Source organism: Denticeps clupeoides, chromosome 4 (assembly GCF_900700375.1).
Source record: "Denticeps clupeoides chromosome 4, fDenClu1.1, whole genome shotgun sequence".
Lineage (NCBI taxonomy): Eukaryota > Metazoa > Chordata > Actinopteri > Clupeiformes > Denticipitidae > Denticeps > Denticeps clupeoides.
The window spans coordinates 5,788,520-5,857,547 of NC_041710.1; the positions used below are offsets into that span (position 1 = coordinate 5,788,520).

At 42.5% G+C, this 69,028-nt stretch overlaps 8 protein-coding genes across 10 annotated transcripts in view; 4 read left to right on the plus strand and 4 right to left on the minus strand.

Annotated features, from left to right (window-relative positions):
- The first annotated feature begins 18,475 nt into the window (after window positions 1-18,475).
- Window positions 18,476-21,826, plus strand: LOC114789262 (uncharacterized). Its single transcript, XM_028978484.1, has 7 exons — window positions 18,476-18,581; window positions 19,203-19,306; window positions 19,576-19,607; window positions 20,154-20,217; window positions 20,545-20,679; window positions 20,847-20,950; window positions 21,101-21,826. The coding sequence occupies exons 2-7, from the start codon at window positions 19,210-19,212 to the stop codon at window positions 21,476-21,478; spliced, it is 810 nt and encodes a 269-aa protein (XP_028834317.1). The 5' UTR covers window positions 18,476-18,581; window positions 19,203-19,209; the 3' UTR covers window positions 21,479-21,826.
- Window positions 21,827-22,028: 202 nt separating this feature from the next.
- On the minus strand, window positions 22,029-25,061 carry LOC114789261 (splicing factor 3A subunit 2-like). 2 transcript variants are annotated; one of them, XM_028978483.1, is made up of 8 exons: window positions 24,558-25,061; window positions 23,905-24,220; window positions 23,398-23,444; window positions 23,197-23,306; window positions 23,066-23,115; window positions 22,779-22,919; window positions 22,637-22,705; window positions 22,029-22,537 (listed from the first exon to the last, which is right to left on the minus strand). In XM_028978483.1, exons 2-8 carry the CDS (start codon window positions 24,100-24,102, stop codon window positions 22,244-22,246), a joined length of 909 nt encoding a protein of 302 aa, XP_028834316.1. In that variant the 5' UTR covers window positions 24,103-24,220; window positions 24,558-25,061; the 3' UTR covers window positions 22,029-22,243. The 2 variants fall into 2 exon arrangements, with proteins under 2 accessions (XP_028834316.1, XP_028834314.1); XM_028978481.1 differs by having other exon boundaries at window positions 23,905-24,152; window positions 24,558-25,059.
- Window positions 24,656-27,365, plus strand: LOC114789263 (pleckstrin homology domain-containing family J member 1). Its single transcript, XM_028978485.1, has 6 exons — window positions 24,656-24,983; window positions 25,058-25,125; window positions 25,798-25,864; window positions 26,221-26,311; window positions 26,402-26,465; window positions 26,609-27,365. Exons 1-6 carry the CDS (start codon window positions 24,890-24,892, stop codon window positions 26,678-26,680), a joined length of 456 nt encoding a protein of 151 aa, XP_028834318.1. The 5' UTR covers window positions 24,656-24,889; the 3' UTR covers window positions 26,681-27,365.
- A 2,576-nt stretch (window positions 27,366-29,941) lies between these two features.
- On the minus strand, window positions 29,942-36,966 carry LOC114788232 (alanine aminotransferase 2-like). The gene is made up of 11 exons (XM_028976586.1): window positions 36,655-36,966; window positions 36,448-36,537; window positions 36,159-36,267; window positions 35,830-35,963; window positions 35,252-35,495; window positions 35,019-35,098; window positions 34,737-34,873; window positions 34,141-34,315; window positions 33,788-33,943; window positions 33,537-33,649; window positions 29,942-31,415 (listed from the first exon to the last, which is right to left on the minus strand). Exons 1-11 carry the CDS (start codon window positions 36,757-36,759, stop codon window positions 31,322-31,324), a joined length of 1,437 nt encoding a protein of 478 aa, XP_028832419.1. The 5' UTR covers window positions 36,760-36,966; the 3' UTR covers window positions 29,942-31,321.
- Window positions 36,967-39,809: 2,843 nt separating this feature from the next.
- LOC114788148 (serine/arginine-rich splicing factor 11-like) lies at window positions 39,810-45,811 on the plus strand. The gene is made up of 12 exons (XM_028976397.1): window positions 39,810-39,931; window positions 40,470-40,603; window positions 42,331-42,440; window positions 42,668-42,757; window positions 42,839-42,888; window positions 43,114-43,244; window positions 43,843-43,915; window positions 43,997-44,116; window positions 44,375-44,461; window positions 44,678-44,749; window positions 44,842-45,013; window positions 45,093-45,811. The coding sequence occupies exons 1-12, from the start codon at window positions 39,810-39,812 to the stop codon at window positions 45,285-45,287; spliced, it is 1,356 nt and encodes a 451-aa protein (XP_028832230.1). The 3' UTR covers window positions 45,288-45,811.
- A 1,045-nt stretch (window positions 45,812-46,856) lies between these two features.
- Window positions 46,857-60,505, minus strand: LOC114788195 (ankyrin repeat domain-containing protein 13C-like). Of its 2 annotated transcripts, XM_028976500.1 has the most exons (13): window positions 59,537-60,502; window positions 59,347-59,388; window positions 57,456-57,560; window positions 55,095-55,180; window positions 52,463-52,508; window positions 52,024-52,090; window positions 51,783-51,927; window positions 50,868-50,999; window positions 49,654-49,815; window positions 49,421-49,500; window positions 48,344-48,442; window positions 48,085-48,185; window positions 46,857-48,007 (listed from the first exon to the last, which is right to left on the minus strand). In XM_028976500.1, the coding sequence occupies exons 1-13, from the start codon at window positions 59,883-59,885 to the stop codon at window positions 47,877-47,879; spliced, it is 1,545 nt and encodes a 514-aa protein (XP_028832333.1). In that variant the 5' UTR covers window positions 59,886-60,502; the 3' UTR covers window positions 46,857-47,876. The 2 variants fall into 2 exon arrangements, with proteins under 2 accessions (XP_028832333.1, XP_028832334.1); XM_028976501.1 differs by lacking the exon at window positions 57,456-57,560 and having other exon boundaries at window positions 59,537-60,505.
- A 3,326-nt stretch (window positions 60,506-63,831) lies between these two features.
- LOC114788993 (zinc finger protein 830-like) lies at window positions 63,832-64,993 on the plus strand. The gene has a single exon (XM_028978019.1). It carries the CDS (start codon window positions 63,848-63,850, stop codon window positions 64,760-64,762), a length of 915 nt encoding a protein of 304 aa, XP_028833852.1. The 5' UTR covers window positions 63,832-63,847; the 3' UTR covers window positions 64,763-64,993.
- A 2,954-nt stretch (window positions 64,994-67,947) lies between these two features.
- Window positions 67,948-69,028, minus strand: part of LOC114788667 (EF-hand calcium-binding domain-containing protein 14-like) — a 5,374-nt gene continuing 4,293 nt past the window's right edge. The window contains exon 10 of the mRNA XM_028977467.1: window positions 67,948-68,420. Coding sequence (XP_028833300.1) covers window positions 68,251-68,420 — 170 coding nt within the window. The 3' untranslated portion in view covers window positions 67,948-68,250. The remainder of the gene's footprint in view (window positions 68,421-69,028) is intronic.

The window sequence follows — 69,028 nt, forward strand, 5'->3', positions numbered from 1 at the left end:
AATGCACCAAAACATAAAAAAATGTCAATACTGTCTGATAATTATTTAAACACTGCTGTTAAATTCTTATGCTTGGACTGACAGTGAAAAAACTGAATTCTGGAGTAAGACTGTGGATAACCACCAAGAAAACAAATTTTACTTTAATCTGTACACGTGTATTTCTTCTTTCTGTTGAAACATTTACAGATACCAGTACAGCCACCTTATCAATGCAATAGAGCAATCCGTAGTCTTATCAATACTCTGATAGAGGTCATTAAGGCTTGAGATGAGCTATTGATTATCAGATGCTGCGAAGTGAGGCAGGACATTCTGCACTCATGTGGAAGGCATAAGGTTACCAACAGAGGCAAATTTAAAATCAAATCACTTTAAATAGTGATTTAAACTATTGACAATCTCGATTTTTCAAAGCCAAACTGACATAAATGGACTAACATTTTTGACAACCTGAGTGCAGAGTTTACATGTTCTCACCAATTTTGCGCAATTAAAATGTTGTACCTGCATTGCATCAGTTAGATTGGGAGAGATTCCAACAACTCCATAAGCACGACCTGGATAAGAATCCATAGAAAAACTGATGCAACTGTAAATGGTATCTTGACTAGATTGTCTCTGCAAACTCTAGCAGTTGAGCTGTCAAGACGGGAAAGGCTTTTTGATGGACTTTCACCGATAACGTTATATATATATAGACACACACACATACATCATTTTTTCTTTTAAAAATATTATCCATTTGTTATAATGTTCATTTTATGGCATATTTTTTGTAAAAACACATCTCTCTTTCTAGCATCCCTCTGACATTTTGACCTCCGCATTTCACCCTTCACCACCTCTATTCAAAGCCTTTTCATGGCACTTGTTTTTCTTTTTCCAAGATCAGACCTGTGTGGGCCCTTTGGACAGATTGCTTTAAGAATAGTAACTGTTTTGGTGCCTCCAGTGATGGAACAAACTGTTTTAAGAGCAATTAGATCTTTTATCCAACCTTTATCTTCTGAGATCATCTCTGGTCACACACATGATTCATACTCATACATACTGTTTCATACTCTCTGGGAATCTCTCTCTGATACAATATCATGTCAGTCTGCTCTGTTGGAAACAGCAGCTGCGTCTTGCTGTCGGCCTCTCTCCCATCTGTCTCTTCGGGATCCCAAATTCTCTTTCTGAGAATTCCGTGTTTGGATATGAGTTTGAACACAACTTCTCAAATCATTGTCTCTCCACACTGGGCACATTTTTTTAAACTGGAAACTGCATCTACTTTATGCAAAAATTCATGCATTAAGGGAATGAATGTCTCTGTTTGACACAGTACATGTAATTCTCTCTAATGGTTTCAGCAAAACAGATGTTTATCAGAACAGTTCAAACACATTGCTAACAATTAATGGAGTCAGATTAACACGATCTCTGATGTCCACCCTTCACCCTTTCACGCACTCTTCAAGATACAGATGACTATCAAGTAGTTCTTTCTTGCTTTTTTCTGTACAAAAGTCCAAAATGACACTGAGCCTGTATGTCATGCTGCCAATGACATCTGTGAAATGTTGGATATTCGATGCAGAGAAATATGCCTACTCAATGTGGCTCTCACTGCCCTCGTCCTCTGTGTGCAGGACACAATCAGGGGCGGCTAACAAGCTCAGCTAAGCTTTCCTGTCATGGTCCTCTGATGAAGAAAAGACCAAAAGCGAGCCGAAAGGCTAGAAATGGAGAGGGGGAGAGAGAGAGGGAGAGGAAGAAAGACGGGCAATGCAAGTCTTATTGATGGAGCAATTTACTGAGAAATTGTTCTGAGGCCTCCCGGGAGATGTATGTATTAATTACCATCTATTCATCTCAGCTATTCGTTCGGCTCCTGGCTGAGAGGCTTTGGCTACGCATCACTGCTGTTGTCAGCCTGCTAATACTTGTAATTGTCTCAGATAAGGAGACCGGACAAAAAGCAGCCCCCTCCCCTCCTCTGAAGATGGGTTTAATATGCAAGCCAGAGAGCAGGGTCGAAAACCAGCCATCCGCAACTGTGCCCGCTCCCAAGTCAACTCCCGCCGTCTCCCGGTGCTGGAAAAAGGGGAACCTGCTACAGCTACAGAAATGTTGGACTGAAGCAGACACCTTAAAAAGTCACAACCTTTTTCAGTAATCACAATTCATGGCCCCAACTGATCGCTGGAAGGCAACAGTGATTAGAGTTTATGATGGCTTTAAGAACATGGATAATGGAATTGAGTTCCGGTGCTTGTGTCGTAAATTTGGCAGGAAAATTCCTTCACGGTGACTGGTTTGCTGACAATGATTCTGAATGACTAAATTAATTCTAATGATGTCCCCTATTTGTAATTTATTTTGGTGATTTACATAGGCTGAACCTAGATCATTTAAAACTTTATAATACTTTTTAATACTGTAAATTTAATGTGATATATATACGATGATTTACAACAGATGTATGCAGTTACAGTACATAAAAAGTAATATATTCAGAATACTTTTAGTTTACATGCAAAATATAAGAAATAGTAAAACTAATGTGCTGAATCGATGTGTGTTTATTTCTCAATTACTATTGCATACCAGCATCAACATAATTAAAATATTAGCCAATTTAGCCTTGTCAATGTTACCAGACTAATATTACCTGTACTGCAGCAAACCAATAGGCTGCAACTGCAATATTTTTTTTTTATTTCAGGGTTGCACCATTTGAGCTAAAAAGTCATATTGCATCATATCTTTCAATACTGCTATATGGCAATGCAATATAATAAATCACACTTGCTTACCTAACACTAAAAACTCACATAAAATGGAAACCTATGGAAAGGATAGGTGCTAAAGACCAGAAGTCACTTTAAATAGTGAGCTCGACCTGACTGAAATGATTAATTAATTTACAGCCAACTCCAGTCTGAAACACTGAAGTCAGACTGGCAGCCAGCATTTGAATTTGAAAATTAAAAGAACTCCCACTCTCAGAACACTTCCGTGTCTAGTTCCTTACATGTTTCAATTACAAGTCGCCGCCCCTTCCCTCTTGGCCCGTAGGCATCTGTTGATGTAGTTGAAGGTGAAAGCTGGGCCTCTCAGATCTAGTGTCATGTCACTGGCAGAACCTGATATCCATTTATTTATTTTGCAGCCATGTCAGTACACCGGAAATGCAGTGTGGCACCTGAACGCTATCAACCCTGCTTATATCATGCTCCCACATGTGATAAGACTAAAATTACACAACAAAGCCCAAAATAATACACAGCCAGCAACAACACAGCATCAACATCTACAAAATATGATCATGATGCTTAAATTTATTGACTGTCATCCACATTGACATTTTAGTGCACAAAACAGATTTTATTTTTCATACCACAAAATGAAAAATATTGTCATATAAGACAACAGTATACTATTTTTGATGCAGTATAATTAGAAATAAATGCTGAGTACACATGTACTACAGTAAAAGCCAGCCATGGTTTTACATGACACATGATAATCCAGGATCATCAAGTCTGGTCCCAGATCAGCGCTCTCACTCTAACATACTGCTTCAGTGGCAGCTCAAGTCTCCCTCTCACTCTTCCTCTTGTCTCAATGGCTAAATATCTGCATAAATAAGGGTTAAAGAGGAGAGGATAGAGCTCTGCAACGCAGAGATGCGGCACACTCAGCAGGAAATGAGAGTGCAGACACTTATAGTAGTATTTGCAACCTTTAAGCCCTTCATGCATTTCACCTCTTAGTTCTATAGTTTTACACACTGTGGATTCTTTTATACTGTTTATCCATTATTTGGATTCATAATAAATATAATGGCAATTATCAGTTGTTAAGATTTCCAATCTTTTCAGGCTTATTTCCTTTATAGTATGATTTAACAAACCAATATGTTTTTCTGTTCCATTTCTGTTCTATTAAGAATTTCAACACCTCCATCAGGGCAGTGTTCTAAATCCTGCCATTTGCACCATTTGATGAGAATGAAAACAACAAAAAGTGATATGTTTTTAATGTCAAATGATAATGAAAATGTCATTGTGCAAACTCCCCAAACCTCTGTTTCTTATATTACGACTAACATGTAATTTAACACAGATTCTGAATGTCAATGTTGTGTGCCAACAAATGTAACATTCAAAACCAAGCAATAAAGGGTGATATAGCTTAATAAAAAACCTGCCCATTTTCATCAGAGCACATCCATTGTTCAAATAATCTGCAAGGCTGATTTGAATTAAGAGCTGAAGATGGCAAACATGAGTCACAGACAGCCTGCAACACTTTCTAAGGCTTTCAAAATGGCGTGCATTAATGAAGAAATGACATCATCATTTCCACAGCATCTACTTTATGCAAATATTCATCCATTAAGTGCATTAAGAATGTCTCTGTTTGACACAGCACACGTAATTCTCTCTAATGTTTTCAGCATAACAAATGTTAATGCAATCAATCTAAAACTACAATTTTCTGCAGTGTTCAAATTTGTTCATATAGAAAGAATACACTGACTTGTTCCATATCTTTTTCAATGTCTGTGACAAAAGGACAATATAAAATGAAGATGTAGAAAACTCATGCCTGTCTGAAGCCTGGCTTCACTTCACATGAGTTGAACATGTTAAGCACTCACTGCTGCAAATGCAAGTTGAGGAAAACTGAGGAAATGTAAGTGATTTGCTTGAACATTTAGCAACAAGCATTGTTTTGGCAGATTATATTCTTGTAAAACTATCAGAACAACCAATTATAAAACAATTAAGAAACCGCACCGATCAGCAAAAATGAAAAACAAACCAAAAAATTACAAGAAAATTACAAAAATGCTAGAGTAAACATGTAAAATAGTGCTGTACAATTGGGGTTTTTTACAAATATTTATTTCACATGATTTTTTATAATTTAACCAGGACACATACAGCACATACTAAAAAGCGCACTTAGCGAAGCTCTACCTTCGGACGTGAAAATTATCTATGCATATGGGCATAGATTTGTGCCAATAGAAACTGAAATTAAATTGAATATAATTGAATCTGAATTGCACAAAGATTTAGTGTTTAAGTATTTAAGTATTTACAACTAAAGCACTTTATTTTATGTAAGCAGAAACAGTTATCCTTACCCCGAAGTCAAAAATTGAGGATTTATTTGTGTCCCATATGGATGGGAGAAGACAGTTATCATTACTCTATTACCTGTTATAAAACTGATATTCATAAGGCAGATTGGGAAATAGCTTGTTTTAGACTCAATCTATCAATACTAAATATAAGCTGCTACAGTATAAATTGTTGATGCGTCCGTATTTTCTGCCAAGAAAATTACATCATGTATCCCAATGTCCCTGATATATGTTTGAAGTGTGGGGAGGTACACTATTCCATTGTCTGTGGGAATGTTTCAACAGTTTGGGAAGAATGTGATGAAATGCATGAGCCATGTAGTTGGACGGGAAGTCCCTCTGCAAGCCAGGCTCTGTATACTCTAAAGCACATTGTAAGTTGATCGGGATATGCTATAAATTTAAATGTATTCTTGGAATATATCTTGCGGACCTTTTCATGTCTCAAAAACAATCCTTAGTCATTGACTATGCAAGCCAGAAGTACAATTGGAAGTGAAGTGATTCTCATTGTGAAACATGGTGACACAACAAAATGTGTCCTCTGCTTTTAACCCATCACCCTTGGTGATCAGTGTGCAGCCATGAAAGGCACCCAGGGAGCAGTGTGGGGACGGTACTTTGCTCAGTGACACCTTCGGGATTCGAACCAGCAACCTTCTGATTAGGGGTCTGATTATTTTGAGGAAGCAGCAAATGTTTGTCGATAAAATCATAGCAACTCATGAGATAATTAACAAGTGAAGTGTTTCTTCACAAGCACCACCGTGTGCCTGTCTCCTGCATAGGAGGACCTGTGTTTGTCAGACCCTGACACAAAACCCCTGCACTCAACCGCTTGCTCCTTTCATATACTGATGTTATCACAGCAATTTTAGTAAAGCTTATTTTTTATATTACTTGGCCTACCCTTATTAGTTTTGTCACATTACATTACAGTTTACATTTACAGCATTTATCAGACGCCCTTATCCAGAGTGACTTACAATCAAGAGCAAGCGGTTCAGTAGTTACAGGGACAGTCCCCTTGGAGACACTCAGGGTTAAGTGTCTTGCTCAGTGGAATTTGAACCTGGGTCATAGGCGAGTGTGTTACCTACTAGGCTACTACCGTCACTTTGTCAATAATGGCAATAGTGAGAAGTGTTATATATAATATATTTGACATCAGTAGTTCAATTAACTTAAATGTCATGTTATGAGAAATGATTTATTACATTTTATGTCGTGGTCAGGTTGGTTTGCGTGCCTAAGAGCTACACCAGTAGAAGCTCAGCCTTCAGGTGGGACACCCCAGTTGGACAGTCCATGGAAGGCACCCGGGGAGCAGTGTGTGGGTCTGGTACTTTACTCAGTGGCACCTTGGCCTTGGACAATTCCTGCATTCTTCAGCAATTTTTCTGAAATTCTATCAAATTTGAAAACATCCAATATACCAGCACTGAGTTGTGACCAACAGCTGTCAGTGACATTTAAGATTATTCATGTTTCTAGCTGCCTACAATACGTTCAAGACTAGTTAAACCTTTAGCACAAAACCCACTTAATGTGTTAATTCAATTATTGCTATGGTTTATTGCAGATGTTTAGCTGGTAAATATAATAAATACATAGATAATGCATACTCTGGGGTATGCTAAATTTCTTTAATAAAGGAAAAGGAATTTGAACAACTATTGAGACTTTAAGAGTTCTGATTTCTCATTGAACAATAAGTATGCAAAAATAGATTTGTAAAATGTCAAAAAAATTTAAATATAGGATCTTGCACACACATATACAAACACATATACACAAACACTTTCTTAAAAGAGTCACTGACTGTTGGAAGACACATCAAAGCATTATCTTCCATATACTCAAAAAAAGACACATGCACACTCTTGAGTGACTGCTGAAGGAGACACACCAACTGTGTTTAACCTCTCACACACGCACACACACAGATGGTTTAAAATGAGGTATTGATTGGAGGAGGCCGCTGGGATGCCCTGCAGAGGGAATGCTCGTAAGCCTCTCAGACAGGCTGCTTCATATCAGCATCTTCGGCTTTTAATAGCTCCACTCCTCCAGTGAAACAGACTGCTCTGTGTTTTCATTACCCACCGCTGCTCACCCAGCCTGATATTCACAGCTGCACAGGGCTGCACCTCGGCACCAAAACACACTCACAGACAAAAACTTCACAACCGGTGTTCACTGCTGATCTGATGCTGATTTGATAAAACCTTGGTTCTCAAACTGTGGTGCCCCGGCTTCCTCTAGAATAAAATAGCCTCTTGAGTAAACTAGTCAAATAAACCTTAGCTAATTTGGTACTTGGGAAGCCAAGTATTGTTGGAAGTGGTGCTCATTGTGAGCCTGTGTGTTAAATGAAGTCCATTAACTGTGAATGCGTAACAGAGAAGTGCATGAGTCCCAAATAAAGTGAGACAAAACATAAAATGTTCTGTATTTTTATTTCATTTACAATTTTATTACCATGTGCTTGTCACATGATTTTTCCCAGAAGGAGGATGAGGTGGGATGGAAGTGAAGCGCCATCATTTAATTGTGTTTTATTTTTGTATGTTATATGTAGTCTAACTGTAACTATTGTAAATAATGTTAGTGATATGTTGTGTATTGTAAGAGATAAAATGTAATGCCCTGGTATAATGATCACACGCACTTGCTTAAGAAGACCACCCAGAAATTAGAAAGTAAACAGCGTCAAAGTAAATTGAACGTATTCCGAATAGCTTGGAAGGAGAGCCTCCTTAACAATAGGAAGGCTCTTTGCATGGCTCGATTGACGTATCTCTCCTCGTTAATAGACAAGAACAAAAATAATATTAGATTCCTGTTTAACACTATAGCCAAACTAACCAGGAATAAGACAGAAATGGATACTATCACTCAATATCATAATGGTAGTGACAATTTTACGAATTTCTTTAATAATAAAACTGTTACGAATATAGATAAGATTAAAAGCATAACAAACAGCTCCGTTTATGATACTATGGAAAATAATCTTCAAATAGCTAACCACTGATTAGAACGCTTCAACCTTCTTAAAGAACATGAATTAATTAAACCAATCTCATCGTCAAATTAATGTACTTGGGCATTGGATCTGCTTCCTACAAGTTTCCTTAAACAAGTAGCACCGATGTTATAAATCCTATCCTTAAAATTATTAACTTGTCGCTTAGCACTGGTCAAGTTCATTCAAGGTAGCAGTCATTAGGCCCCTAATTAAAAATGTGTCTTGATCGCAGTCAGCTTTCGAATTATAGACCGATATAGACATTCATGAAAAATATATAAATTGGGATTTATGCCTCATCATAGCACTGAGACAGCGCTGGTTAAAGTGGATCAGGGACACATCTCGCTACTTGTCCTGCTTGACCTGAGTGCAGCATTTGACACTATTGATCACACTATTCTCCTTGACAGGTTAGAGAATGTTGTTGGGATTAAGGGAATACCCCTCGTATGGTTCAGATCATATCTGACTGATCGGTATCAGTTTGTGGACATCAAAGGTGATTCGTCTTCATATTGTAGAGTTTGGTGTTCCACAAGGTTCTGTCGTAGGTCTGTTGCTATTTTCCTTATACATGTTACCTTTAGGTGAAGATGAGAGGCAGCAGCTAAACAGAATAGAGAATTGTCTGAAGGACATTAGACAGTGGAAGCTCACCAACTTTCTTCTGTTAAACCCTGATAAGACAGAAGCTCTTGTAATTGGGTCTCAAGCAGCCAGACATAAACTGGCTGACTACATCATAACCCTGCATAGCCTTTCTATCTCACCAAGTACTGAAGTAAAGGATCTAGGTGTCCTCATTGATGCAGGTCTCTCATTCGATTCACGTGTAGATAATTTCACTAGCATTCTGTCACCCTAGAAATATTTAAAAAATAAGAAAGATCATCTCAATGCACGATGCAGAAAAGTTGGTCCATGCCTTTATTACATCAAGGTTAGATTAAAGAACCAAAGAATTACTGTGCTCTGTGGATGCTCTGGTAGGTGCATGAGTAAACTCCAGCTAGTTCAGAATGCTGCAGCCACCACCACCGTAACAACTAAAACCTCAAAGATTTTCAAATGGACCAGTACCATCATAATGGACACCTAATGTACACAATGACACTGGACTACACTTTGGACTTCTCCACCTCTACAACTGTAGGACTTTGTCTCTTATTGGACAAATAATCACAAACCTGCACTGACACTATTTGCAGGCTCACTCTACCCTCTCTGTATCATTCCTTCCCTTGTCTTTTTCCTTGTGTGCAGAAGGGTCAAGTGTGGGGGGTGTCAAAGCCCATTGAGACATACTGTATGTGATTTTGAGATACATAAGACATAAATGTTATTGTTATTGTGGTAGCCCATGTTTTGATAGTTTTGTTGAATGGCTAGTTTGGGCTAAGCTAACCACCTGTAATATGTTGTGTGTGTGATGTGTTTTATGTCAGTCTTTTTTATAACGAACGGAGCAGGAGAGTTTGCCAGAGCCTCGCGGTTTTATTTTGTTAATGTTTGTGACAGAAAAAAAAAAATACAAGACCAAGAACGGGAAATCCTGTGGTTGCCTTGAATTCCCATGCCATAACGAATCAGGTTGAAGGGGTTACACATGCACACAAAACGACAAACTCTCATCCACTGTATTGGAAGTGCACTAGTTAACATCATCTTCAACTTGGGCTCGGACTTCTTATACTTCTTTATTATTCTTTTTTTTTTTCAAAACGAATTTGGTCACCCAAGACAGTTGCCACAATAAGAAGACCTTTTGATGTTTCTGCCTTGTCCATACAGAACCCGCTGATACAAGAAAGCGGTGATCCTCTATTCCACACATTACCCTTCCCTCTCGCACTTCAGGCCATTTGTTGACCCTCTGGCCTTTTGGTGATAGAAGTGGTTTGGGAGAGGGAGCCACGTGAATTTTCCGCCTACACTGAAACACATCATATTCTGGAGAATGACTGGAGGCATTTTATTACAGAGACGTTGGGATTACGGTACTGTACTTTTTTTTTTTCACTTTCTTGACATTTTGTGAGTTTTGTTATTTCCCCAACACCCATGCACACCCGCATGGTTCACAGCCAAGAGAGGCGACTCATGCCGGAGCCAATGTGTGTTGGCATACAGCTTCCCCACACACACATACACACACACACACACACACACACACACATGCAATCGAGATGTCCTAGGGCCCCTGCTGACTCACAGAGTAACAGGAACGGCCCACCACCCGATGACAAGTCAGCCACCCCTTCTTTCTCACGGGAGAGGAGTTTTTACCTCACGCGCAAACACCAGCTCAACAACAGATTCTTCTCGGTGTGAGAACCTCATTTTAAATGCCACGGTAATGTAACTGTTTCGGTGTCGTGAAATTCATTGTTTTGTTTCACTCTGCACTGATCTTGTTTAGCATTGGTGGCATGTAAAGAAACTCATGCTGGCATCAGTGACCAAGCAAATAGCTGATACCACCGGGCGTAAAATTTACGCCCTTCATGTTCAGTTTCTAAATGACATCCAATGACTGGGCAGGAGCTAAGTTATCCATGACATGAGAAGTGTCCATTTTTTCTGCATAAAATGTGTTTGCTTCATATTGTGAGTCTTGTTTAAAATGTTGTGAACATTGCATCAAGCTGCACACATTTTATACTACGACCCAGGGTCAGGAAGGGAAGGAGGCACAGACGGCTGACATTAAAAAAAGAGGTTTTATTACAAATCGAAAAAGAAAGGCACAGTGGTCAACAAATTGAAAATTTAAAAATGGGTGCAACAAGAACTGAAACAACTCAAGCACAAAGGTAGCACGTTAATACAGTAGTTAATAAAGTAGTTAATACAGTTCTGCTGCCATCTCTTTCCTTATAACAGGGCCTAATCAGCGTCCATGATTTTTTAACATTGGGCTAGTTAATCCGCTCATATATTCAGAAAACTTTTTCATTTTCAGGTTTCAGCTTTATTGTGTCGCTAAACAGATGCGCACTCATCTGTATTTTTGCTCTCCTTCTGTCTCCTAACCAGAGCTGTCCATCCTCTGACTGGCCTTTGGTAGTTTGGTGATGGGCAGATCTTCACACAGAAGGGGACGGATTCACGTTTGCTTGCTGTGGGGCTTGAAGGTGAGCGTGCAGTCAGTCCTGCAGAAGAATCCATGAGCTGTGTGCAGATGTGCAAGAAAAACAACGATAAACAAGTCTCATCCAATTGTAACTTTAAACCCAACTCTTCATGTCCGTATCAGGCCTAAGCTTACATAAATCTTCTGACAAATCAGATTTTTCTGTGTGTGTGTGCTAACCAGGCTGAAATGGGCTGAAGAACATGTTTGTTGTTAAGAAACCACCTACTGAAAGTAAGCATTTTTGTTGATTCTTTGTTTGCAATTCCATAATTTTATATGCAGTTCTTTGTCCTCAGCTGAAAAATGGATAAAAGTGGGTGACAGTTTGATACACAAGATTAGGATGGCTGGGAATGCATGTAACACTGCAACATTAAAAAATCTAATCTGCTTTGTATGCTCAAGTGTGGATGTGGATGACTGTAAATAAAAATAATATTCTGGTTGATATTTTATTCATGTTGATGTGCCAGTTGCCAAATGTCGTGTATTTTGACTGTGATTCTCTAAAAACATTTAATTTATCATAAAACCTGGTGAAGGTGAAGTGATTTCTTTCAAGGGCATTTAAATATGGATGACAGTGAATACTAAATAATATTCATGTTGATATTTCATGTTGATGCTGACATACATTTAAAAAAATGTTATACTTGTATTCTAAAAGTATTCTGAATACTTTTACTTTTCTGTTAAATTTACGGTATAAAAGTGGCAGCTGTGGTATCCAGAACCTTACTGTAAAATATACGGTGAGAAAGTCACGGTGGATCCCATTAAGGCTGGGCACACCTGACGACGGTTATTGGAGCCACGCCCCCTTCCAGTATTAGACTGCGAACCTAGCTAAGGGAGATGCATTTGTGCTCAGCCACTCTTTGTTATCTTTTGGTTATTTTTGGAATGAGTCTAAGTCTTTAACTTAGGTAATGGTCTTGGGTGGAGTCGGTGTGGCTTAACATATATATATTAAATAACCATGGTATTTACAGTTTTATTCTGCACACTTTACACCACAGCATAGAGAGATTTTCGCTAAGTATTGCTGTTAGACTCTTTACTGCCTTTATTTGGCAAGCATTGTGGTACAAGAACCTTATTTTTACTGCCTGGTGGGCGGAGTCAGCACTCCTACAGACCTACTCTGGCAAGAACACGGCTGTTCAAATTCTCTGGCAGTGCCTAAGCGCTCACTTACCCTAAACTGTCTTTAACTCCCATGTAAAACATATCTCAACATGTAACACACAGTTCAATATGAAATGTTCAACTTTTAACATCCAACCCACTAATTTACTTTTCCACTTAGTCTAGCACTCGCAAAGCATGCTGGTACTATACAATAAAGTCAAATTTAGGAAATAATCCTGGATTTACTGTTTATTAAACAGTGATCTATTATTTTCTTACATACATTTTTTTACCTTCTGAAATACAGTATTTCAATATTAAATTCACAGACATTTTTTTACAATGTAAAGGAATACATTTCTCAATACATTTAGTGCAACGTGTTCAGAATTACTACTTTTTCAAACCTGTATATCAAACTGGATAAAGAACAAACACAGAAAAGTAACCCTGAGTTATGAAATGCTGTGAATCTGACTGCAGGCAGACGCTTTCTTAGAATAGGCATAGCTCTTGATGTTTCGGGGTAATCAGACTGGAGCCTCTGATTAAGGTCTGTGTGTGGGTGTTCTTATGTGTGTGCTGGTAAGAAAGAAACTGCACACACACACTGACCTCCAGCAGAACCTGGATGATTCATTGCAGTGTTCAGAAGCTTCTCTATCAGTCAGTGTCTCATTCACATGGATTCAAATAGACCACCAGATACATGTCACCCCTGCAGGTTAAACAGCTTACTAGTCAACAGCAACTAATCACCCAACTAATTCACTAATTCTAGCAACTCAACTACTCCAGTCTGGCTGTGTCATTTCTGTCATCGTGAGCCGTCATGCCACAAATCAAAGCGTAACATGCTGCTTGTTGACAAGGCAACGGCAGAGGCGGCGGGAGGAGGGGGAGGAGATCACACACTCCTGTTTTGTGACCCACATGTCGTTATGCATGGTAATGTTGCCAGGTATTAGTGCGGCTACCGCGTGTGCCGCCCACACCTACTAACTCAAGCACATGCCAGTGATGCTCGGAACAAGGCTTGAGCTGGGGAAGGCACATCAGGCATGGACATGAGCACAGATAAACAAGAAACAACGCTGCTGTATATGACAGATTACTAAAACCTTACATTCTAAACATCTAAATATCTTGTAAATTGCTTGCTTTTCATTAGGGACATCAGAGAGGTCTCCAAGGTAGCCAGTTGATTCTATGTGAAAGTGAAGTGATTGTTATTGTGAAACACTGCAGCACAGCACACGGTGCAGACAATGAAATGTGTCCTCCTTTTTTTAACCCACCACCCGAACTGGCAACCTTCCAATAATGAGGCTGTTTCCTTACGTGCTAGACCACCACCCAGGTTCAAATCCCACTTACTACCATTGTGTCCCTGAGCAAGACACTTAAGCCTGAGTGTCTCCAAGGGGACTGTCCCTGTAAGTACTGAATGTAAGTCACTCTGGATAGGAGCGTCTGATAAATGCTGTAAATTTAAATATAATAATTGATCAGTGTTTGAAAAAAAATTGATTCTTGTTACATTAACAAAATTGCTTGCATGCAGTTCATATAAACAGTGGGTTTTCACCAGATTGTATGGGTGCCTTAGATTTTGCACAGTTCTGTGTATACTTCCTTACTAGGTTTGAAGCCCTCCACGGTATATTTCTATACAGCAAGACTCTATAGTTTGATAAGTTTGTGTTATGAGGAGGGACTTGTGATGTCCTCTAGCGAGGTGACATATTGACTGTGTTGCCAGACACTGCTGAGAGTTTTCAAGCTAAATAATAAAAAAATGAGTCATTGACAACTATCACTAGTCATTTATAAGCAGCCTAATGCAAATAGTCCTCTTTGCCACATCTTGTCTAAATGAGCTGTTTTCTTATGTTCATATTTAGCAGGAAAGGAAAGTGTCCAACCTGGCAACGTTGCATACTGAGGTTAGTGTCCTCAAACTGCTTTGATCAGGTGAGCACTTCATGTAGAAATGAACAAGGGTATTAAAGTGTGTGTGTGTGTGTGTGTGTGTGTGTGTGTGTCTCCTCAGGCAAGGTCCACCGTCCTTCACCAAGAACAGTGCGGAAGCAAAGTCTCCTTGTTTTGGTGTTGCACCGGCAATGTGGAGCAAAGGAAGAGCCCCCGGCACCATTAGCCCACTTTCACACCCTGCCACCGCACATTCACATGGGGCCCATGCTGCTTTTTCTGGAACCTTCCAAGACTTTGTTGCAAACTTATTCAAGTGCAGCGTCACCTATCCCAATAGGACAAGGACAATGCGACAAAAAAGTCAATCTTGATGCGTTTATTGTTTAAAATAAAAAAACAAAAGATTCCCTGTCGTTCACGACTGCCAGTTTTAGTTTTTTTTGTCTCCAACAGACGAGGCGTTAAAATTATTCTGCCAGTGCCGCTTGGCCTTACTTGCGAGCTGCTAAATGTTTACACCGAAGGCACAGTGCCAGGTAGTAAAAATATATATATTAATGGCTTCAACAATAATTGAGCATACACGCCAATTAACAAGAATAAACTATTTCTATTTCCATTTCAACAGGTTTTGAACAATGGAGCAGCATGTAGAATTTCTTAATTTTTTTAATCATATATTCCTGGGGAAAACCTTATATAATCAGCCTAATCATTATCCTGAAGGAATTAGAAATTGAGGTGTGAGGATCAGACCAAGGTTTAGTTTTTATAACCAATCTCTATAAGGATCGGCCGCCAGTGAGTCGTCTTGCTTTGCCCTGTGTCTTCAGTCTGTGACCTCTGACCTCTTAATGGGAAGTCGTTGCTGGAAGCGGAGCATGGGCTCTGATTGGCACACTGTTCTGGTGCCCATGTGGGTTTTTTATATTTTTTTGCAAAATGGCTGCAATCTTCTTGCTTGGAGAAAAACATTAATGGCTCCCAAACAACACAAAGCTTTTATGGGCATCATTAAATGTCTTTATGCTGCATTGCTCTGTCTTTCGAATGCAGCCTGTGTTTTTTTTTTTTTTTTTTGTCAGCAGAGCGAGGCAATGGGGTTCGTCACACATGAAGAACCTTTCAGACGGCGGTGGCACAAACATTAGCCCACCTCTGAAGCCAGCCAGGTCGGTTGCCTGGCAACGTCGCACAGCTGGTTACCTGTACCTTGGTGGAGGGTGGTCAGAACGCCATACTGTTCGTAATCACACATGAAATTGAAACCCGTTTTTGCACAGGGCGCAGCTCTGTATTTCCTTTGTTTGAATGCCTGTTCTAGGGCGCCTGCCCGATCAGCCTGTTCTGCACCATGTGGTGCTAATGCAGCACCATTGCGTCCTCTAGTGGTGAATTGCCTGTAATACATGGCACTGGGCCACACGCACACATCGCTGAAGTGCGTCTGAGAAGCTGCATGCTGAATTTAGCCATATTAACCATCCTCGCTCTTAACAAAAGACTCTTCATGCGGACTCTGTTAGGTTCAGGTGAACTGTTATCTGGATCGCTTCAAAATGCTTTCAGCTTCAGTTGTTCTGTGAAACTGGATGAAATATTAAGTTCCAAACCAAAGGGAGCAAAAAGTTCAGTTCAAAGGGAACTATGTATGGCATTTATTAATTTTTCAGTGGAATAACATTTGCAGAGTAGCAGCAGGTGGTATTTGAGGGTTGCAAGGTGTTCATAAAAACTCCCCTTCTTTGTCTCAATCCCATGGCTCACAACCCATGAGATTCCTGAAAAAAAGGCATCATTTTTTAATGTCACTTCCTTTATCTGACATCCCTGGTCAGGGTGCAGTGGGTAGGTAGTACGTTTTATGTAGGCTGCTGCCCAAGTGCTATTTGCTCTGTTTTAACTTGGCACCTTCATTATTCATTTTACCGGTTTGGCTAGACATTTTAAACATGGTTACCTCAGCAATGTAAAACTTTTACTAATTTCACTGAAATTCAAGGCTAATGATTATTACAACCCAGACATTCAAAGTTGAGTTTATATATTTATATATATATTGAATAGTGCGTCAGGCTTAATTAAAATATTTATACAATGCACCACATTTTGCCTCTTAGTACTGGCTATCATATCTTACACTGTAGCTTCCAGACCAGTGACATCATGTCCCATGCATCACACCATCTTGGTATTGCATAAACATTATTTTATTGAAGTGTTGCACAGTTTTGACAACCATTAAACATTAAAATATTTGGTGCAATAGTTTTGACTGAATGCTTGGTTCACAGAATTTTATTGTGGAAGTTTTGACAAGTGAGACTAGTTTTTATGGCTTTTGTCATAACTTTCTATTGAACTACTCAGTAATAAGGCACGACAAGTACTACTTACGTGTCACACTTGTTCATAGTTCGGATAAACTAGTTATGGGGATTAAGTAACTTGTGTCACCACCACCGTTACAACTACAGCATCAGAGATCTTCAAGTGGACCAGTAACATCATTGTGGACACATAATCTAGACCATGACACTGACTACATCCTGGACTCCTCCAACCCTACAACTGTAGGACTTATTATTATATAACCCCCAACCCTGCACTGACACCATTTGCAGGCTCACTCTACCCTGGAAGGGGGTCCCTCTCTGTATCACTCCTTCCCAACGTTTCTTCCTTTCTTTTTTTTCTCTCTACTAGAGTTTTTTTTGTGTGGAGTTTTTCCTTGTGTGCAGAAGGGTCAAGTGTGGGGCCTGTCAAAGCCCATTGAGACATACTGTATGTGATTTTGGGCTATACAAGAAATAAATGTTGTTGTTGTTGTTGTGTTAGCAAAATGTCCCATTCATCACGTAGAGAATTGTCTCTTTGTTTAAATGTTACATGTGGCACCAGGTTCCGTAGGAACGTTGTTTCGTTTCACTGTGTACTGTCTAACCTGTATGTTGCTGCAATGACGATAAAGCTCAACGTGAACAATCTGATACTTGAGGCTCACTGGTCTTGTACATTTCTGGTTTTGGTACTAATTCAACCTATTTGCTATTCTAGCTTCACCACCCACTGTTGGAGGAGGGCTGAGTCCATCATCATGGACGACAGTCACCCTCTTCACCCTGTTCCCCAGTGGAAAATTATACCAGAACATCTACGCCCACACCACGACATTCTGTGACACTTCAGAATCCATCTTCAGGAGTCATCGGCTTCCAATAGGGATGGTTTACTGGAATATGCACGTCAGAATCATTATTCACTGCATCCATCATCTACAACACACTCTACTGCTACTTATTACATTTATATTCATGTTCCATTTGTTTATTTCTTTATATTTACATATTGTTTATTGGACACATGAATTTTTGCAGTATTTCTTCATTTATTATCACTGCTATCACATTGTTTCATATAACTTAATATAATCTTGTGTAGGTACATACATTTGTTTTGATAATATTTTTATTGCAGTGAACTATATTACAGAAATCTTGAAAACTATTTATTGAAATTTTTACTCATTTAAATTGCATGACAAAAGAATGAAACAACAATATTCCCTTGACCCATAATCCCTATTATTTATTTTCCCTCTAATTGACTGTAAAACTGTAAAACTTTAATCCGGTGTGGTTGAACAGTTAAAGAAGCATAACGTGCAGTTCGATAAACTAATGCGATTTGGTATTATTGTTATTGGGTGGTAGTAGCCTAGTGGGTAACACACTCGCCTATGAACCAGAAGACCTGGGTTCGAATCCCACTTACTACCATTGTGTCCCTGAGCAAGACACTTAACCCTGAGTTGCTCCAGGGGGACTGTCCCTGTAACTACTGATTGTAAGTCGCTCTGGATAAGGGCGTCTGATAAATGCTGTAAATGTAAATGTAAATGTTATTGTGCATAGTCTACCATTGAGCACTGTTACCATGTGTCAAACCGACCACAGAGGTTTGTTCAGAACTATCTTAAAAAGTTTTATGACAGGCAGCCCCGTTGAAACAAACCAAATGCTTTGCAGGCCAACCTCGGTATGTTTTTGGGTTTTTTTTTCTTCGCCCCGGTGCACCTGTGCTTGGCTGTCAGGGGACAGTGGAGGCTGTTCTCTGCCAGCCCCCTCAGCACCAGACGCAGCCCCGGGCCAGTGCCCTCCGTCCTCACCACCGCCGAAGGACTCCTCATGTTGAGCCAGGTAAGTTCAGGTAAAAGCTTGCGAGTTGTGAGCGGAGTGATGATGAGAACGCACCACGTCTTGACGTCTCCAGGATTCCATCGGTTGCCCTCTTTGCTGTGAGATGCTATTTCTGGGCCGCCATTGAGGTTATGGGCTTTAGTCAGGGAACGTTCTGACCACATTTGTATTCTGACGCAGTATGTCCCACTGCAGCTTAATGAAGCGGTATCGCGGACATTTCCAAAGTCAAGGTCAGGGTTGTCCATTAGAATATCCGATGTGAGAAGGGATTTTTATGCACACCGCTATGCTCGTACATCAATCACTAGTGTTTAATGGCTGCCTGATAATGAAACATTGCGAAGAGGAGCAGCTGTGTTGTCCTGTGACTGAAATCACAGCAAGGTCACCCGCCGTTGGTTTATTTTGGTCTGGCGCGCTTCCTAAATAGCCGATTCTCGTTACCGGTGCCGGTAATGAAGTAAAATGTGTGAGCTGATGACTCAGCGTTAACTTATTGATCTAATTTACGTGGCACGGGTTTCCACGCTAAGAACGCTCTCTTGCATTGTACAGGACGGTGACATTAAAAGGGAAAGATATGTCATTCGTATGAACTTTTTTGCTCTTTTTGGTAAGGGGGGTGATGGATGAGAGCTCTTTCGAGACCTTTGAGGAAGAACTTGGCGCCCCACTGAGGGAAGCACCACCTCCCAAACCTGTCAGGCAGACAAGGAGGCCAGGTAACCATTAAGAAACAATTGTCTACGAATCTGAGGCAGATTTCATTGTCTCCTGCAATGACACCAGCAGCACTATTGCAGGATTTAAAAGCGCCGTGGGTCTAATTTTACATCTGAACGGTCCATGCTGGCATTGGTTGCATGCCATTGCATAGTCCTTACAGAGGAACATGAGACCGCCCCTGTCAGGAGCCATGTCTGAGCAGTCTGCGTACATGCCTGCTGGTGCAGGCCGAGGGGCAGATCTAACGCTCTTTTGTTCTTTCCAGAGATGTATGCCCAGAGAAGATCGATGCGAGAAGTAAGTACACATTAAATTCCCATGGGGTCAAATAAAAGTCTGATCAAAGTTTCTACGGTATCATTGGGAATGCTTTTCAAGATGGGTAGGGCCTTAATTAATCTGCTGCTTCGTTTGTAGAGTTCTTGATCCTGTAATCCTGAACTAATGAGATAAGATGGTAATGAATGTATACCTAGGGTATCAAGTCTGAAACCCAGTTGAAATAATTTAAAAAAATAATCGAATTTGCATTTTTCAAATGACTGTTATGCAGCTCAATGTGGGTCTCAAAGATTTGCATTTCAAGATTAATTTAACACTTTTTACATAATATATTTTAAACCCCATCATACTGAGATTGTATGTAATAGAAGGAATACATCAGCTGAGCACATCAAACACATCAGTATTATTTATGGATTATTCACATTGAGACTCAGGTCAGGGGGGCGCACCCGATTACCCCAAGTGCCATCTCTGGTGCTGTTTATGAAATACTCGCTACAACAGAGTTCACGTGAATTACACCATATCGCCCGTAATAAGTATTTCTACTGTCCGCAGGACCCGCCAACTTCCCAGCAAGTCCCAAAGGCCCTTCAAAGGGAAGTGCACCCGTCCACTGCCAGTGCGTCCATATATTCACATCTGCTTTTTACATTGTTTGCCATTTATATAAATTGTACAACATTTTATTTATTCTGTCCGGCCTTTAGTCTGAAGTAAGTATGGTTCACATATGAAATTCAATTGTCTTTGTTTAAGATTCTGATCTGTTTAAGATTCAATGCTGAAACCACAGCTATGTCTGTCTTTGAATTTAAATCATGCAATTGAATGCATATCATATTGTAGAAGCGGAAAAAAAAACAGGCCACGTGCTGACTGTATATAATTCAGACTTCAGGATCAATTATTTCTTTATTCTGACGTGTACATTTGTGCTTCGTTTTAGGTACGATTCATCGGGCATTTTCCCTTCAGAATCTGACCCAGATAGAAGCACCTTGGGAGGGAGTGACTCTGAACCGCTGCCTCTTTATAGCCATCACTATCTTGGTCATCAGCTCAGGCCTCCAGAGTCTCCATGGCAAGTAATAATTTTTTAGATGTAAACAGTAAAGTTTTAATGCCAGGTTCTAATAGTGCCCCAAAGGAGCATGCTGTGAAAAAAAAAAACAATTCTGAAGACCAAAACTTTTTCCACTCAACTCCAAGCAACTTGATACTGGATGCTGTGTTTATGTACTGTCACAGAGGTGCTGAGGGGACGCAGAGCTGTGGGTGGTGACATGGAGCAGATGGAGGGTGGGCTGAGCTTGCAATACACTGCTCTGAAGAAGCACAGCTCTGAGCCAGAGGTACGAGGACACCACACACACACACACACACACACACACACACACGCACACCAGCTACAAATACCATTTTTCAGAGAAGCCCTTTCTATGCCGATGAAGGCATGGGCTTCATAGGGAGAGCTGATTTTTTATTTTTCACACTCCCTTTAGACTGAGAGCTCTCTCTGGGAGACATTTCTCTGGTGGATATCTGATGATGATGAAGATGAAAAACCACAGGGCCGTAAAAGGCGAACAAAGCAAGAGACGCGACAGAGCAGCCCACGTGGTTTAAGACACAGAAAGCAACCTGAGAGGAATCTGCTGAAGGTTAGAGCAGGAACGATGCGAAACAGGAGAGAGAAACGCATGAGAGAAGAAGAGGTGGAGAAGGTAAAGGAAAAGAGAAGGACAGAGGATGAGGGAAACAAAGGGGTAGAGCAAGATACGGAAGAGCGGGAGATGCTGAAGAAGAAAGAGACAAAGACATCCACCAAGACACAAGAAACACAGCCGCGTCCAAAAGGCAAACCAGCACCTCACCCATGAGGAGCCCAAGGTGGAAACACCGTGCCAGGAACATGATAAACTGAGACTCCGGCTCCAGAGTTACAGGCCCAGAGCTCAGCGCCATTCCCTGAGCGCTGATGAGTAGTCATTTGCAAATGGCGACTTGATTAATAGCTGTAATTACTCCAGAGGCGCAGCTCTCTTGTGTGCAGAACCCTCCTGTGTCGTTGTAATTATTGTAATTTGTTGCTTTCATGCTTTTTTTTTTTTGCATTCAACAAAATGAAATGTCTCAAACAAATATTACATGTACACAAGTTCATAAAACAAGAAAAACTTAAATCCATCAGCTCTTTAATTAAATACAGGTGTGCCTGTTTTCACGGACAGGAAGTTTTCATTTACCCCATTTTATGAGCCACGGGTCATGGGTTATTTCTGCCTTTCCCATTTCACAGATGCGGTTTTTATTTTGTCCTAATCGACCAAGGGCTTTTCGGATATAGCGTTCTTTCTTATTTATTTATTTTAGATAGAGAGAGAGAGAGAGAGATAGAGAGAGAGCTTGCTATCAAAAACCAAAGAAGACTTCAATGTTTCTTAATTTTATTATGAAAAAGAAAAGCAATTTACCTCTCTGTAAAGAGGGGAAAATATTTTTACAAAATGTCCAAATCCAGTAGAAGGTGACAAATTTAGAAATCTAATTAACGACAGCTCTAAAAATTAAACCACATTAAAAATGTCCATTGTTTACATGGTGATGAACTTGCCAGGAAGGCCATTGAAACAGTTCTGAGACCATTAACTGCTCGGCAGAGGGGGAGGCATGCCCCCATCAGCAGGTAAGGGTGGTCTCATCATGGGAGGGAGGGATCCAGGTGGCGGCATCTGAGGGGGCATCTGTGGAGGGCCGGGAGCGCCGGGAGGTAGAGGGGGCATGTGCATGCCACCGGGAGGTGGTGGCATGGAGTCCGACGATGGATGGGACCCCACTGCATTCATAAGAGGAGGCGGCCGTTTCACCCCCACCGAGGGAACCGCGGCACTTTGTGGAACCAGAAGCTTCTCCATTTTAAAGTGGAACTGAAGGAAAAACTGATGAACAAAAAAAACATTTTTTTTACAAAATTAAGTAAATGCAGCAAACTAAGATGTACAATTCAAGAAGCAATGTGAGAACACGAATTCGCTCACCTGCTTGGTTTCCCTGTTCCAGTGGGTCCAAAACTTGCTCTCTGCTTTGTCAATCTCTCTGCTAGGCACCTGTGGTTTAGCGTGCAATTAGAAAAGCATGACTAGAAAACCTGCTGCTGCAAAGCGTGGCAGCATCACCCACCTTGAAAGCAATGGTCTCGTACGGTTCGGCTGCCAGTAGCAGGTACTGCCAGCGGCGGTCCGGGGGCTCGATGCGCTGCTCGTACGCGGACATGAAGCGATGCCGGGGACCAATGCCCTCTGCTACCTCTGGATAATCGATCTAAGGCAGGGGAGAAGAAAAAGTGAGCAGTGTCCACTTCAGCAAAGGGAACATGCACCAATATCAATAACAGGAAGAGATGCTAAAGTTATAAGATGATTAAATGAAAAATAACAAAAAAAAAAAAAGATTTGTGGTTTGCACACCTGAAACAGAAGACTCTGTTGTCCACTTTCAGGGTCTCTCTGTTTCGTGACTGAGGGGAGAAAACTAATTATTCTCAAGACAAGTTGTGCCGTGTCAAATCGTGTTGGAAAATGTGGCCAGTTGTAGCTACCTTTGTATCCAGGGCGGCCAATTTTAACAAACTTCTTCACCTCAACCTTGACCTTTTCAGGGGCCGGCTGAGCAGGAGCTTCCTTTGCTTCTTTGGCAGCTCTTCTTGCCCTTAAGTCGAAAATACCAAGCGCTAATCAGCATTTGTGAGCACAGCAAACCAGAGACTCCCCTATGATGTGACCCACAGGAGAAAACTTACAAGTTTGTCTGATGTTTCTTGCCTTGTGTGTGGGCCAAGTAACTTCCCTAAGACACAGAGAACATATTAGGTTAATGAAAAAACATCTACAGCATTTCACAGACACGCTTTTCCAGACTGACTAATATTCAGTAGTTAGTAGGGACAGTCATCCTGGAGACACTCAGGGTTAAGTGTCTTCCTCAGGGATTAAACCTGGGTCTTCTGGTTCATAGGCAGGTGTGTTATTCACTAGGCTATTACCACCCACCCCTTGAGGTTTGATAAAATAATGAACATTGGAATGTCCGGATCCCGATAATTACAAAGTGGACTGCAATAACCTTCATATGCCATAATTTCCTGGATGTACTTGATTTAACATGTAATCCAGTGCTGACCAGGGGAGGATGGGTTCCCCTTACTCTAGGTTCCTCTCAATTTTTTTTTGCCTATGTTGCCTCTGGCTCGCTCACCTGGGACTTTGAGCACCATATAACCGCCATATAAAGGCCAATCGAGATCTACCTCATTGTTATGAAGAGTCAAACACAACTTGCACTCGTAAGAGCCAAGGTGGTTCTTCATGAAATACGGGTCCTTGTTGATGTCGATGGTCTCCAGCGCCAGCTGCCGCAGCCGCTCTCTGCGGTCCCGGTTGCTTTCCGACGCGGAGGCCACGCCGCCGCTCCCCGTCTTCCCTCCAGCCCGGTGTTGGAAATCCATCTTCGCAGAGCTGCAACAGGCTCACGGCCCCAGGGGAACAGCGCCGTGTGCTGAGGGGATACAGAGACAAGGATGGTTCAGCCGCCCGAATGATGATGTGATGCTGAGCTGGCTTTACCTGCAGTGCCAATATTGAAACACAGCTTCAGTTAAAAAAAAAACAAGCATGCATAATGTACAGACTTAATTCCACGTCGGCCTCGTGAGGTCAAGACTTTATTATCGAACCCTTATCATAATCCACATAAAAACTGCAGCCGCTAACAATTCCGTTTAGCTCGTTAGCCAAGCAGCTAACGTGCGCGGACGGCGGAGCTAAACGAACAACGAACCACGCCGCACGTTTAATTGGCGGGACAGCGCCGCGAATCGCGACGAAACGCGTCGCAATATAAACACGAACAGGAGGAAAAATAAGAATCGAGCAAATGTGAAATAGAACGAACACAACCAACCGAACGTTTCTCTCACGCTTTCCGCCGCCGACCTAACGCGCAGGCGCACAAATCCGCTTCCGTTTCCTCCTCCCCACTGCCGTGTTTTTGAACGAATTGAAACTTTATTGACACCCTGTAACTTGTTCGTGGCGCAGCGTGGCTGTGAGCAGCGTACACGGCCTCCGTCGAGAGACCGAAGCCGCAACGAACCGACTCGCTTTGGCGAACGGAGGCCGCCCCGCGGCGAAGCGGACTCTTCCTTCCCGCCCAAGGTGAGCTCGCCTGGGCACGCCGACCCCCTCCGTCGGCGGCATGGACGGCGGGCGCGGCCGCAGCTGACGTCCCGAGCGATGCGGTTCAACGAGAAGGAGCTGGCGTTCCTGAGCCGCCAGCCCTCGGAGAAGGCGGCCGAGCTCGGGATGAGGGGGCCGAAGAAAGGCGACGGTGGGTGAGCGTTTCTCCTCCGCGCGTTGCCCTGGTCCGCCGCTGTCGTGTAACACGAACTTGTCTGTGCGCAGTTGTGAAAAAGAGACTAGTGAAGCTGGTTGTCAATTTCCTCTTCTACTTTCGCACTGACGAAGACGAGGTAAAAAAAAATAAAAATCACAATCATTTCTAAAAAACATCACTTTTCTCATCGCCACTTGCCGTGTGGGTCGTAACACGCAGGAACTGTGCAAAAGGTTTTAGGCAGCAGATGGAGTCGCTCACGGCTGATCACTAGTGTGAAATGCAGAAACAATGATTTAGAGGTGAAAGTGGCAGTAATTCCACGTTGGTGTTTACATTTACAGCATTTACCAGACGCCCTTATCCAGAGCAACTTACAATCAGTAGTTACAGGGACAGTCCCCCCCTGGAGACACTCAGGGTTAAGTGTCTTGCCCAGGGACACAATGATGTTTGAACCTGGGTCTTCTGGTTCATAGGCGAGTGTGTTACCCACTAGGCTTCTACCACCCTAGACTACAGGGGCTTGGCCGTGCTCCATATAAGTCCACAGATGGAGAGCAATATTGTATTTCTGCACAGAGTCTCTTTCTCTACACACACATGCATTGTTCCGTGACGAAGGAAATTCTGCAGTAAACAATTTAGGCAAATCAATATTTGATCAGTATGTGACACGGGTGGTTTTGTTTTTTCACTGGTTTGAATTGCTGCCTAAGGCTTTTGCACAGTTCTGTACATATAATAAATACATTTTAAAAAATTCTGTGTGTTTGTGTTCATGATCATTTTGCCAATGTGTGTGTAGCCCATTGGCGCTCTGCTGTTGGAACAGTGTCGTGTTGAGAGGGAAGATGACCAGGCCTTTTCCATCGGTGAGTTCATCTGTGAAGGTCATTGTTGTGTAACACGTGGCCAAATTTTAAAATTCGTAACTCTGGGGCAGTGGTTACGAAAATCAGAAGGCTGCCGGTTTGAATCCCGATATGCTGAGGTGCCCACACACTGCTCCCTGGCTGCCTGTCATGGCTGCCCACTGCTCACCAAGGATGATGGGTAAAATGCAGAGGAATCCTTTCATTAACTCTAACAGTAACTAAATAGAAGTTAGCAGCGGTGCGGTTGGCCCAGGAGAAAGTGCTCTGTGATTGTGACCCTCAGAGACTGAAGACTCCCTTCACAGAATTGGGGTTCGGGTGGGTTCCCACACTGACTTCTGTCCCAATTCCAGTGTTCCTTGACGAGGCGGAGCGAAAGTACCTGTTTGAATGTGATTCCCAGGAGCAGTGCCTGGAATGGATAGACTCCATCGTTAAAGCCAGGTGTGGGCATTTGATCTGACAACTGTCACGCTTGTTCGATCCTCTTGGATTTGTTCCTTGTCCTCATGTTCCCTACCTCCCCCGTTGCAGTTATGAATTCATGCGCAAAAACCTGATCTTCTACCGCACTGAAATCCATCGGCTCACTGGCAAGGTAAATGTATTTTATAGTCTGTATATCCTTGTACGATGTCCGTAGTTTATTCTCAGATAAGCACAAATAAAGACACCTGCGGCTCTCTAAAAGTGGACCATCCTGCCGCTTTGTCTGATTGTTGTGTTTTGCTTTGCTTTCAGGATCCTCTGGAGCAGTATGGAATATCGGACGAAGCTCGATTCCAGGTCAACAATGGGCATCCACCTCTGTAGCGTGTCCTCTGAAAGATATGACTGCAGATGTAAACTGTCGGAACTAAACCTAGTTGGACGACTTCTCATTTCCACACCCTCGCTGCATTCAAACATTAACCATAACTTGCCGGTTGTATGAATGGTCCAAGATTCAGGTTGTTGCCTTCACAGTTATATCGGGCATTTCAAAGCATATTTTTTATTTTTTATTTTTTCTCATTTGAAAAAGACTGAGCTTCTCATTTAAATCCACTATATTAAGTCCTAAAGCAGCTACCTTTACCATAATCACTTACACTGAATTTACTTTAGCATTTTTTTTTTTTTTGTATGTCTGTGCCTCCTTAATGGCTTCACTGGCTTTAAAGCATCAATGTTTTAGACACGTAACGTTGCTCTTTTAATAATTTTTTTTTTTGCCAGTTAACCTTGAGTAAATCATTGCCCAATTGTCTCCCACTGAATCTGTGCTGAGTGAACCTCTTGTAAGAAATAGCACTGATAATACACCTTGTCCATCGACCCTAACGCTACAGACCTTGTGCTTGATTTAAAGGGTGTGAAGCGGTCCGTGATCACAGCTACAAAATCTTTCAGTTTTCTGACACTCAAGATTGTCTTCACTTGACTGGGTTTTAATGAGATGATGGCCTGCTGTTTTTCCGGCATTTGGAAATGAAACTATTTTGTAGTAGTTTTTTTTTTTTTTTTTTTTTAAATATATATATATATATATAGTTTTACAATCATATGTCTAATACCTTGTCTTCTTTTTATTTTTATTTATTTTTTATTTTTTTACTTTATTGTGGTTTTTTTTTTTTTTTTTTTTGCTTGTCTTTATTATTAATAGGAGAATTGAGTCCTGTAATATGTAGGGCTTGTGTTATAAAATGAGCCACGTGTTCAATAAATGTTCACTCTCCATCGGCAGGGATAAAATGTCAAATGACTATAAATATATTCCACCATGGCCTTTCACAGCTTTACACTACAAGCCCTTTAATCCTTGAGTGTTCCTTTTCACTCCTTAACTTACCTGTTTAGAGGTCACAGTGTGTGAGTCTTTGTGGTGTATGAATACTATACTACTACTTTATATGTAGGTCTTAGTTAGATATGACTTTTAAGATCATATTTGACCCCTGTAACAGAATTAGTCTTGGCAGCATTCCTATTCCTTTGTTGCATACTGTCCAAAAGTAAACCATTGGGCTATTTATTAAAAGATATTTAAAAAGGCAATTAGAGCGGTATCCGTGGCAACAGAAACTGTGAGTTTAAACATTTACACTGGACCGGGACACTTGCCACTTCTTAAGCCCCAATGTAGTTAACAGAGTGATGTGAATGTATGAAAAACTGTGTTTCAAAGATCGTCCCAGCCACTAGTGTAACAAACACCAAACTGAATTATTTACACGTGTGGCCTCATTTAAATGGATAACCATGGCCGCTCAACAAAGTCGACAAGCACTTAGTACTTCACGACACTGGCTTATAAATATCTCGCAAGGAATGTTGGGATAATCTGTACAATTTGCTCCTAAAACGTATTCTGGTCTACAATAAATAGAAACTGGGAAACTTTAAGATTCTGGCATGATATGAGGTTTCTACTTGCTGGATGAAAAGTTCATTTACCTCCAGTGCGGTTGCTTTAGTCATGATATGGTGAAATGCTTTGTTAAATAATTATGTCTGCATGTATCATATAACCAGACTCATCAGATCATATTTCAGGAGCCATTCCAAAATGCAGAAGGTTCCGGATTCATATGAAAACATTATATTTCCTTGAGTGACAAGCACAATGAACTGTGTTCCATACCTGGGAAAAACTCAGACAAAAGACATGTATGACTTGTTTTTTTCATGTTGAGATGTGACAAAACTGGTTGCAGGACTAAAACGGTAAAAAAAAAAAAATACACACATTCACGTTAACTGTTTGAAGGGTGTGTTTAAAACCCTGGCCTCAGGCAGGACCAGAAATAAACCTACTGAAACTGTGCCACAGAACTCATCAAATTAACATTCAGTAATGCATCTTATCTGAGCTGAGCCCACGCCTACAACACACTCTCTGGACTTCCTGGAGAATTCCGCAGCCAGAAGATGACGAGGAGCCCTGCATATATGCACTTTCATTTTAATTGGTCAGTGAAACGCATCCTGAACCACTCTGTTGTTTGACTGCATAGATAGATTCACAAGTTGTAAAATTAAAAGGGAAAAAGATAATAAAAAACAAAAGGGTAGTGGCAGACAAGAACAGTGAAGAGGTCTGGAATTGGAAGAACGTGCGGCAACATGCAGTAAAAATAAATCACATGAGAAGACTGTTATTGCCAGCCTTTTTATTTTTTTTACTATCCTGCATAGGTGCTGCATAGGGACCTAAGATGCACATCATTTATTTAGTGGGGCAGTGGTGAAGGACCCGGACCCATAATCAGAAGGTTGTTGGTTCGAGTCCCGATCTGCCAAGCTGCCTCTGAGCAAAGCACCGTCCCCACACACTGCTCCACGGGTGCCTGTCATGGCTGCCCGCTTCTCACTGATGGGTTAAAAGCAGAGGACACATTTCATTGTGTGCACCATATGCTGTGCTGCAGTGTATCACAATGAAAATGACTTCACTTTCACTAAATGTGGCTCTACATGCTCTGGTTAGTGGCGGTTTCAGACTTTACTTCCCCAAATGCTGCTGAACAGTAAAAAGCCACTTGAAACTGGAGCATTTTCCGTTGCTCAACAAGAGCAGATTCCATCTGTTTAAAGGTCATGGCCGGAAAAGTCAGAAACCACTCCAGAGGACCAAGTCGTGACCTTTCCCATTGACACACACACACACAGCGAACCAAAGGAAAGTTTAAACCACAAGCTGCCACCGCTGAAATCCCATACCACTTAAGACTGGCATACAATGTGCAGTTTTTCCAGTTGCTTCTTGTCGTGTGGTACATTCAAATTATATAACTAAATCGCAAATAGAAACTTAGAAACTCTGTTTAGGATTACAAAACAAAAAAAAAATGTTATTTTCATTTCATTCTCATGTTTCATTGATGAATTTGGATATTGAATAATGGTATTTAAAAATCAATTTCAAAAAGCAGTTTCAAAAAAGAGAAATAAACAAACAGATAAACAAACTGAATCAAGAAACCATTAATTATCTGTTACTTATAATTTCTTATTGAATAGCGTGTCTCCATTTACCAAAAATTCTGTGTGTCTCCATCTACCAAAAAAAGCTGTAGCAGAACACTGTTGCTCTAAACAAAATGAATACTTTATTTTCCTAATCGATTTTTTCATTACAGGTGGAAATGTTCTGTTGGGTTTTTGCAATGAATGGCTGCCAGAGGGCGCCAGAGAACAATATTTTTTACCACACACTTCTCTGGTGTTTTCTGTTTGGGTGTTACATTTAACAGGCGCTACAATGTTAATGGTCGACCTCAGCTGAGAATTAAACTGATGACTAAACGATCACATAAAAGAAGAATCTGTGGGTGGCTTTTTTTTGTCATTTATGAATACTTTTCAAGATACTATTCAGTCAAGATACAATTATTTCATTTGTCATTCAAAAAATACTTGTTCAAGCTGCTCATTTACAAAGCAGAGAAAATACACCATAGTTGTCCATAGAGCTGAGGTGCCCTCAGTCTGATCCATCATCCACATGCATATTACAATATATTATATAGGGGAGATCATGCAAAATTCTTTCACAAATACTCACACTGTGTGAGGCCACAACGCTATCTTGCCATTGACCATTTTAAGTGTAACTGCTCCAGTATAACTGTCTATTCAACACAAACCCAACCTTACACGCAGTGTTTTAGGGGAAGTTGACCACTGAACATGGAGTTGCTTGTGAATGCAATCTCTGCTTTTTCAATACTCTCAAGCCACATTTACGTCCAGGCAGAGCAGCCCAAGGCATAAGCAAATGAAGCAGCCGCCTAGGGCTGCACACAGTGTTGGGAAGATTTAATTACAGCTTTTCCTACACTAACATAACAGGTTACAATTGCAGTCTATTCGTAATTAAATTACATAACAATGTTATACGTAACTCGCCACTCCCCAATCCTGGCAACAGCAGGAGAATGGACAAATTAGGGCTGTGAATCTTGGCAAGAGTCTTACAATATGACAGCTATTACAATTAAAATATAAATCATTATTTGATTCAATCAATAATAAGACACACTCCATTCATTCACACACTCACATCTGTGGAGTCACCAATTTACCTAGCATGCATGCTTTTTGATTGTGGAAATGAACAGGTAGAGCATGAAAAAATCCAGAGGCACTAGAGCCACATCATCTCACAACATAACCGCTAATAAAAAACACATAGTTTATAAGTGGTCATAATCGACCAATCAACTACCTTACATGTTGATGAGTTATCATTATTGAATTTGTAGGTCACTGAGTTGCAGTGATACAATATAATATTAAAATGAATGACACCAAAGGTCCTAAGAAAAACAGATGTTTATTTATCATGTGGTTCGTGAATTATGAAGATGTGAAGATATACCATATGTAATTGTTGAAATGTTACTTGGCTTTTAATGGGCAGTGAAGTCTGGGAAATATTTGGCTCAAGTGCAGCAGGTCACAGTGAGGTCAACCGGAGAACAGCCTCATGAAGTGGAGGTGGAACGTGCTCAGTCTCTCCAGCACTTCCTGCAGGGTGTCCTCTGGGGTGGCAATACAAAGCCTTATTGAAGGAAAAAAATGACAACAAAAAAAAGAGAAAATGCAACCAATGAGGTTTGACTATTGTGAATTAATTACAGACCCTAATCAGAAGCAATGGGATTTCAGAATTGTATGCTACAATTATACTTCCAATAACCACCTCAGCACTTTCCTGCAGGATTTCATAAGGCATATCGGAACATTCCTCCAGGTATAGAGATTATATTCATATACAGTCCCTGACAAAAGTCTTGTCGCTTATCTATTTTGTAGAAACACCTACTATTAACCTGACTTTTAATTAATCAATTGGTGTTAGAAATAGCTAATATGAGCTAAAAGCTAAATCCCTACCAAATGATGTTTAATGCATTGAAATTAATTAGTTTCACTGAAAAAAAGATTTATCATTTAATCAAGACAGAAAGGTCAAATTTTTGCAAGAGAAAAGTTTTGTCACCTATACAGAAATTGAACAAATTTACTGTAAATACAAAAATATGTCAGCAATTTAAATAAAGTAGTGGTGCTGTGAGACCCAAATTTAATATCTTATATGACTTCCATGAGCTTGAAGGACTACATCAATGTGGTTTGGCACGGATTCGTACAATTTATTGATGAGGTCATCAGGAATAGCAAAGAAAGCAGTCTTGCATGCCTCCCAGAGTTCATCAATATTCTTTGGTTCCATCTTCCATGCTTCCTCTTTCATCCTACCCCACACATGCTCAATGATGTTCATGTCTGGTGACTGGGCTAGCCAATCCTGGAGCATCTTGATCTTCTTCGCCTTGAGGAACTTTGATGTGGAGATGGACGTATGTGATGGAGCACCATCCTGCTGCAGAATTTGGCCTCTTTTATGGTTGGGAATATAAAAGGTAACTAAGATTTCTTGGTATTTCAGACTACTGATGTTGCCTTCCACCCTGCAGATCTTTCGCACACCCCCATACTGGATGTAACCCCAGACCAAACTTCACTCTTTTCTGGGTGAATCTTGGTTCCATGCGGTTCTCCAGTAGGTCTCTTGCAATATTTGCGGCGACTGTGGTGTAATTCAACAGAAGATTCATCTGAAAAATCCACCATCTACCACTTTTCCAGCATCCATCCTTTTAGCAGGCTGTGGGCCTTGGCAAAAAAGGTTTTTCAATTGTCTTTTGTTTAGTGCTGGCTTGTGGGCAGTGATTCGATCATGGAGGCCATTTCGAGACAATATCCGACAAACTGTTCTGGTTGACACAGGGACTTCAGTTGACCAGGTCTCGTGGACCAGGTCTTGTACCAGGGTGGTAGTAGCCTAGTGGGTAACACACTCGCCTACGAACCAGAAGACCCAGGTTCAAATCCCACTTACTACCATTGTGTCCCTGAGTAAGACACTTAACCTTAAGTTGCTCCAGGGGGACTGTCCCTGTAACTACTGCTTGTAAGTCGCTCTGGATAAGGGCGTCTGATAAATGCTGTAAATGATGGATTTTTCTCAGCAAGGATTTCTTAATAGGCATGAAAAAAATGTTGTGGAGCTCTAGTTGCAGTTGATGTGAAGGTCTAGTGAACAGAGGGTCTTTTTATACACACCTGAGACCTAATTTGGAAAAACTGGACTCAACGGGCTTTACCAACGACAGTTTTGTTTTGCACTGAAACATTATTACAAAATCTGTTGGGAATAAAATGATCCATCTCTTGTAAAATATCTTGATTAGAAATATATTTCAGCGGCACTTGAGGTCAGTTTGTACACAAGCGACAAGACTTTCATCAGGGGCTGTTTTTGTCAAACACAAAAACAGAAGAAAAAAAAAGGCCAAATGCTCATTGGTTGCAGGAAAACCATCAAATCTAAATAAAATTTAAGTTTAGCAGCTATTAACAATAACAAGATTAACCAGCAGCCATGCTTGCATGCTATTTTCTAAAACCCACAGTCAAACTACTCAACAAATCTAGTCTCTTTAATCTGTCTTCAAGCTCATAATAAAAAAAAGGCTGGCATACTATCTCAATACCTATGTTTCTAGATCCCACCATAATCGGCCAAAACATTATGTATTGTATATATAGTCTGGCCGATTAATAGCTGTTGGCTCTAGGCTGGACTATGGGCTCGTCTGGCAGGTGTGTAATGTACCGTAGGTGATGTGTATCCTTTCTCTGGAGGTGCTCACTGCCCGGCCCCACACACAGGCCCATCTCCTCCAGTAATAGCATGCAGTAGAGCAGATCAGGAGCTACACCAGCTTCCTGTGAGGAGAGAAGAGCATTTTTAACTCTCAAACTTTACCTCCTCTAATCTCTGGTCTCCTGTTTATTTAACATTGTTCCAATGATTCTGCTTCTCTGTTACTGTGATAGATGTGTAGCTTTTTTTTTATCTCTTACCTCTGCCTTCGCAACAGCCCTTGCAGGTAGGTGCAACTGTGGGAAGGCATATATCCCTCCTCTGATTGGTTGGCAGCTCATCCCATCCAGAGAGTTTAGTGTTTCCTGGACCCTCTTTGCATTATTATTCAGTGTGTTTCGTCTGTTCTGGACTTCCTATATGAAAATGTTCCATAGGAAGATATATCTCAGTCTCTGAACAGGAGAAGATGGTGGTGTGTTGTGGTCTCCATGATCAAGGGGTTTCACAACTAAAATATGAAAGCCTGCTAAAATCATTTTATACTGTATATTAATGTTTGCATTTAGTGTGAATACTGAAAACTGAATTATGGTGTAGCAGTTACACCTGCCTCAAAGAAAGCTGTATAAGAGGCATCTCCAGAACGTGGGGGGTTTGCCATGATGTCCAGAGCAATCTGCCCCATCACCGCAGTACAGGCCTCTGTTGAGAACAGTGTGTAGATGTGGCCCATGACAGCAGAGTCCAGGTTCACAAACTCCACATAACCACCTCGCAATCCACACCTGAGCAGGACAGAGCAGCTGGAGTCAGTTCTGCATTTTTCTCTCTCTCCATTTACAGAATCAAATCTTACAGGAAATTTGTCACACTCTTCTAGATGTGCATCTATGTGCTTATCATCTAGTAAATGTAGTTTTCATGACATTAGGCTAAATGGTTTTCCTTGTGTGCAGAAGGGTCAACTGTAGGGCCTGTCAAAGCCCATTGAGACATACTGTATGTGATTATGGATATATACAAAATAATTGTTGTTGTTGTTTGGGAACATTTGGTATTAGAAAAGATGCTCTCTTTTGTTATTCATATTCATACTGGCTGTATGCAGTTTTTATAGTATGTACAGTATGCGTGTGTTTCTGTGTCTTTTCCCGTTGACGAAATGAAATTCCAGGAAAATTATTGGACCAATGCAACAAGACTCACTCTCCCATGAATCCTTTAGAGGCCGAATTGAAGGAGGCTAGTTCCACTGTGTTGCTGTACGGAGGTCCCATCTCATGCAGCACCCTTTTATACGACACAAACTCAGCAGTTGGGTCATGCACACTGTCCTGGTAAACCTATGGAAGAATAAACCTGAGTTTATTGCGGCCTCCTGTTATTGCATTCACACTGAGAGCTTGTTAATCTCTCATCTGACGGATGTGATCTCAGCATGAACCCAGGTTCTAGTTACAGAGATACAGAAGATGGGAAGACAAGCACCTCATCAGCAAGCAGGAAGAGTTTTTCCTCTGCAGCGAACCTGATCACATCCTCAATAGACTTCTGGCTCTGGACTTGACCTTGTGGGAGAGCAGACGAACAAATAAATAAACCAGAAATGAGATGGAAGTTAGTAATATTCAGACTAAGCTGTGAGTCCTTGTGAAAGAATTGTGTCATCCGCTTCATTTGTAAAGAAGGTTTGTCAAGATCTGTGTCTAAATTGTACTTACCGACTGGATTTCCTGGATTGATGACATAAAGGCCCATGGGGTTGCAGTGCCGCCTGGCAGTGGCGAGGGCTCTGCGCATCTCGTCCAACCGCAGAGTCCATCCCTCCTCCTCACAGAGGTGATAGGGCACCACTGCACCACCCAGTGAACTCAGTGCCATGTTGAATAAGGGGGAGGAGGGAACTGGTGTCATAATACCCGTTTGCAAAGAGCCCTTGCCGTGCACAAATAGTCGCAGAACCAGCTGGAATAAGCAGCACGACTTTAGTTCATCAAGCAGAGTCATGCTTATACTCTGTTCTGTCTTTCTGTACAGTAATGAAATTTGGTCAAAATTTTTAGAATAACAGACAATTCTGTTATAACCTGCACACTTGTGTGTAAAAACAAATACATATAAAGAACAGAAAACTTGATTACTAACTGAACCCACAACAAGGCAAAAACAAGCCTTAGACGGCTGGAGTCTAGACATTGGATACCTACCAATATATGATTCATTTACCGTGTAGTCATGATTATTATACTGCTCACTATGTTTATTTCTGAAATGTTCAGAAATGCAGCTCATGTCTCACCATAAGAGCTTGCTGGGAGCCAGAGGTGATGAAAATGTTCTCAGGGGAGGAGGGCACACCCCTGTCTCGTCTGGAGATGAATTCTGACAAACTGTGCTGAATTTTAGGAAGGCCACATGTAGCTGTGTAGGATCCTAAATAAGCACATACACAGAGACAGAGACTTTTATTCAACTTTTCATTCATGGTTTCTACAGACCTGGAAAAAGAATTATCAGAAATCTTTAATAATCTTTTAAAAATCAGAACTCTATAATAATCTGACGCTCAGAATCAAGTCCAGACCGTAGAGCCTGGACTGTTATAAGTTGGGAATTGAAATGGCTCACCCACACTTTCGCCCTCACATTGTTTCAGCAGGTTCCTGGCTCTGCTTTTTACATCAGTTGGCAGCCTCCCACTGTCAAGCAGTGAGGGGTACAGACAGGCTGAGATGACCTAAAGCACATAGAATAACTTTGAGTACCCTGCAAAACTGTGTAAATTATGAGATATACCGCAAAAGCATAAAACAAAAGTAACAGATAAAACAGATATTCTCAGAGAAGTTTATTAATATTTAATCAATCCCATGAAGGAACAGGGAGTGCAGGTTAAAAGCTTGACAGCGTGTTTTACCTGTCGTACAAAAGTGATAGGCTGCAGTCCTCCTCTGTGGGCATCACCCAAAGAGATGTCAATCAAATGCTTAAAAGGTCTCTCCAGTCCCTGAACCATTCCGTGAAAAAGCATATTAGGTTTATACATGATCAGCTTATTGTTGAAATGCAATATGGCGTTGAAACAGGAATTTCATTGGCATTATCTGATTGTCATTCATCTTACCTGCAGCAACGCTTCCCTGATCTGAGCAGCTCGCTTTGACAGACAGTCCTGATCTACCAGCCGGATTCTGCTCAAATCTGGGCTGATTGCTCTCAGAACAGACATCTTATTCTTTATCCTCCTGTTATTCTCGTTTTTCAGTCTTCTATGCTTCCTTTTAAAGTATGTTGACCTTCATGTATACAGGCTGGGAAGAGAATTAAACTTGTCCCTTGCCTCGCCTTGTCCCTTGCTGTGACACGTTTCTGTCTGTTTTTGTGCGGTGAGTGAGACGCCCCGGTCAGGTGAAAGTTCTTGCTGAGTCTCATGTCTGAAGGATCTCCTGCTTTGTTTTATTTGGCAGAAGATGCCTGATTACGTGTAAAATTAAACAGCCATTTGTGCAAACAGTGGACAAGCAAGACAAGATGCCCGATGTTACTGCTCCTGTAAGAGAATTAAAAACATTGTAAAATAGTGAGATGAAAATTAAAAAACTACTTTTTTCGTTCTTGTACTGCTTCACAAGTGGATCTATATGTTTAATACATAACAGAGAATATGCTGATATGGCAATCATTCACCATCTGGAGCTTATGCAAGAAATTAAACTTTAGTGCAAACAGTAACACAACCCGTGGACTTTGTGCTACTCGTGCGATGTTCTCAATCACATTTTGGTCAATGTTTTCTCACACATGGTGCGATATCTGGTGTTATCTTGTGTCACCGCATGTTTAATCACCATTTGAAATACCAAAAAATTAACAGTATACGTATACAAAAAATTCAACATATATCACCTAACACCTCTGATCAGGGACGCATCTCGCTGCTTGTCCTGCTTGACCTGAGTGCAGCGTTTGACACTATTGATCACGCTATTCTCCTTGACAGGTTAAAGAATGTTGTTGAGATTAAAGGAACAGCCCTTTTATGGTTCAGATTATATCTGATCGGTATCAGTTTGTGGACATCAATGGTGATTCTTCTTCACATAGTAAAAGTAGTGTTTGGTGTTCCACCAGGTTCTGTCCTAGGTCTGTTACTATTTTCCTTATACATGTTACCTTTAGGTGACGTCATTCGTAAACACGGTATTATCTTTCATTGCTACGCTGACAACGCACAGTTGTATCAATCAGCAATCAAGATGAGAGGCAGCAGCTGAACAGAATAGAGAATTGTCTGAAGGACATTAGACAGTGGAAGCTCACCAACTTTCTCCAGTTAAACCCTGATAAGACGGAAGCTCTTGTAATTGGGTCTGAAGAAGCCAGACATAAGCTGGCTGACTACATCATAACCCTGGATAGCCTTTCTATCTCACCAAGTACTGAAGTAAAGGATCTAGGTGTTCTCATTGATGCAGGTCTCTCATTTGATTCGCATATAGATAATATCATTAGGATAGCATTCTTTCACCTTAGAAATATTTACTATAAAAGTTGGTCCATGCCTTTATCACATCAGGGTTAGATAACTGCAGTGCATTACTGTCTGGATGCTCTAGTAGGTGCATGAGTAAACTCCAGCTAGTTCAGAATGCTGCAGCCAGAGTTCTAACTAGAATGAGGAAATTTGACCACATCACCCCAGTCTTACAATCACTGCACTTGTTACCCATCAAATTTAGGATTGACTACAAAATCCTACTTTTGACCTATAAAGCTCATATAAAGCTCCGTGTTCGGGACTCAGTCTCAGTGTTAAAATCTAAACTGAAAACACATCTGTTTTCTCTGGCCTTCTATTAAAGTCCCAGACACTGTGTCAATTATTAAGTCCACTTTATCACACAGTCCCCCTGTTAAGCACAGACAGTGTTAAATTCACCTTAGTTAGGCTGTCCTAGTTAGGGTACCGGGCCACTGTAGCACCAATATACCACTACAACCACACATATTTCAGTTCCTGACAACTGCTAAACAAGGACTTAGCATGAAACAAACCAGAAGGTCACCACAGCCACAACCACCAGAAAACGGAGTTATGGAGTTATGTACTTAAAAAAAGGTGAAATATCTGAAAACATGTTTTATATTCTAGTTTCTTCAAAATTGCCGCCCTTTGCTCTGATTACTGCTTTACACACTCTTGGCATTCTCTCGATGAGCTTCAAGAGGTTGTCACCTGAAATGGTTTTCCAACAGTCTTGAAGGAGTTCCCAGAGGTGTTTAGCACTTGTTGACCCCTTTGCCTTCACTCTGCGGTCCAGCTCACTCCAAACCATCTGGATTGGGTTCAGGTCCGGTGACTGTGGAGGTCAGGTCTCCACTTTTTGTTAAGTACATAACTCCACATGTGTTCATTCATAGTTTTGATGCCTTCAGTGAGAATCTACCAACGTAAATGGTCATGAAAATAAAGAAAACACATTGAATGAGAAGGTGTGTCCAGACTTTTGGCCTGTACTGTACAAAGTGTGCATGAATTGCAGTTGCAATGCTGTAGGTGTTTGGGTGTTTTATTACCCTTAAAAAGTACCATGAGCACACTTCCACAGCGTTCGTGGGCATTTACAGTCAAAGTACAGGCGCAGCAGAGCAAGAAGTCAGAATGAGTCTGAACTCTCTGACTGTCATAATTAACACTACGAACACTATTTAATTCAAAAATGAAAAAAAAAAACACTGATCCCAAGGCAATTTTAAAAAAAGTTAACCACGCAATGCCCTGTCCTGTTTTATGGTGGTGTTTCTGTTCTGTTGTTGTCGTGTTTTACAGTCCTGTTTACCAGACCCTAGCTGACAAAGCCAGCCTACAGTTTAACCTCCTGCAGCAGTGGTCTTTCTCGTGTGCCTGTTTTTCCTCTCTGTTGTCTTTGTGTTGTATCACTGCATGCAAATTTTTTTTTATCATGCAGGCAAGTATTCTATGTTCTTTAAAAAAAAAAAAAAAAACATTTCCTGTTACTCGCTATTATTGGCTGCGGGCTTTTCAGACACCACCCACAGGCAGAGGGCGCTGCAGAGGCGGGACGCGCGTAGCGTGCTGCGCATGCGCGAAACCCAGCGGCAGAACAACCGCGTGATGGCGGACGGGCCTGCTGCTCTGTCTGGATGTGAACGTGTGTGAAATTGACCGACGTTAGCCTAGACGATTCGGGTTTTTTTTTTCCCCCCGCGTGTGAGTGTGTGTGGAGGAAGACCTCCGTTTTTTTGTTCTGGGTAAAGATGACCTCCGGCACGAACGTGATTCAGGTGACCAACGTGTCGCCGGGCAGCACGTCCGAGCAGATGCGCACCCTCTTCGGGTTCCTCGGAACCGTGGAAGAGATGAAGTTGTTCCCGCCAGAGTAAGTTTGGGTTTGCGTGTTTTTTTGGGGGGGGGCGGGCGGCGTGTAAACGGGCCGAGGCGTTGCAGGATCGCGGCGCGTCGTTAACGGGGCGGTTTAGCTTAGCGTCACGGCTAGCGGGTAAAATGGAGGGCGAAGGAAGGAACCTGTTCCCCGCCGCTGACGGCTTAAAGCCTCTGCGGGAGGGACCTTCCGTCCTCTTCAACCTGGGTCATATCGGCCAAACAATCGCACAAAAGGCCGTATTTTTAATCTGGCGTTTAAATTCCGAGGTTACACGCACACGAATGAAGTTGGAAGCCCTGTGTAGGATGAACATTTACAGCATTTATTATCCAGAGCGACTTACAATCAGTAGTTACAGGGACAGTTCCCCCTGGAGCAACTCAGGGTTAAGTGTCTTACTCAGGGACACAATGGTAGTAAGTGGGGTTTGAACCTGGGTCTTCTGGTTCACAGGCTAGTGTGTTACCCACTAGGCTACATACCACCCTGAACGAGCTGGATGTGTGTTTTAACCCTGTTCTTGTTTTCCCAGCGATTCCACGATGCCGGTGACGTCCCGCGTGTGTTTTGTTAAGTTCCGGGAGACCGAGTCGGTGGGAGTCTCTCAGCATCTGACCAACACGGTCTTTGTGGACCGGGCGCTAATAGTAGTCCCGTATGCTGAAGGTTGGTGTGCTATGACCTCGTCCGTTTTTTTAATCTTTTATTTGTTGTCCTTAAATGGCTTTGACGTGTCCTTTTCAGGATTGCTTTGGGACAGGGTGGTGCTAAGGCAGGTGCTGGGCCGCCAAAATGGCCAGATAGACTTTAGACCTTTTGGTACACAGTTAGTCTGCGTGAAGCTGTGAGAAGTATATCAGGGGTCGGCTGTTGGTGTCTGGGATGGAGACTGGCCATGACCGAGCTCACGCAGGCAGATGATTTCATTATAACCACAATTCCCCCCCCTCCCCGTGGTCAGAATGTTGTCCTCTATTAAACTCTTTCTGTTATTTGTCTGTGTGATTTCCGTAGTGGAGAAGGCAAAAGCAGAGCCCGCTCCCTGATGGCTGAAAGTGTCTTCTTCCTGCCAACAGGGGGTAGACAATTACAAAAGGCCAGCATTCAAGAACCCTCTTTTCTCTTTTATTCTCACCTTTTTCTTGCACTACTTTCTCTTCTCTCTCCAACTTCATCTTATTCTGTTCTTTTTCACATGCCTTCTCTTTTAGATGCATTGTCTGTTTTAAATGAACAAGCATAGTTTAGTGAAAAGAACTCGAGTAATTCCTGTATTCTGGACGTCTAAACCCACAATGTAATGTTTTTTTGTTGTTTTTTTTGTATCTTTTAGGAGCGTACGGTAAGAAGTCAGAATGAGTCTGAAGTTTCTGACTGTCGTAATGAACACTATCAACACTTTTTAATTCAAATATGAGGGGGGAAAAAAAACACTGGTCCCAAAGCAGATTTTTAAAAATAATAATACCGTGCGGAAAATTTCTTTCCGCATGTTAACCGCGCACTATGCCCTGCTCTCTCTTTAATGGTGGTGTTTCTGTTCTGTTGTTGTTGTGTTTTACAGTCCTGTTTACCAGACCCCAGCTGACAAAGCCAGCCTACAGTTTAACCTCCTGCAGCAGTGGTCTTTCTCGTGTGCCTGTTTGTTCTCTCTGTTGTCCTTGTGTTGTATCACTGCATACGATTTTTTTTTTAGCGTACAGGCAAATGTTCTGTTCTTTATTTTTTATTTTTTCCCCTGTTCGATGGACAGATACTCTCTATTACTGGCTGTGGGCTTTCAGTTATCTGGGCTCCTGCTTACACATTTTCATATGTAGTCAGTTACTGCTTTATTAACCCCCCCGCCTCCTGTGCTGGGGAATTTGTGTTTAAAATCAGCAATGGCTCAGAAATAAATGCATGTACAGATAATGATTGAGTTACAGAATTGGAGAAATGTGACATGATTGATTGTTGCTCGCCTCAATTTTTATTTATTTTTTCCCCCTCTGTATCTCGAATTTTTTTCTTTTTCTGTGTGCTTTTTTTAGCGAAGCAGCCACCGTGAGTCGTTGTTCATAAAACATCAATATCAAAGGGCACACCGCTGTGGAGAGCCGACTGTGCTCGCTAACGTTTGGTTCATGACTTAAAAAACACGTTCAGGTGATAACATCTTGGCAGTCTTTAACTGCAATAGTGTGTATTTGTGAGTCATTTAATAACGCTGCAGACGTAGCAGTCTTAGCCGTTAAAATAATTCTGTCAGTGACAGAGACAAAGGCGCAGTACTGAGCGGTAAATGTGGCTTGTTTTGAATAAAGCTGCTGTTTTACATTGTCTCACATTGTGTGTGTGTGTGTGGGTATGCCCTCCTGTTTTCGGTTGTAATGCTGTCTTTTTCTTCGTAGGAGTGATTCCTGATGAGGCCAAGGCTTTGTCCCTTCTGGCACCAGCCAATGCTGTAGCAGGAATTCTTCCTGGAGGAGGACTGCTCCCCACGCCCAACCCACTGGCATCTGTAAGACCCACCATCGCTTTTTCATTATTATCACACCAGGCAAAACGTGACTCCGCCCCTTTATCACACCTTTTTCTGATAACACACTTTTTTTCTCTTAACATGGGACTAATTTTTGACAAGCTCTCACAATTGTAATTTTTATTGTAGACACCTGAAACTTAATATACCTTATTTCCATGACCTCGTCTTTGCATTGATCTTGGTCATCTTGGTGTGTTTTACAGATGGGAAATGTTCCTTTAGCGTCCCTCGGAACAGCCGGCATGGACCCAGGTCTCGCTGCTTTTGGCTTACCAGGATCTAATATGAATCAGGTGGGTGGCCCTCAAAGTAGATTTGTCCATGTGACTAGTAAATTGTCTTTTAATATTTTGCTTTTTATTTTTCTCTCTTAGTCTCTGGCGGCAGACCAGCTGCTGAAGTTCATGACTTCTGTGGATCCAAAGTACGTCTTTATTGTAATCAATCTATAGAAGATATTAGAATTTTAGGCAAAGCAGATGTATCAAGAAGCATTTATTAACTTTACAGGTTGATACACAGCCGTGGCTATATCAACTTTACCAATTTTCACTGGTTTTTAAGAACACTATGAAGTTACCGGACCAAATGTGTTCTATGCCACATTTAACTTCGTTGTAAGTAATGTTTCTGACCATTCAATTTGTAGAATGAATCCCATGGCTGCTGGAATGGCCCTGAACCCAGTAATGAAGGCTGATGCCTCTAGTAAGGAGATTGAGGAGGCCATGAAACGGGTGCGAGAGGCCCAGTCCCTCATCTCTGCAGCCATTGAACCTGGTAAGTGTTTGTGGAGTGCTTCAATTCTGGTCTGTTATTAATTTCTTGTTTCTTTGAGTTTACTGAGAATGTCCGCTCCTCAACTCAAGCTTAGCTGAAGACCACTTTTTGTTAACTTTATTTTGCTCCAGTCCAATTGGCTCAATCTCATTTTAGAGGGAAAAGTAAACAACCATGAGCATTACTGAAGCCCTGTATCTTAAAGAAGGCATTGATATATATACATACATATATCAATGCCTTCTTTTTTTTTTTATATTATATATATATATGTGTGTGTGTGTGTGTGTGTATATATATATATGTTTTATTTATTTGTTTATTTTTTTCCTGAACTTGGAGTGAAAAGTTAAGCTTTTCAGGGTTGTCATAAGTTTAAAAAAAAGTAATGGACAATATGTAAGAAATATTTAAATAAAAAATAAAAACCTTTGCCCACCTCTATCTGGTGACATTGTCAGGGTGTTTACCTAAAGCATCTCTCCCAAGAATGTGTCTCTGAAGTTGCCAAGTCTAAGAGAAGCATGAATATGATCTCAAGAGGCTGTGAAATTTAATGTCAGTGTTTCTCATTTGTCATTATGATGTCTTGTTATAGATAAAAAGGACAAGCGCAAGCGCTCCCGCTCCAGATCTAGAAGGAGACATTCCCGCTCTCGCTCCAGGCACAGGTATGCACCCATTCAGCGGGTTTTTTTTTTCCACATTTGGTGTGTGTCCCATGGATTAACTCTGTCACTGACCCGTCCTAGGCGATCAAGGAGCCGGTCACGGCGGCGTTCTCGCTCTCGGAGTCGCCGTCGCTCCAAGAGTCCCCGCAGGAGGCGCTCTCGTTCCCGAGACAGAAGCAAGCGTTCCAATAGTCGGACCAGGTACAGCTGATGCTTATTTTTCTGGGATCGTTTTTTCGCTATATAAAAAATTTTTAATTTTTATTTTTTAATCATTAAAAAAAATGCATTTAAATATAACATTTTGGTCTTGATGGGACATTCTAAACAACTAGTGGCATGTTTAGTTTAATAAAACCATTAAAAAAAATCCATTTAAATGTGTCTGGGGGTGCAACGCACTGGTAGGAAAAAATGGTTTTAAATAACATGCTCTTTATTTTTCTGTTTTGTCTACAGGGACCGACGGAAGGAGGAGAAGAAGAAGCGCTCCAGAACCCCTCCTAAGAGCTACAGCACAGCCAGGAGGTCCCGCAGCTCCAGTCGGTGAGTTCCAGGTCTCCCCTGACGAAATTTCCCACTTCACTCACACAGCCCTGTCAGTGCTGTCATACTGTAGATCATTGCTGAGATGACGGTTGTGTTTCAAGCTTGTATTTGATGGTACCTTGTTATCAATATTGCTTATGTTGCCCTATCAGTGGCTCATATTTGTGCTGGACAGAGTGGCTCAAAGTAAACTTTGGTTGTATGTGTTGACAGGAAGAGGAGGCGAAGTCGCAGCAAGAGTTGGACTCCCAAGAAAAAGGTGTCCCGGACTCCTTCCCCTAGAAGGTCAGCAGCTCCAGTTGGCACTCAAACCTTAAATTCCATTGAGATTTGGCCACAGACTGGTTAATGCAGTGTAATTTTCCACCTCTCCATAGGCACAAGAAGGAGAAGAAGAAGGACCGGGGGAAAGAGCGAGACCGTGACCGGAAGGGAGAAAAGGATCGTAGCCGCGATGAACGAGAAGGTTCTGGCAGCAAGAAGAAGAGAACTAAAGACAAGGAGAGAGACCGAGACAGAAAGTCGGACAGTGAGAAAGGAGATGTTAAGGTAAATTCTCATTTGGTTAAATTTACCTACCCCATGTCAAACGATAGCTATTATACGGACCGTACCCATGTTCTTGTAGGTCACTCGAGACTATGATGAGGAGGAGCAGGGCTACGACAGCGAAAAAGAGAGAGAGGCGCAGAAGGAGTCCGATGACTCTGCACACTCACCAGGCCATGACCACCATGCTGAGGGAAACGGGGTGGGGCTGACTCCGAAGGACACCAAGGTCAATGGAGACCATCAAGAAGATGACATGGACGTGAGCGACTGATGTTGCGTCGTTTTGTAGTTCCTCTGCCACAGCCTCTTAAACAGACTGTACTTTTAACTTCATCTGCCTGTTTTTTTTTTTTTTTTTTTGTTTTTTTTGCGAGCCGTAGTTTCAGTTTCTGACTAGATATTTACTTGCCGGATTATTCTGTAATATATGATATTGATGTTCACTTTGATCACATCTCTTTGATATAATATGTACCTTTTTTGTATCGATGTAAACTGGATTTCAGATATTTAGGTTTTTTTTTGTTTTTTTTTGGCTGTACCCCACCTGGGCAATGGTAGGATCGCAGCTTCACCTGAAGACTTTGTATTCCTGCCCCTTCTGACCGAATCTTTTTTTTTTTTTTATCCCCCGTCGTTACGTCTAGTAGTGCTGTTAGGAATTTTGTTCATTCATTTTGATGTTCTGACCCATTGTTTCAGTAGAACTCATCTTGATGTTAAGTTTTCAGTTTGCATTTTATCAGTGCATTTTTAATATTACAAATAAACCAATTTGTTTGGTTGAAAATGGCATTTGGTATGAGCCTAGGATCATTTGGGGATCTGGACTCCAGGGTCCTGTTTAAAAAAAACGGGTTTAGTGAGAACTCTCTGAGAATACCCCGAGTAGAGCCCTATACTGAATCGCGGAATCCAACAAATAAAAGCAGAGGACACTTTTCGTTGTCACCGTGTACTGTGCCGCAGCGTCTCACAATCGCTTAAAAAAAAAAATAATAATAATAATAATAAAATCTGCGATGAGGCTGTCTGCCAAATTTGTAAGAAAAAATTGGCTGGTGATTTGGCATGTTGCCTTTTTATTTTTACCCACTCCATAATCACTTAGTTTTTGTAATATGTTTATAGCAGAAAAAAATCAATTCAGAAGAATTAAAATGGAAAAAAAAAAGGAATTTAGGGAAAAATTAAACTGATTCCATAAGCCCCTTACCTGAGTTAACGAAAACTCTGGATTATCGGTTTCTCAAAGCCAATTTAGATGGATTCTGTGTGAACCCCAGCAGGTTTACTCGAACCTCAACTTTCTCCGCCTCTATCGGAAAGTGTCCGACACGCCGGGCCCCTTCCTTCCACAGCCAGTACATGGTGGAGCCCATTTCATTTTATTATTTTGCAAACGGGACCTTTTCTATATAATTTTGTCAGCAGTCAGGAACTTTACAGTCTACTGTACTCGCCTCCCCGGCCAGAGACCCACAACGTTCATCCAAGAGGAATTCTGCATCCGTATCAGGATGTTGCACACAACACACACAATATATTATCAATTCTTATATAACACTCACGCATTGACTTATCATTTTTTGTTTGTAATTGGCATATGCTTCCATTGTAATTTCTACCTCAAGCATAGTGAAATACACTTTCCCTCCGTCTCCATGGTGACTCGCATAATCTGCGCCCCACCAATCAGGGCATCATGTTTCCTGGTGTACCCTGATTAACTTGGGGTTAAAGCAACTCCGCTTTGATCGACTGTATTGGTATTAGTCGTGAAACCGAACACCCTTTAGTGAAACAGGGCACATACAGAAAGGTCTACAGCACACGTGTGGAAGATGTTGAAGGATTTTATTTCAGACTGGTTGTATGAAAATAGTGCAGTATGTGAGGCAACTGTACATTCTGTGGAGGTATATGTTTATATCTAGATGTAAATCATACAGTTTGTCAAAGGGAAAAAAATATTGATAAGATCTCACCTTGATGAATGTGCAACTGGAGTAGACTACCATAAAAACTAGACCGTTCTGCAGAAACCCACCATATGGAATTGGAAATTTGACTGAAACTAATCAATGTGAAGTTTTAAATTGGTTCATAAACATAAGTGGACATTCCTACAATTATTCTTAATATTCATAATACTGGGAACTCAATGCTATAAAGAATGGGTGTAGTGCTGGTGCATTTGTAAAGCCTGAGGGGGTACTTGCATGAGGTCCTCAAAATGCTACACAGGACCCCTTTTGGTACAGTGCTGCTCATATACTTCAAATGAGAAATATGAGCGGCTCGTAATAAAGAGAGACGAAAGGGGATTCTGCTGAAGTTGCTTAAACATTAAAGCTCCGCTATAAAAGGGACTGGTGTCCGTATTTCAACATGTCTTCCAATATATACGCCTGAGACAATGTCACAAACCAAAGACAACGAGATTAAAAACACGCAGGAGAACGGTGGAGAAAACGGCAACAGATGCCAGTCGATAAAATGCCCTCTGATGCTCCTTGTGCGTTTGGGAGTACATCACTTAAAAAGTGAAAAGACTACATTTGTCCGTATAACTATTCCTTCCCTTCACAGGACAATAAATTCAGTGTTCAAGAAACCAACGGAGGAATTTTATGATGCCGGCTAAAATGGGGCAGTGCAGTGGGGGGAATAATCATATTTATTTGCGCCGTGTGAGTATAGTGATGATGGAGTCAACACAATCTAACACCGCGGATCATTTCATAAATGGGGAAAAAAACAAACCTACTGACATTTCCCAGTATTAACACATTGCGGAGTGTGTTCATAAATCCACCAATGACTAGAGAACAACGGTAGATACAGGATAAGAACACTGTTAGAGGTCAGGAAATCGACTGGGGTCTTCCTTGTAGTCGGCCGGTATGGAGAACAGAGACTCCTGAAACTCATCGTAGCGGAACTCCTGAAAGGTCACGGTAGCGGTGATGGTGGGAAACACAGGAATATCTACAGGAGCAGACAGGAACAATCAATCTTGAGCATGCAGGTCCCACCACGTTAACAACTGCGAAACTGCCGCTTACCCAGCTTGACTGGGAAGCCTGGAGGAAGCTTCATTTGGACAAATTCTCGGAGTTTGTTGAAGTGTTTAAACGGGGCGATTACCTCCAACACATTTAACAACCTGCAAGTAAAGGCAAAGCATCAACAAGAGAATCCCGCATCAGTAACGGCAAGTTGTTCAGGTGACTTTTCTGAGTATGGTACTTCAGAACAGTGTGAGAGAATCCCCATCCTGAAAAACGTACAGAGGAAATAAGTAAATGAATAAAACACACTTACGACGCAATGGCCAGGGGGAAGTCTTGGCTCATGGCAACGGTGGCCTTGAAGTTCTTCTTGCTCTCCTTACACAGCAGTTCGCGGCCGAGGTGGGGTGGCCTGCGGGCCGCAGACGTCAGTCAGAAAGTTACCCTCACAGAGTTACAAGCTTCACAAAAACTCTCCACTCGCCGCACTGACATGCGCATTCAGTAGCTCAGGGCTTGACTTACAGGTCAATACAGGTCAGGGGTCGGCAACCTTTCATCCTTACACTGGGTTTCAAAATCTGAAGCCTCTTGGGGTAAAAAAAAAAAAAAAAGTTTTTTGTTTTTTTTAATAAATGGTGTTTAAGACCTGTCCCTGTCCGGTCAGGTTTTTAAGAGTTGTCTGGACGATTAAACTTTTGTCGCGCATATTTGTGCTAGTAAGAAAACGGCATTAAAAAAAATGCAAAAAATGCGCATTCTTTACAAGCAAAACACCACCCTGTTTTTCTATACCTAGCATGAAGGAAAAAATAACGTACACAGTGCTATATTCATTTTACATTTGCAGCTCCCGGTGCTTTTTCTTTTGTGGAAACCGGGTCCAAACGGCTCTTTCAGTGTTAAAGGTTGCCGACCCCTGGTATAGATATACATTTACAGCATTTATCAGATGCCCTTATCCAGAGCGACTTACAATCAGGGTTAAGTGGTTAGGGTTAAGTGTCTTGCTCAGGGACACAATGGTAGTAAGTGTGGTTTGAACCTGGGTCTTCTGGTTCATAGGCAAGTGTGTTACCCACTAGGCTACAACCACCACAGATATATGCAAGCTCACACACGGTGAAAGCGGTGGTGGTCTCATTTGCATCGATCTGTCCACTGCCAAAGTTTACTCAAGTTGTATTAGGTTAGGTAGGATGTCAGTAACACGCTCACCTGTGCAACAAATGACCACAAAAATGGTCAAAAACCCCACATACTACCATTGTGTACCCAAGATAATGGATAAGGAGTGTCTGATAAAATACAGAATTCTTCATTGCAGCTTGACCCACTACACACATCCTTTGGGGCCTTATGGTTATCATTATGGTTATCTGCGGCTTACTTTCCGTGTTCTGCGGTGATGTACTCCTCCCATGAGACTTTGTTGGCATCAGGTGCAGCGAGGGACTGCCTTTTGACAGGCTGCAGAAAGACACAGACTTTCAGTTGTCTACCACTACAGCTTGACGCCCACCCAAACTCCACATATACAGCAACTACCAAACCTAAAGCCCCCTACAACCACTTTTTCTCTTATTCAAAACCTGCCCCATTCAATACTTTAATGAAGCCCACCTCAAAGTTCTGCTCAGCAATGTTCCCCCCCTTGCTCAGGCTCTCCATTATGGCTTTGTTCCTGAGGATGTCCTCCTCGCTGAGGTGCTCCCGCCGTTTCCGAGACTCCAGGACCAGCCCATTCACCGTGTAGAAATCTGCCAGGAAGCTGCCCACCTGCTCCTGCTCAAAACCCCCCAAAACCTTATTACTACAGAAATCAATAATTACCGTTTCATGTGCGTATAAAGGCAGGCGGCCCAATACCAATATAGTGTATTACTCAAACATAATCAGCACCGTACTCTTATTACAAGACTCTACTGAAATATGGCTACGGTGCTAAAGACACTGAAAAGATAAAATGAATACAAATTTACCATCTGAAATAGCTATTATCATGTAGTTGCCTTTCACACTTGTAATATTACGTTTTTATAGATGCTTATATCTTGATGATCTGTGTAATCTTTTCTAACATGCCATTTTTGTATACATTGATTTGTAATATAAAAACGATACCAGTATCAGGGCGATACTTTCAAAAACTTTCACTACATTTCACTACATCAAAGGGGTTGCAGTCTGCGGATATGATATGTTGTTCTACGTGACTCAAATTTCCAGGTTCGAGACAGCAAACCAGAAATTTAAGTTCGGAAATGCTGTTAAATATCTTTACCTACCAAAAGATTTTCATTGTAAACAATACAAAGGTCTGCAATGTGTTAATATATGAAGATAAAGAGAGGACGATAGGAGTGTTTGAGCTTCTGCTGAACCAGGAAGAGCAGTGGCAGGCAGGAGACATGGTCCCTGGGTTACAAGGCACTGTTGATAGTGTGCGTTGGGATTGTACCGCATTTGTAGCGTTTTAATTTAATATTGCCACAATATTACAGAATTCCGAGATCGGGGTGGCTGGTGAACCAGAAAAGACCAGCAAGACTCATTGTGACTCCACATCAATCAGGTTCAGAAGGAAGCTCCTCCCCTTCAGAAGTGAAAATAATAGCTGAATTTAATGCCTGTCCACGGCATTCAATTTTATGGCTTGGAATAGTATTCTATTAATGATTCTTATTCATGGCATTCGGACTGGTTAATGTTTTTTTTTGCTCTGTTCAGTATTGTTATCAAGAACACGGTGAATCTGTAATGAAACCTGCCTGGTTCTTGGCAAAATATTATGTCTGAGAGTAGCTATGAAAAGTAAAAAATGTTCATTTGCTGACCGTTCGGTCTTCCCTGAAGAGCCAGCCACTCTGGCTGCGTGAGAATGTAATGGACTTTGTGGAGAGGGTGGCAGAGTAGATGTCACTGCTCATCAGGATGTCCACTTCCTCCTCCGTCTCAATCTCTGACTCCTACAAACACACAACAATTAAACTGGTAAATTAGGCAATATCACGATATAAATTGAACCATAGACGGTATATACTGCAGTATATAATTTCAGCATGTAAATTTAAATGTAACTCTTTTTGGAAGGGTAACGCGTCCATAGAAACATGAGTAAGCACTGCTGCAGATGAGTAAGCACTTTATACAGATACGTGATTGTCACGGTGCACACAACAAAATGTGTCCTGGGGAGCAGTGTGTGGGGACCTCAGTGGCACCTTGGTAGCTCAGGACTCGACCCGGCAACCTTCCAATTACTGGTCTGGTTCCTTACCCGCTAGGTCAGCAATTCTACTGAAAGTGGACTTTCTGTCACACTCATAAGGTCGTGAAATACCAGGTATTTGTATGATGTGAGTGATTATATATATATTATAGACAATGCGATGCTTGTTCATATTTTATCAAGCCATCCGTCCAGGATTCCAAGATTTTATTTTGTGATTTTTAAAATCAAAATGACTTTTTTTGGCCTCGCACAGGGCACCAAACAGGCTAGGACCGGCCCCGGGAGTGCCCAGTGCGCAGAGACCGGCGGAATACTGACAGATTGAAAGCTTGTTTCATTTGATTTATTGGGTTTGCAGCTTTTTTTTGGACCTCTTTAAACTCTGGATTTAAGGATTACTAGTCATTAAGTCATGATATTTGAGGCCTTCATTTAGACTTTTTAAGGATCTGCAGTACTCAGTACTCTAAGGATCAGTACTCCCTGTATCCCCGACACAGCAGCTGGACCGACTCACCTCATGGTGAATACGCTGGTACACCTTCTGCTCATTGTCAAGGACCACAAATGCCTCGGAGGGCGTGGCTGCACCATTGAAAATGAAGCTGAGGTCACCCCGCTGACACTTCATGTCACTGAAGTCAACCAGGGTGGTGTCCAAACTGGGTAAAGGGAGGAAGAAGAACTCCTTTCATGATGAAACGAGTAGGGCAGACACATTCTTTCATTAGCATAGGTAGATGAAGGACATCACCTACCGAATGTTGATTCCTTGTTTATAGATCTTGCAGGCATCAGATGGCAAAATGCGAGAAAGCAGCGGTACTGTGTGATAAAAAAAAAAAATTTGATATATATCAGAATATTTTACATTAGTCCTTAAAAATTGTACGAAATCAGAGCTCACCTCTTCCTCACATCCAACATTTACTCATGTTCCACTCACTTTCAGATATGAGGGCAAAACGTTACATCCTCCTCTATGCCTCACTATGAGCCAGATTTACCTCTCCCATGATGCAACTTTTAACATAACATTGCAAAGCTACTGTCCTCTCACTTTAACATATTGTTAATTCATTTCACATGGATTTAAATGTTTTAAAAGAGAAGCCCCTCAGCCGGCACTCAGACTACCAGTCCATGTGTCCATCTATGTCCCCCTAACATGTGTGATGTAGAGGGTTGATGACTAACCCCAGCTCTGGAAGTCCCAGTGTAGCTCCAGGTAAAAGTCCCCAAGCTGGAAGAAAAGAAGATAAATCACCATTATCACTTGCCAGGTAATATTTTAGGCTAGGTTAATGGTGTTACAGTAGGTTGGTGTAAGACAGCAGTGTGTTGAAACACTGGTATTTGGCATAGAGTGTAATGACTGTACTGAGATGTGCGTTCTAACTAAGCAAGCAATAATGGAATTTTTTTTATGGTTATTGTGATTCTATCACAAACAATGGACATTGGGGAAATTGATTCAGTTATGAGTCCCAACAGGGCAGTGGTGGCCTAGCGGGTAAGGAAGTGGATCTGAAGGTTTCTAATCCTGAGCCGCCAAGGTGCCACTGAGCAAAGTACCGTCCCCACACACTGCTCCCCGGGCGCCTGTGAGCACTGCTCATCAAGGGTGATGGTTAAAAGCACAGGACACATTTCGGTGTGTCACCTTGTGCTGTGCTGCAGTGTATCACAATGACAATCGCTCCATGTTCACTTCAAAAGTTATGTACATATATATCTTCAGAGGAGACAATACTGATAATACAGAAGAAAATGATTTCACATCTTTGGAAGCACGGTCTTGGAATGAACAGTTATGATCAGCTCTCTTCGAGACAGAGTGTGTCCAGACAACTATAGGCCAGGAACCAAGGCAGGTCACTTGACTGATTACCTGATTAATTATTTATTCCAATGAACTGAATTATTTTATTTAGGGATGTAATGATTCACAGTACATTTTGATAGGTTCAAGTTCATGTGTTCTCACAAAGTGTGCAAAATCAATCCCCTCAAACTGCAACTAAAATAGAATTTTATGACACAAATTTAAAATAAAAATAAATGCAAAAACTGTGTAAAATATGTGTAGCTGGATTCCAACACATCGGTGGACATCAGTGAACCAGATGCAACATCCATGTTTCACTGTAGAGTCGTGGCCAAAATGTTTTTTTCTGCTTCAGTGTTTTTAGGTCGTTGTCTCAGTTGTTTCTGTGGGGTATCGAAGCATAATTATAAGCATTTTATAAGTTTCAAATGCTTTAATTGACAATTACATCAAAGTTATGCAATATTTGCGGTGTTGGCACTTTAAAAAAAACAACCAAAAAAAAAACCTCTGCAATTAACCCTGGCAGGCTGTCAATCAAGTTCTGGCCCAAATCCTGACTGATGGAATCCATTCCTTCATAATCAGTGCTTGAAATTTGTCAGAATTTGTGGGTTTTTGTTTGTCCACCAGTTTCTTGAGGACTGACCACAAGTTCTCAATTGGTCCGGCGTTTCCTGGACACGGACCCAAAATTTCAATGTTTTGTTCCCTGAGCCACTTAGTCCTCACTTTGGCCTTATGGCACAGTGCTCTGTCATGCTGGAAAACGCATCGTTCTTCTCCACACTGTTCTTGGACGGTTGGGAGAAGTTGCTGTCAAAGGATGTTTTGGTACCATTCTTCATTCATGGCTGTGTTCTGAGGCAAAATTGTTAGTGGATGATGAGAAGCAGCCCCACACATGAATGGTCTCAGGATGCATGACTGTTGGCACAAGAACGGACTGATGGTGGCGCTCACCTCTTCTTCTCTGGACAATCATTTTTTCAGATGCACCAAACAATCAGAAATGGGCTTCATCAGAGAAAATGACTTTACCCCAGTCCTCAACAGTCTGATCCCTGTACTTTTTGCAGAATATCAGTCTGTCTGTTGTGTTTTTCTTGGAGAGAAGTGGCTTTTTTGCTGCCCTTCTTGACACCAGGCCATCCTCCAAAAGTCTTTGCCTCACTGCGTGCAGATGCACTCACATCTGCCTGCTGCCATTCCTGAGCAGGCTCTGCATGGTTGCATAAATGGTTGATGATTTAGGTGCCATCTTATAAGCAGCGATATCCTTGCCTGCCCATTTTTATGCAGCACAATGATGACTTCATTTTGCAGGTACTTTGCAGCCAACCATGCTTAAGAGGAAGAACGATTACTTCAAGCATCACCCTCCTTTTAATGCATTCAATTCAAAGCATCCATGCTGTTCTAAATCAATCAGCATGACAGAATGATCTCCAGCCTTGGGCCCATCATCACCCTCACTTGTGTTAACAAGAGGATCACTGAAATTAGCCGATCCTGAAATGTAGTGGAAATGAGTTTTTGGTGGATAAAGTTCATTTTCATGGCAAAGAGGAACTTTACAATTCATCCGATCACTTTACGAGCACTTTACATCCTTAACTTTATTACACTGAAATAAGTATACATTTAATGTTTTTAAATTATTTAATTGATTTTGCATCCCTGAGCAATAACAGTTTTGTTTGACACAGCAGAGAATCTGCTAGAAGATCATTGACTTTCAAAACTTTTTTTTTTTTTTTTACATCAAATCAGAATATTTATTGATTCATGATACAAGAATCACATTAAATATGAAATTAGCCCCGACATATCATGAAAATCATGTTACTGGTGATTCCTGTACCTAGACATCTTTCCTGCAACATACTGAGTGATTCAGCATTATCGTTATCATTGTTCTTCAGTGTCACTGTGACAACTGTGTGTGTGTGTGTGTGTAAGAGAGAGAAGATAGTGAGCTGTGATCTGCACATAGCTCACCTCCCGCAATGCTCGAAGCAGTCGTGGTCTCTTGTCCTCCACACTCTCTCTGGACTGCTGCTTCAGCTTCCTCAGCAGAGCTGTGACTGAGGAGTGCAGAGAAACGACTCAGCAACATACACACACACACACACACACAAAGGTATAGACTCATACACTGAAATTCACACACACACAGCAGCACCACTATGGACATTACATAAGCGCTTCAGTTCTCCCGTCCTGCACAGATGTTGTCAGAGTGCGGATCAAAGAGCTGCCGGGAGAACAGCGCACATTTACAGCTTTGTTTCACTTATGTAGTTACACTAGGTTTGTCACGATACTGAAATTCAATACTGAAATACTAATGATGGTACTCAATAATAATATCGAGAACATCATATACATATACACACACACACACACACACACACATATATATATATATATATATATAAAGAGAAGTAAAATTAAAAAGAAAAAACGGATAACACACACACACACACATATATATATTTATATTTTTTATATAAAGAGAAGTAAAATTAAAAAGAAAAAACGGATAATAACACACACACACACACGGAGCTGCAGTGTAAGGATGAAAGAGCCAAGAATTTCAAACCCCTGACCTAATAGATAATTAATGAACGCAGCTATAAAAGCAAAGACACAGACTGTGGCAATTAAAATATTCATTTTACATTCGAACATTAACTTTAATTCCCTTTCAAAACTATATATTTTAGAGTGATGATTTGTTGTGCTGCTCGCTTTGATAGTGACAACTTTGAAGCACTTCTTGGAGATGCCATTTGGCCCACGTGGTATTATTATGGTATTTCCACAACATTTCTACTGGATTAAGGTCAGAACTTATTCTCGAACTGGCCCACAGATTAGGAGCAGTTGTCTTGCTGCAGTCTGATGCCACTGAATTTTAGCCCTTATCCATGGGTTTCATTGGTGCACATCACAAAGGCCCTCTTCTATAAGACCACACGAACTACCGAGACAAATGCTAGAATTGGTCATTTCAGCATCCTGATGGGCCAATTTGTGTACTTCACATTAGAGAAACTCCCAAGCACTAGAAAAATCAGACGACCACAATGTCCCAGGTTCAAACCCCACTTTCTACTATTGTGTCCCTGAACGTCTCCAGGGGGACTGTCCCTGCAACTACTGACTGTACGTTGCTCTGGATAAGGGCATCTGATGAATACTGTTGAATTGTGCCTTGCTAAGCTGTAGAGCTCGTATCAAACCATTAACAGCATTGCAGGACACCATTTCTTGAATAACTCAGGCGTTCACTGCAGATGTCATTTATTAACCCTGGTGCAGGTTTAGAAGTCTGCATGGATGACAACATAAGGTAAAATCAGATGTTTTGTCACTGTGATACACACCACGGCTCAGCACACGGTGACACAACGAAATGTTTCCTCTGCATTTAACCACCACCCTTGGTGAGCAGTGGGCAGTGTGTAGGGACGGTGCCTTGATCAAGGGGACATCAGCGGCACCTTGGCGGATCGGGGTTCAAACCCATTGGTTACGAGTCCGCTTCCTTACCACTGATGTCACGGTGTACATTAATAAAAAACAAGCGAATTAAAGTAGGGCTGTACACACACACACACACACACATGTACAAAAAGAAGCAGAGGCCATGTCATTGTGAGTTTGTGAATGAGTGAGACAGCCCATAATAATACCACGTGGGCCAAATGGCGTCTCCCCTTCCAGCTAAAGGTCTGATGACATAATTACTCGAGGAGATCGCTTGGCCCCATATGTGCAGCGATTAAAACGCCGCGCGCAGAAGTGCGGTTTTACTATGCGGCTCCGTGCAGCTTGAACAGGCTGCGCAGCGTGGTTAAGCTACAAAACGTAATGGCTTCTCTTGACGCCGACGATCACGCTCGCCGCGATTTACAGCCGTTCACGTCTCACCAAAGACGACCTCGGCAACGGGACGATCAATATCACTCACGGAAACAAGCGGGCCGACCTGGAGCACAATTCATTAGCGGCCGTGCTAAAACAAGAAGCTTTGGTCTCTATCTCTCTTACACACACACACACACACACACACACACACACACACACAACGTACACACACACACACAGCTGGTCAACATGCATGGACTAAATCCCCGCCCCCACAAGGATGGATGGGATCAAAAAGGAGGATGCACACCTATGCTGCATTTTACACACATATGGTTTCATACAGTTCATCTTTCGAGATGCAGAACAAACATTGCTATTACGAACTATCCTAAAGAACGTAGTAAAAACTGGGAATCTCAGTTCAGAAGTGCGTTTAGTTTTTTCGTCCGGCAACGAATGGTCTGCTCTCTGTTCTCTTACTCATCTGCCTGTCGCCGTAGCTGATGGCCTCGGCCAGGGGACTCCATCCCTGGGCGTTCTTCACCTTCACTGGAGCGCTGTGGGCCAGGAGCAGGTGGGCACACTCTGCCAAGCAAGCAGGGACGCGGTCAGTACCCCAACTTTACCACCCAGCACACGAAATTACAGGGTTTTTTTTTTTGTTTTTTTACACATATTTACAAAAGAACCGTACACGTTCTATGACATTTCTTCCCCGAAAAGCTTCATTTAAACATCAATGTTTCCTCATCCAAGTTCAGGCAGGTCCGAGCCCGCGTGAGACGGGCTGAACCAGGTTCCGGCGGAGCTCATCGGCTGTAACGTTCGTGGCTTTTAAAAGGAGACACGCGGCTGCAGAGGTCTGGAATCTGGACCTACTATTAGATACTAAGACAGATATTATACTGCGTTCTCACCCAGTCTTACGGGAAAATCTGTACTTCATTATACGTTCAATTCCATGAATTCCATGAACCCTGCAATTACAGAAGCGGGGATCTCATTGCTCTTTTTTTTTTTTTTTTTTTAAATGAGTGATTGGTATGAAAAAAAGAATAAAAATCTAGGCCATGTTGTGATTTGTCCCTGCGGGAGCAGAGCATTCGCAACCAAACGGCCGCATAAAGGAAAGAGCTTGAATCATGGGGTCCAACACGAGGACCCAAAACAAAGAACAATCTTTTTTTTTTTTTTTCCCGATTTAGCCCGAATTCAGCCTGCAACTGGAGCGGTTTATTTCCGTACCGGTACAGCGCTGACGTCCCATGTTGTAATGAATAAGTGACGAACACGGGGAGTACAGGGGGGAAAAAAATGCACATGACTTTCATGTTGCTCATCAAGACTTCATTTATGTTCAAACATGGAGGGAAAAAAAATGGCAAAAGAAAAATCCGTTCGATCGAATGCCCAGAGCGTTTGCCGTAGGCACTGGGGAAACCTGCGACGGCCCACCGGCTATAGAACGGAAGGCGGTTTAACGGCGGATTTGCGGTCAAGTGAGCAGATGTGACGGCCGCGGGGGTTTACTCCGGGTCACTGCTCGAGCTGGAGCGTTCCAGCGCGACGCCATGCGACGGGAGACTAAGCCAAAAATCCCTCCGAGCCGCCAGCTGCGCCGGGCCTCACATTTACCTGCAGTTCAACCATCCTACGAGCACGCCGTCATTTCGTCCACGGCTTGCATACTGTGCAAGTCTTTAAGGCAGTAGGGAGACTAACGAAATGTTTCCCAACAGGTAATTCTGAAATTGCTCGGGGAGCGACTAACTTAAAAAAAAAAAAAAAAAAAAGTGTTAAACAAATCCGATAATAATTATAGTGAAAGTGATAATAATGTTGGTGTTGAACTGGGTGTCGGCCTCCCCCAACGACTGATCTCCTGCAAGCAAAAGTCTACAGATGGAGAACAGAGTCCTTTTTATACACACATCATGCCATTTTTTCCCCCCCAAGAAAATAAGGAATTTCTACGATTGATGTTTTAGGTAAATACATTTTTGATCAATGTTTGCATTAGGGGTTTCGCAGCTTAGATGAACAGTGATTTTTTTTACACTTTACAAGCGAAGTGATTGTCATTGTGATACACAGCAGCACAGCACACGTGCACACAGTGAAATGTGTCCTCTGCTTTTAACCATCACCCTTGGTGAGCAGTGGGCAGCCATGACAGGCGCCCGGGGAGCAGTGTGTGGAGATGGTGCCGTTTATAGAGTGTTAGTAGCCTAGTGGGTAAGACACTGAACCCCGAGATGGGGGCTGTCCCTGTAACTACTGGTCGTAACTCGCTCTGGACAAGGGCGCCTGGTAAACGGCGTAAACATTAAAGGATTTCACCAGCTCCCTGTTTACCCAGCGAGACACTCACCTTTGTGGCCCAGCATCACAGCAAGATGGAGAGGCGTGTTCCCTGTGGAAAGGGGAGAGAGAAAAAAGGGGGTCAAGACGGGAACTCCGAGTGTGAACCTGGAGCACACGAAGCCTGTTCGACATCTTGGACGCTTTGGGGCAAACGCAGCGAAATAAACGAGTGCAACGTGCGTGGTCGGGGCGCCCACCGTGGACATCTTTCTGCGTGATGCTGTGGGTCCGGATCAGGGACGACAAGCGGCGCACGTCGCCCTCGAACACGCACTCGTGCACCGGGAAATGCGAGCCCCCCGGGCCGAGCGCGACGGGGTTGCTGTTGTCGTCGACGACGGTGACCGCCGCCGCGTTCCCGTTCGCCGGATGCTCCTCCGGTTTGTGGAAGGTCCGGTTGGCGATGTTCGTCCTCTCCGTGTCCACGGAGGAGGGCGACGTCGCCGTCTCGGGGACACTGGTTCGGTCCTGGTACGCTTTCAGGATGTTTTCGCTCTTGCTGCCCTTATGCTCCTTGCGCAGCGTCCGGATCTTCTCCCCGGTCATCGCGTCTCCTGGGCCGGTGAAGCCGGACAGCTGGATAACCTAGAAACGGAGCGGATGTCGCGGGACGATAACAGCACTCGACCAACCGCAGGTCAAGAGAGCGGGAACGGAGGCTACATGTCTGTCTCCGGCCACGTCTTCCGCCGTCCGCCGCAGGACGCGCAACCAGCGAGCACCTCGGCCGCTACAGCGGGGCGGCTACACCCGACGCCCCGTTCGCGCTCCATCTGCTGTCGCCCGCAAGTCTCGCGAGAACGGCGCAGCGCCTCAGCAAGTCCCGTTTGAAACCTGGCAGCGCTGATGCGCGGTAACAAGTAAATCTCGTGTTGGCGTCGGCGACGCGGATCCGATACTCACACCTTATACAATAACTAAATGTGATTGGAAAGTTAAACTAAAAAGTGTGTCCTGACGCGCCATGACATTTTACGGGTAAGGTGTGGCTGGGGCCGCCCCTTTCTGTGACGTCACCGAGTGTTTCTACTAGCACGTAAAATGGTGCTGTTACTGATCCAATACTTATACCCACTTGGTGTCGATAGTTATACCCACTTGAACTTATACCCACTTGTACTTATACCTACGTGGTGTACTTGCTTGCTGCAAATGTAAATGCTGCAAATGATAGTGATCGATCCACACATCCCTAATGTGCAGCGCTTCGAAGGTTCAGGAAACAGACGTTAAACATCTATGAGCCGCATGTGGGGTGAACATCTGGAAAAAAAAAACATGTATTCGTCCGATCGAGGCGCTGTGCAGCATCACTTCCCTCCAAATATCCTTCGGCATCAGCATTTGCCAAGTGTATTAAAAGATGTCGGTCTACCGGTAGAGTGTTCCGTAATTATCATTTGCCACACTGTGAAGTACAGCTTTGCATTTCACCAAGTGTGTTGTACCACAGCGACGGCCGGTGGATTCGAACCTGCGACTTTCCAACGACAAGTCAACAAGTCCTCAAGTCAACCTCCAGACCGGCCGGTGACACTGTCACTGCTCTAACTAAACATATTACGCGGATGAACGGATTCTGGCGAGGCCGTGAACAAGGAAGTGACGTTGTTACTGAAGGCCCGCCTTGATGAGCGCTCTGACATTTTGCTTTGCAAATTGTATTATGAAATGCGATTCAGTGAATTGTAATTCTGTTTTGTATTTTAAATACTTTGAAATTAATTAAGAATTGCATCAGCGCTTTGCACATTGAACTGCCAATTGCAAAATGTAATTTCAAATTACATGCTCAGATTGAATATTTAATTGACAATTGCAAAATTGATAGTGATTGCAAAAAGCAAACAGCAAAAGCAATTGCAAAAAGCGGATAATGAGGACAGCAGAGCGCATCACTTCCACCCATCTCCCAGCTCTACGAGAAACACCACATCCGTCGAGTTTTGAATATAATGAAGGACTCTCACCACCCCTCACATGCCCTGTTCCCCCTCCTACTGCCTGGCAGATGGTTCCGCAGAATCAGAACTGGAACTGGCAGACACGGCAAGAGCTTCTTCCCACAAGCAGTCAGAGCTCTCGATGCACCGCCATCACCAAAAAACTGATAAACTCATAATAGATTATCTTATATTAGTTGCACAAGTGAGAAATTTACAATGTCACGACAGGAAGTGGACAGTACAAGATAAGAGCAGCAAAAGACAATAGCACAGACACTAGGTTGACTGTATAACATAAAAGTTCACTGTACAAATAAGCAAATAAATAGTCCTAGAATAGCAAAATAAAAGAGTGAAAAAATATGTCGGTATGCACATAAAATATATATTTGAAAGATTTTACATACAGTACAGGCCAAAGGTTTTGACACACCTTCTCATTCAATGTGTTTTCTTTATTTTCATGACCATTTACGTTGGTAGATTCTCACTGAAGGCATCAAAACTATGAATGAACACATGTGGAGTTATGTACTTAACAAAAAAAGGTGAAATAACTGAAAACATGTTTTATATTCTAGTTTCTTTGCTCTGATTACTGCTTTGCACACTCTTGGCATTCTCTCGATGAGCTTCAAGAGGTCGTCACCTGAAATGGTTCTCCCACAGTCTTGAAGGAGTTCCCAGAGGTGTTCAGCACTTGTTGATCCCTTTGCCTTCACTCTGTGGTCCAGCTCACCCCAAACCATCTCGATTGGGTTCAGGTCCGGTGACTGTGGAGGTCAGGTCTCCACTTTTTGTTAAGTACATAACTCCACATGTGTTCATTCATAATTTTGATGTCTTCAGTGAGAATCTACTGATGTAAAATAAAGAAAACACATTGAATGAGAAGGTGTGTCCAAACGTTTGGCCTGTACTGTATGTACAGAGTGGGTAGATATTGCACTTAAGAGAGGTGGAGATGGTGTACTGGATGTGTGTGTTTGTGTGGCCATCTTTTGACAAGCCTGACAGTGGTTGGTAGGAAAGTCCTTCTGAGTCTCTCCATCCCACATTTTGGGTGCCGCAGCCTGCCACTGAAGGAGCTGCTCAGTACTGTCAGGGTCCCCTGCATGGGGTGGGAGATGTTGTCCAGCGGGGATTGATAGCTTGGTCACCATACTCCTGTCACTCAACACCTCCACTGGATCCAGACGATCAGCCTGTTCAGTCTCTTCCTTTCCTGGACCCTCCACCCCGAAAGACCTGAGCCTCCGCAGCAGGTACAGCCTGCACTGCCCTTTCCTATATAGGGCACAATGATCAGCACAATGTCTGTCTCTTGGTTATCTGACCAAGTATTGGACACTGACACATTTGTGAGATAATTCATCACATACCTGTCCTACAGGATCAGTCACTGATTGTCATGATGTCATTTCTGCAGATATGTAGAATATTCATTCTGGATATCTGAAATGGAAAGCCTAATGGACATGAATGGAAAACACAATGTCATTTCTCCTAGGAACCGTTTCGTTCTGGTTATCTGGAAAAAAATTGCCCCGCCAGCAAAACTGTTTATAGTAAAAGCTGGCACACCATTTCTAGGCACGGATCAATTCACAGGACACAAAATGGCTACTGTGTGGCAATGCAGTACTGCTGCAGGGTCCTGAGTTGAGCGATTCAAACACACTGTCAACATGGAAGCTGGGCCCAGTTGAATGGATTCATGCAGAAACCGAGGCCACTTCACTGGAATAGAGGTGACATATATGAAAGTGAAATGATTGTCATTGTGAAAAACTGTAGCACAGCACACGGTGCACACAACTAGATGTGTCCTCTGCAGTGTTTCACAATGACAATCACTTCACTTCATGTATAGGCATGAATGGGAAATGTAATGTCATTTCTGCAGATATGTAAAATACTCATTCTAGATATCTGAAATGGAAAGCCTAATGGACATGGATGGGAAACATGACCATAATCAGATACACTTTTAGTCTACCCAGGAAATCTCAAAATAACTGCTGTATTTCAACATATCTTATATGTAATTTATTATTATCTGTATCCTGAATGTTCAAAATGCAATTATAACTAGTCAGAGTAAAGGTTTACCTTTCTTTTGGCATTCTGACTAGGTTAAACGCTATTATGGATATAATAAAATATTATAAAATATATTAAAATATGATTGCGGTGTGATTAGATATCTAAACTATATTTGTGTATCCCTGCAATTGCATTGTGTCTAACTATAAATAATATAAGAAATAAGACGATCCTTTATTAGTCCCACAAGTGGGAAATTTACAATACAAATTTACTAATTGAAGATTCCAGAAATATGGTTTATACTTGTCAGAATACAAATTGCGGATATCCTTAAAGGTATTTTTTAATAGTGATGTATGTTGGGCATTCAGAATGTCAATATGGATATCGGGAAATGTGTTTTGTACATCCAAAATGAATATTGTGAATAGTAAGAGCACACAGAAAAGCCAGGACGCTTCAGCGTGGAAGTGACGTCATTTTCCTGCGCCCGCAGAGCCCTGAGCGGCGCCGATGTCGAAGATGGCAACAAAGCGCAAAGAAGCGAAGGGTAAGAAGGTGGTGAACCAGGAGGAGCTGCGGCGCCTGATGCGGGAGCGGCAGCGGGGCGCGGAGCGCAGCAAGAAGCGCGTCGAGTCGCCCTTCGCCAAGTACAGCGGCGCCGGGCAGCTGAGCTGCGTGCTGTGCGGCGTGCCCGTCAAGTCGGAGCTGCTGTGGCAGACGCACGTCCTCGGCAAGCAGCACAAGGACAAGGTGGCGGAGGTGAAGGGCGAGGGGCGGCCGGCCGCGAAGAGGGCGGCCCCTCCGGCGGCCCCGAGCGTCGCCGGGCCCGAGAGGAAGAAAGCGAAAGCCGCGGGCGTCCTGGGTGGCATGTACGACGACGACGATGACGACGATGATGATGGCGGCGGTGGCGATGGCCCCGCCCCTGCGCTCCCCGCGGACTTTTTTGACAGCGGCGTCCCCCCCAGCGTGTCGCACTCGGGCTCGGTGTCCAAGGCCGGCGAGGAGGAGCAGGAGCCGGAGCAGAAGAAGGAGAACACCGCGGAGGCTCTGCCCGAGGGCTTCTTCGACGACCCGGTGCGGGACGCCAAGGTGCGCAACGTGGACACGCCCAAAGACCTGATGGACAAGGAGTGGGAGGAGTTCCAGAAGGAGATGCGCCAGGTGAACAGCGCCTCGGACGCGATCGTGGCGGAGGACGACGAGGAGGGCCGGCTGGAGCGCCAGATCGACGAGATCGACCAGCAGATCGAGTGTTACAGGCGCGTGGAGACGCTGCGGGACAAGCGGGAGGCCAGGGCGAGGCCGGCGGCGAGGGTCGCGGAGGAGACTGGGGCGGACCCCGCCGAGGAGGACGAGGAGGAGGAAGAGGAATTACTCCATCTGCTGTCCCGGGACTGGAGAGCGAAAGGAGCTCTGGCCTGAACAACGTCTCTTTCCTGTAAAACATTCACCGTTTACATTGTTTTTTTTTTTTCTCATGTGCAGATTTGATTTAAATGTTCGGTATTAAATCTTACATCTCGTCGACATGTACGTGAGGTCCAGACTGGGTGCAGAGTATGTTGCAGTATTTGCTTGTGTAATGAAAAAAAAGAACTCAAAATGATTTTGTAATTTTCCAGATAAAATATATAAATATAACATGACTTTGACTGTTAATACATGGGTTAACTTACTGTAGGTCCTGACTAAACTGAACGATCCACCAGATCATCACGTTACTAATACGTGTTGCTTAACCAAAATAGCAGGATGGCATTTCCCTTTTTTTTTTATAAATAAAATGCACAATTTCATTTGCATTACATTGAACATCCTGTGATTTGACTGTCGCATCTTGGCACATTGAGATGTGTTTCTGTTCCTGTTGTCGGTCCACTTCAAGGCCAGAAACACTGTTCATAATGCCTTAAAAAGTACACTGCTAAAAAAGGGGGGAAAATGCATCCTAGATCTGAATTAATTTTAATAAGATTTTCTTATTTAATACTTTGTTCTTTACATAGTTGAATGTGCTGACAACAAAATCACAAAAATTATTGATGGAAATCAAATATATCGACCCATGGAGGACTGGATTTAGAGTCACGGTCAAGATTAAAGCACAATCAAACTTTGACATGATGTCCCAGACGTGCTCAGTTGGATTCAGGTCTGGAGAACGGGCGGGCCAGTCCATAGCATCAATGCCTTCAGCCACTTGAGGTCTAGCATCGTCTGGCATTAGGAGGAACCCAGGGCCAACCGCACCAGCATATGGTCTCACAAAGGGTCTGAGGGTCTCATCTCGGAACCTAATGGCAGTCAGGCTACCTCTGGCAAGCGGGTGGGGGGCTGTGCGGCCCCCCCAAAGAAATGCCACCCCACACCATTACTGACCCTTTATTAGTCCCACCTTTATTAGTCCCACAAGTGGGAAATTGCACTTTTCACGGCAGAAAGTGGACAGAAGCAGAAGGTAATAGCAGCAAAAATAGAGGTAATAGCATCACAAAAAAACAACATAAATATGTATCTGTATATATGTACAAATTTACAATTTAAACAGTTAACAATTTAACAGAATGTGCCAAAGTGTGTGTGTTTGTCTGTGTGTGTGTGGTCAGCTGTTAGGTCTTTGTTATAGAGTCTGACAGCGGTTGGAAGAAAAGACCTTCTGAACCTCTCCTTCCCACATCGTGGGTGCAGTAGCCTGCCACTGAAGGAGCTGCTCAGTGCTGTCAGAGATGTTGTCCAACAGTGATGACAGCTTAGCCACCATTCTCCTGTCACTCACCACCTCCACTGGGTCCAGAGGGCATCCTAGAACAGAGCTGTTCAGCCTCTTCCTGTCCCCAGCAGAGATGCTGCTACCCCAGCAGACCACACCGTGAAAGATGGCTGATGCCACTACAGAGTCCTAAAAAGTCTTTAGGAGTGGCCCCTGTACTCCAAAAGACCTGAGCCTCCGCAGCAGGTACAGCCTGCTCTGCCCTTTTTTATAAAGTGCATTAGTGTTATGAGTCCAGTCCAGTTTATTGTTCAGGTGAACACCAAGGTACTTGTAGCTCTCCACAGCCTCAATGGCCATACCCTGGATGTCCAGTGGTTGCAGTGGAGGATGTTTGTGCCTGCGGAAGTCTACCACCAGCTCTTTGGTTTTTCCAGTGTTGATCTGGAGGTAGTTCTGCTGGCACCAGTCCACAAAGTCCCTTGTCAGTTCTATGTACTCCCTGTCGTCCCCATCAGTGATGAGGCCGACTATTGCAGAGTCGTCAGAGAACTTCTGCAGGAAGTTGTGTGAGAAGTCTGCGGTATAGATTGTGAAGAGGAATGGCGCCAGAACCGTTCACTGCGTACTGCAGACAACCGAGTCTGACACACAGCCCTGAGTTCTCACATACTGTGGTCGGTTAGTGAGGTAGTCCAGGAATTTGGCAATCTTGGTGTTCTCTGGTAAATGCCAAACGTGCTGCACAGTGTTGGGCTGTAAGCACAACCCCCACCTGTGGACATCGGGCCCTCAAACCCCCCTCATGGATTGTCTGACCATTTGAGCAGACACATGCACATTTGTGGCCTGCTGGAGGTCATTTTGCAGGGCTCTGGCAGGGCCCCGTAATCAGAATGTCATGGCTTCCCACTGCTCACCAAGGATGATGGTAAAAAGCAGGGGACACATTTCCTTGTTTCACCGTGTGCTGTTCTGCAGTGTTTCACGATGACAATCACTTTGCTTCAGGCGGAGGTAGAAGTCTTGCTGCTGGGTTTCTGCCCATTGATTGTCTTGCTTCCTAAGCGGACAGTTTGAATTCACAGGAGCGTGACTGACGTGGAGTAACATCGTGCTGTTTAAAGTGTTCCCTTTATTGCTTTGAGCATCGTATATTACCCTCCGACATCTGCACAACTGCAAATTGTTCTCTGCTTGGATACACAAAACCATACAGTTGGCTGGATATACCACACGCTACTCCACGTCTTCTGTGGTCAGAGGGGAAAATTAGCAGTTTTGTCAAAATAAGTCAGTCTACCTCAAAACACTCCAGTTATTATAAATTAGACATTTATTCATCTTACATTATAAGCAACGTGCAACTCCATGAGTTAAATGTACAAGTATTTTTACGTAGGAGCCAAACCAAAAAAAAAAAAAAAAAAACACTTCATTGAGTTACACAAAAGTATTTCAACACTTGATCCTATCCCTACTACATATTTACACTTAGGAGAAGTGGGAGGTGAAGTACAGCTCCAGGCCGTTAAAACATTCTCTTCGTGAAGGTGCGCACACAGCGGCACGGGTGTGGACGCACGGTCACGCCAGCGCGCGTCACACGTGATCTGGTTCTGCGGCAACAACAGGGGGCGCAGGCTGGCGGTGACTCCGTTATTGCCTCAGAGGCTTTGATTCTGTAGCCCTTCAAATTGCAGCGACCTGCCAACCCGACAGCAGGAGCAAAGCCCAGGAAAGGTGGCGTGGTTCTCGACGGAAGTATACTGCTCGAAGGATATGCTTATTTATTAACCAAGACAGATGCAAAGCACGACTGTTGGGAAATGCTATTTATACCCTGCTTTGTGAGTGCATTCGTTAATACATAAAAAAAAAAAAAAAAAAAAAAAAAAAAATCATGTCTACATTGTAACAATTACTCTTAAATTTCATTAACAAAAGAAGCAATTTTAGCTTGAGATTTTAAAACGTTCGTCTGTAAAATCTGTAAACCTAACATCAAATTCGCCATCAAATGTACACAGTAAAGTTGAGGACCTTGTGTCTGCCCACTGACCACAGTCTGTGCACCACAGTCCAGCTGCCAATAGCTGCGATAATCATAAAAACAGAGGAAAAGTGCAGCGAAAATCACACAGGGCAACATGCCAACACAACACCTGAGGGCCCTATGTACTCTGTCTTCATCTGCCTTTCAAAAAGCCAAAGCTTCTCCGAGCTCGGCCAGAGAGAAACGCAGGTCTCTGTTCCGGTCGAAGCGCTCCAGCTTCTGGACGTCCGGCCCAAACAGCTGTCGCAGGTCCTCATAGGACATGCCTGGAGAACTGCGGCTCAGTCCTGCACCCTGGAAAAGGCCTTCAAGGTCTGGAAATAGGAAAAGATGTGTGGAATGAGAGAGAAGAATGAATGGTATTTCCTGCTGACATGACTGAACAGTCTTTACAGGCAATCAGGTCCAGCAGGGAGGGGAAAAAAACAAAAACATTTAAATGTCACAGATTATGTAACTTGTCTAATAGGGGTGGTAGAAAAATATCGATACAGCAATATAACCATGATATTTTACGTGGTAATAGTGTATCGATACAGGGACATCAAAGTTAGTCCACCGGGTGGTGCTGACAAATGTTTTCGTTTGTGAGGTCAGTGTGCACTACAGCCTCCACTCCTACAGATGGCGCTGTACTTTGGATTAAGGCATGATATACTTTGGACAAAACATGACAGACCGATCACAGCATCGTGTATTTAATCTGTTTTTACTTTTTGCAGTGAAGTGTGAACTACACTAGTTTCTTTTCCCCTTAGGCTAGCACTCGTAACGTGTTTTTAAAAAGCTGAACATTCCACGTGCTCTCAGGGTCAAGGCCGTATGGAAATGGCATGTGACTGTAATTTATTTAAATGCACCACACAGTTCAACAGTCGGCTCGGGTCTAATATAGACTCTATATACCCTGCAGTGTAAAACA

What these genes read in the sequence shown, in the direction of transcription:
- LOC114789262 (XM_028978484.1), top strand. Translation starts at nt 19,210, where the DNA reads ATGGATGAGAGCTCTTTCGAGACCTTTGAGGAAGAACTTGGCGCCCCA. An exon ending in CAGGCAGACAAGGAGGCCAG is followed by an intron (nt 19,307 to 19,575) that starts GTAACCATTAAG and finishes TGTTCTTTCCAG; the next exon opens with AGATGTATGCCCAGAGAAGA. An exon ending in AGCACAGCTCTGAGCCAGAG is followed by an intron (nt 20,951 to 21,100) that starts GTACGAGGACAC and finishes CACTCCCTTTAG; the next exon opens with ACTGAGAGCTCTCTCTGGGA.
- LOC114789261 (XM_028978483.1), bottom strand. Translation starts at nt 24,102, where the DNA reads ATGGATTTCCAACACCGGGCTGGAGGGAAGACGGGGAGCGGCGGCGTG. An exon ending in TGACTCTTCATAACAATGAG is followed by an intron (nt 23,445 to 23,904) that starts GTAGATCTCGAT and finishes TCTGTGTCTTAG; the next exon opens with GGAAGTTACTTGGCCCACAC. An exon ending in AAGAAACATCAGACAAACTT is followed by an intron (nt 23,307 to 23,397) that starts GTAAGTTTTCTC and finishes TTTCGACTTAAG; the next exon opens with GGCAAGAAGAGCTGCCAAAG.
- LOC114789263 (XM_028978485.1), top strand. Translation starts at nt 24,890, where the DNA reads ATGCGGTTCAACGAGAAGGAGCTGGCGTTCCTGAGCCGCCAGCCCTCG. An exon ending in TGACCAGGCCTTTTCCATCG is followed by an intron (nt 25,865 to 26,220) that starts GTGAGTTCATCT and finishes TCCCAATTCCAG; the next exon opens with TGTTCCTTGACGAGGCGGAG. An exon ending in TCCATCGGCTCACTGGCAAG is followed by an intron (nt 26,466 to 26,608) that starts GTAAATGTATTT and finishes CTTTGCTTTCAG; the next exon opens with GATCCTCTGGAGCAGTATGG.
- LOC114788232 (XM_028976586.1), bottom strand. Translation starts at nt 36,759, where the DNA reads ATGTCTGTTCTGAGAGCAATCAGCCCAGATTTGAGCAGAATCCGGCTG. An exon ending in CTATCACTTTTGTACGACAG is followed by an intron (nt 36,268 to 36,447) that starts GTAAAACACGCT and finishes TATGTGCTTTAG; the next exon opens with GTCATCTCAGCCTGTCTGTA. An exon ending in TCTTCCTGCTTGCTGATGAG is followed by an intron (nt 34,874 to 35,018) that starts GTGCTTGTCTTC and finishes ATTCTTCCATAG; the next exon opens with GTTTACCAGGACAGTGTGCA.
- LOC114788148 (XM_028976397.1), top strand. Translation starts at nt 39,810, where the DNA reads ATGACCTCCGGCACGAACGTGATTCAGGTGACCAACGTGTCGCCGGGC. An exon ending in ATGACTTCTGTGGATCCAAA is followed by an intron (nt 42,889 to 43,113) that starts GTACGTCTTTAT and finishes TTCAATTTGTAG; the next exon opens with AATGAATCCCATGGCTGCTG. An exon ending in CGGACTCCTTCCCCTAGAAG is followed by an intron (nt 44,750 to 44,841) that starts GTCAGCAGCTCC and finishes ACCTCTCCATAG; the next exon opens with GCACAAGAAGGAGAAGAAGA.
- LOC114788195 (XM_028976500.1), bottom strand. Translation starts at nt 59,885, where the DNA reads ATGACCGGGGAGAAGATCCGGACGCTGCGCAAGGAGCATAAGGGCAGC. An exon ending in TGCTTCGAGCATTGCGGGAG is followed by an intron (nt 52,509 to 55,094) that starts GTGAGCTATGTG and finishes CTTTTCTTCCAG; the next exon opens with CTTGGGGACTTTTACCTGGA. An exon ending in TCTTCAGGGAAGACCGAACG is followed by an intron (nt 49,816 to 50,867) that starts GTCAGCAAATGA and finishes GGTTTTGAGCAG; the next exon opens with GAGCAGGTGGGCAGCTTCCT.
- LOC114788993 (XM_028978019.1), top strand. Translation starts at nt 63,848, where the DNA reads ATGTCGAAGATGGCAACAAAGCGCAAAGAAGCGAAGGGTAAGAAGGTG.